The following is a 72,089-nucleotide window of genomic DNA, read 5'->3' as shown; positions in this document are numbered from 1 at the left end:
GGCACAGCTGCTTCATTGTCCTTAACATATGGCTTTGTGGGTGTGATTATTGCCATATTGGCTATGACTTTGTAGTTTTTGCTCTGAGTCAGGGTTTGATCATCATCAAGTAGCAAAGTCACTTCGTTTTACAATGCCACTGAGTGGTCCAGGAGCTATCCATGAAGGGATAAATAGCAGCACTGCTGTCACTTGAGAATAAGTCCACAGAAAGAACTTACAATAAAGAACATAGGAAGGAGCTTCCACAACATTATGTGAAACAATTCTCACATATCAACCCTTGGATGCTGTTACTTGTTCAGTGGGTGGAAACATGAGATCATCCTACCTGGTGAGTAGTGAAGTAAATGGTGAGAAGGAAATTCTATTTCAAACCAATGCAGGTTTGTGGTAGAAACCAGAAAAGCTCCTTGATCCACTCTAACTTAAAGTACATATTTGTGCTACTGTCACCTATGGAATCTGTCAATTGACAGAATAAACTACAGAATGGGAAAAAATGGTACAATGACACATTAGTCAGTTCAACAATGCTCTCATATTCTGATCTAAATTCCGATAGTTAAACCACTCATATTGCAAGGTTCAGCTCTTTGCATTTTAACATCATAATGCCATGCTGAAAATATCATCAGATTTAATATTTTTTTCTATCCCTCTGGTAGAAGAGAGATTATAGAATTGTAATGAAACCTCCAGTTTGATCAGAAAACCTCTGCCCTCCAGCTTGTCCTCAGACACATTATTCTGTGAAGTTCCAGTCCTGCATTAGGATGCAGTTAGAATGATACAGGAGAAAAAGCCTCTATAATTTGGCAGCATTTCAATGAGACATGAGAATACTACGGGCAATGCTTTTGAAAAATCCTCCTTCCTTTACTCTCAACCCCTGCCCCCTCCCCTTGCTAACCTCGCCTTTTGCTCAGGTTTAATTCTATGTAGCTTCTTGAAAGCAAGCATCCAGGCATCATGCTGAAAGGCTGTCTGGATTGCAAATCTCATTAATGAACAGGGAAGAGGATGTCACATTTTCAAGACAATTATGAATATGCATATGATTGAGGGACAATTAGGAATTCCTCTGAATAAGCCACATGGGACAGTCACCATAAAAAAAAAAAACTAACTTTTTCACCCACCCCTAAAAGAAGGTGTAACGAAGCTATTCTAAGTTCAGCCAGTGCAATTAGGAAAAGGAATTTGGGTATCCTCCATTGAACTGGACTTACCAATACAACTCAAAGGAAGATACAGCCTTGCCCACTTAGCCCCTTCTGAAATCTAATAAGCCCTGTTGAACACTATAGAATTGAGTTTCACAGCTTGAAAGAACAAGCTCTGCTGATGAGTAGGTTCCAAATCAGATAGGGGAATGAAACACCAATGGCCATCTTCTTAACTGATCTGAGCCCTACCATGTCCTTTGGAGCCCAAAATATAATAAAATACAAAAATGATATAACCTCTGGCCTGTGAAATTGTACCTGTCCCTGTAATATAGTTTGTAAACTTTGTTCTATTTCTTCAACGTTGCTACTTTTGATAACTGAGAATGGCACAGTTCTATATACAATATTAGAGCTGGATAACTATCGTAGTGGTGACAAAGGAATATAAAAATCTTAATCTTTGATGCCAATTTGGGGTTGTCCAGAATTTTACAGCCCAAATATGGTAGATCATTTATAATATTCAGCAAGGTTGTTTCCATATTCCGAATTAATTATTAGAATGCTTTTGCTGGCTGTCATTGTAAGACAGCTATTGAAAAGTGTCTCAATACTGCCTTGGATTTAAATCTTTGAAGATTTCAGTTATCACAATTTAAAGCCTGCATACACAAACTATCTCTGCTCTAAAAGGTAATAATTGATCATTCTGACTATTTTAGAAATGTTTTATTAACCTGAGTTTGAATTAAGTAATTTTCAGAGTTAAATATTTACACATCAATATAATCCATTCATAAATGTTTAAATGTTTTCTGGAAGCATTTTCAGTAAAGCCATGTAAATCCTACATTCTCCATTCTGTTGCCTATGAAAATATTTCTTTTGTCAATGTATCAAAAAGTGACATAAATTAGGAAGGCTTGCTTGTTTATGGCAGCATTTGCCATTCTGCTAGGTAGAGATGATGAAAAGGAATTATTTAAGCACAGTATCACAGTCTTCTGTTCATGTTCAAAATGTAACAATAAGCAATGTACATGCCTGGCTAAGAGATAATTGAACTATTATTTACATTCAGGGCTCATCCATAGTTATTTTCCTATTGCAAAGTATGCATCACAACATCATTGCACAGATGCCATGGTTTACATACCAGCATTAGTCATCAAGAGGCAAGGACATAATTGTGGCATTTATGTATGATGTCATCAAACAGTTGTCATTATTTCAGTGTCATTGCAGTTTGCTGCAGATGCTTCGGTACAGATTGCCCTTGAAATTAGACTGGCTGTGGTCCTCCCTGCTATTAAGTAATCCCTATCAGTGCCACTATGGTCCTGTTTGCTAATTTGTCCAGTTTCTGTTGTATCTCCTCTCACATGGGATGTTCTCATGATTGGGTGGATTAGAAATAATTATTTGATCAATAAGAATGGGAAATCTATATGGACAGACTCAGACTATCTTTAAACATTTCATTACATTGAGTTGTGCAAAGAAATGAAAGGAAGTTTCATCATATCTCTGTAGTTTCTCTAGCCCAAGGGTCTTCAAACTTGGCAAGTTTAAGGTTTGTAGATTTCAACTCCCAGAATTCCTGAGCTAACATGACTGGAGGAGGAATTCTGGGAGTTAAAGTCCACAAGTCTTAAAGCTGTCAAGTTTGAAGACCCCTGCTCTAGACTGATTTTGAAGAACTGTTGCCAGTTGGTGAAGAAGTTTCCTTTCCATTGCATTTATAACTTATTCCATCTTTTATCTGACCAAACAGATTGTTGAGCATAGGGTCAAATAACATCAGCACTACAAAACTGGACATTAAATAAATTAAGGGTTAAACTTTCACTACTAGAAGCTCATTATATTTTTTAAAATGATACCCCATGGCATGGGCCCAAGCTACAGAAATGTGGGATCATTTCTACCTGGCTGTATCTACCCATTGCATTAACCCCAGCAAAAAAGACTTGCTCCAGGGCCCATCTATTAGATATTGTCTGGCAGGACTCCAAAAGAGAACTTTTCCTAGCAAAGTGCTGTTCTCTGGAACATCATTCCATCACCCTTCTAAGTTCTTTAGAACCTGGTTTTGTTACTGAGCCTGGGACCTGAAGTGTGTGGCTGAACCCTGTCATGGTTGTGTAAATGTTGATTGTTTTTTTTAGCTGCTATATATGTAATTTATTATGTTGTTATGAGGCTTTTAACTTGCTTTTATTTATTATTAGCCACCCAGAATCATGTACCGGGTGGCCATACAAAATGAATGAATGAATGAATGATGTTTAAGTCAAGGCAGAAGCTTGCTGAAGCTGGCTAAGTAACTAAAAAAAGGCTGGAAGTTTGCAAGATGCTACGTATCTTAAAAATTGTGTTGCTGGAACACTTCAGTTCTGACCTGCTGATTTAAGATATTGCTCCCTATAGGTGTTATATTTGTTCCAACTCAAAAACCTTATGACATTATAGTAGTGACTGGAACGGTTTAGAGATTTCTTAAAAGTGGCTAGAGAAGACAAAGTAAAGTACCTTCAGGGAATCCTATAATAAATGGAACAGTCCATTATCACTGCAAACACAGCAAGATTCATATAAAAGCATTCTGTGTGGTGAAAAATGCACCACAAATAGAAAAACTAAAAATACATTATCAATAAATGCTCCAAGGATGTGTGTGTGTGTGTGTGTGTGTGTGTGTGTGTGTGTGTGTGTACAGACACACACACTATTATGTTGGGACTATACAGTAGGGAACTGTATAAAAGCAAACTCTTTTAACTAAAGAGTATTTAAAAACTATACATCCCAGAGCGAATACAGACCTAAAAAATAGTGACAGTATAGACCTCAAACAAAGAGATTGGATTTTATTGCAGAATAACACAACGAAAGCACATCAGTGGGAAATGGCAAGGAAGGAGAAAGCAGCAATCATTTGAGAAATAGGATTCAATGGGGAAATAACACTTAAACAGTACTGAGAGAATAACAATGAGCCATCAGATCACTAAGGGATAGTGATAGACCAGCAAATACAATGCAGTGTTTAAGGAAGACAGGAAGTCAATACTAGTTCTAAACAAACCCTCTTCTTTGTCTTAAGAGAGATAGTGATTCCTGAAGAACAGGAGAAAGAAAGAAAAGTAGAAAGAGAGAGGATATGAAAAAGAAAGAAAAGGAGCTGAGAAGTCAGCCTGCATGTAAAGAAAGATAATAGATAAATCAGGCTGAATGGGGAGAGAGAGATGTTTCCATAGCACAGTTCTGCTTTAAGGGTTAGTGATAGATACAACATTTTGAAATCCATGGAAGAAAAGTAGCTTTAATTAAAAGATGGACACTGGTGTCTTTTAGGTGGTCAACACAGCATTTGACCTACATAAGCTGGACTGCATATGTAAGGTATGGAGAGAGGCTTCGATACACCTTGGGGGGATTCAAAGGGAATTCAAATTTATTTAACCTTTTAAGCATCTTTTGAGATTTAAGGAGTAAATTAGTCTATCACCCATGTAAAACATTACTAGTGAACAATCTCGTTCTTGCAGCAAAAAAAAAATTGGAGAATACAAAAATCAATTCCAATTCTAATAGGAATCGGTATTCAACTTAATTGAATAAATTGAAAAATGGAAAGGGTAAAAAGGTTATCCATTCATTACAGAAGTAATATCAGCAAAATATTAGATCATTTAAATCTAGTGGTATTTTTATGGATTCTTTCTCTGAATATTATTGAACTCTCTTTATTATGTATATTGTTCTAGAATTGCATGGTTGGCCATATACTGTAGATGTTGTCACTGATCACACAGATGCCAAGGAGTAAATGGAATATGTATCCCATGATCAGCAAAACCAGATTAATAAGAAAATAATCAAAATACTTGATAACATACTATAGATAAAATGGGCATAACATTTGTCTAAGATCCCCCTAGTTTAAAAGAAATGCAATTTTCTCATTTCAAGTAATTCCAGGCTGTTAGTCTAAATGTCTTGAGCACTTCTTCACATATGATCCTCTTGTTTTTTTTAAAGTGTTTTCAGAAGTTACAGTGAGCAACAAAGTTGCTCTATGAAAATGATTGGAAAATCAAATGTAATTCTTATCTTCAGTCAGATTATGGCCCTATCTAAATCTATAGCGCCCTTTATTTATCCATTGCTCTTAAAGTTTCATAAATATATACTTTCACTCCGTACTACCTGCCAGAAGAACCTGGGACTTTTCTACTTAAGACTAGAGAATGGGGGCCATCCTTTTTCCCAACTATGTGTTCAGACTCTGTGTTATAACATACAGTATGTATCTTATTTTCCCAAATGCAAGAAATAAGTATTTGCTTAGACATGGCACTTTATCTAGTGAATGTTTTCTACACAAAAGCTGTGTGGTTGCTTTTGTGTTTCAGTTGATGCCTTCTTTTCAACAATAGCACTATTTTCCTTGGATATTATTCTGATGTATGTATTAACAACATACACATTTGTTCAGGCTTAGTTTAGATTCTCATAAGAAAGCCAACTTATACAAGACATAAGGAAGAACTACAGCTGTTGAGCTAGCAACAGGTAGCATGTGGGGGAGCAGGAAAAGGGGAAAGAAAATTGGAGTGGAGGTTTGGCAATAAAAATGAAGTAGATAGTAGACTGTTTTAATATTGCTTTTATAAAAAGAACTATGTATGTGAGCTGGAAAACATTGGGCAGTGTTTGCATGCTGAAGAAAGTAGACAAAGCTGTTGTGCATAATCTGAAAAAGCATGATGAAGGCCAGCAGACAAGGAAAAGTGTGAATCCACAGTTACTAATCAATGAAGAGGGCTGGCGGGGTATCAAAAGATATCAGCCCCCACTAAGCAGACCAGACCAGATCAATTATTCTGAAGGCAAAAAATCATTTTATTGAGATATAATAATAGAATCCTGTAAGTTTGATTGTGCTGTATTGCCTCTCCTTCTTTATAAGTTCAGTAAATTAAGGTGTCAGCCTGAGACACTTTTAAATGTTATTTCACTGTTCTGGGATTTAAAAATGCTTCAGCCCTTTTGCCTAAGTAACAATTCCAACCTATCTCATATCAAGAATAAACTTTTTTGCTCTCTACAGAAGAAACTAAGATTAAAAGTTGTACTCATCATTATCAAAGAAAAGGAGGCTGGTACCTTGATGGGGAGAGACAAAAAAAAATGCTATTTTTCTATGTAGGCCCTAATTTACAATGGAGAATTAAAGTAACACCCACATACAGTGGATATAGAAAGTATTAAAATGTCAGGTGTTTGAAATATATATTAATAAATCAGATCTAGATAAATCACTTCAAAATTCTTTCCCCTCTTAATATAAGATATAACCAGTACAATTCAATTGAAAAACAAACTGAAATCTTTTTTGGGGGGAATAACAATAAAAAAACTAGAATCATGTAGCTCCAAAGATTTCATGCCCTCTTATAAGTAGGGATATGCAGGTATCAGCTGGTGCTCCATTCAAAATCCAAGAAAGAAATACTTAGACTCCATTAATTAGAGAAAAGATATCTTTTACTGGAAATCAAGTGGTAGAAACAAAAGAATTCTGAATCTGAGAAAATGAGTGCGTAAATCACATATACAAAGTGATGGCAATGTTCCCACTCCCAATAGTTCAATTGGCTCATCCAATTAAAAACTGTGTATATCATCATGTGGGCATCTCCAGGTGGTGATGAGGCCTCTGTCCATCGACCTTAACGTATTTTGATAAAGAGATGCAGCTGCGCATAGCATAGGATAGAAGCCTAAGTAAGAATCTACCCCACCAGCTTATACAGTTCTGTTTTGTAACACCTCCACCTCACTTCCCATAACCACATCCCCCCTCCTCCCCCCGTTACTTATGACAGCCGAAAGATGCAAAGCAAAGAGAGAAAATCTTGAAGGCTGACAGCAGGGGTGGGATTCAGTTTTTTTTAACAACCGGTTCTGTGGCCGTGGCTTAATTGGTGGCTGTGGCTTGGTGGTCATGTTATTGGCTGGACGTGGCCAACTCAATATCACTCACATCGAGGCACACATCTCCTCGCTTGGCCTCTCATGACTGTGGGGATGCTGCAACAGTCGTAAGTGTGAAAAATGGTCATAAGTCACTTTTTTCAGTGCCATTGTAACTTTAAATGGTCACTGCACACAAGCAAAGTACCAGCAAAGGAGGGGAAAAAACCTCCAGAGAAGTTCCAGCGACAGGAAGTCTAGTCCTGCCAAGAATGTAATAAGGATTAATGGAGAGGCAGTTTCTGTAAGCAACACCAGAATGTTTCCTTCCTGCCTTCCTTACAGGATTAGGCCAGTAATTTCTTCTAACAACCAGTTCTCTGAACTGCTTAGAATGTTAACAACTGGTTCTAGCAAATAGGTGCGAACTGGTAGAATCCCACACCTGGGGATATGGCTGTGTCAGAATTAACCAATCACTTTCAGGCTGGGTTTTTTAAAAATCGTAGTCAGTACATACCTGCCATCAATTAAAGTGACTCTGATCAATCAAGGGAGGTAGGTTGGGCTGAAAGAGTTAGTGAAGTTGAGTAGCCCAAAGTTGCCCAGTAATGGCTGAGATTAACACCTGGAGCCCTTGCGGCTAGCACACCTTAATAATTGTACTATACCAGCTGTCAAATATGAATCACCATACTTCAGCTTGTCCTTTTTAATTTAGGGAAAAATCAATCTCTATCTCACTTTTTTTCCTTGACTAGAAATTCCTAGTGATAGAAATTATGGCTTGTGGTGTCTCACACTACTGAGATTTGTGAAGTATGGCAGGATATGCCACCCCCCCCCCCCAAAAAAAAGAGACTCTACCATTAGTCCAGTACACTCCAACCCTGTTTCTAAAGGACAGTAGGAAAAAAAAGAAATAGGTAGTCCTGAATTTACAATCATTCATTTAGTGGACTATTCAAAGTTACAACAGCACTGAAAAAAAGTGGCTTATGACCATTTTTCATACTTACAACTATTGCAACAGCCCCATGGTCGTGTGATCAAAACATGGGTACTTGGCAATTGACTCATTTCTGATAATTGCAGTATCCAGGGTGGTGGTGTCCAAGATCATGTGATCGCCCTTTTTAACCTTCTGACAAGGAAAGTCAGTTAATTAACTTAACAACTGATTCATTAACAACTGTGTCATTAACTTAACAACTGTAGTGCTTCACTTAATAACTAGAGCAAGAAAGGTCAAAAATGGGGCAAAACTCACTTAACCAATACCTTATTTAGCAACAGAAAATTTTAGGTTCCTTTGTGGTCATAAGTCAAGGACTACCTGCAAACAATTTACTGTAATGTAATATATTTCACTATTTCTTTCTCCCCATCCCTCCCTCCCTCCCTCCCCTTCTCTCTCTCTCTCTCTCTCTCTCTCTCTCTCTCTCTCTCTCTCTCTCTCTCTCTCTCTCTGTGTGTGTGTAATTTTATTTAATGGAAAAGAAAAAAACTGTTTGAGAATGACACAGATGTTTCAGGGGTCTAGGCAAATGAAGTTATAAAAATGAAATGAAACAAATCGAAAATGCTTGGAATGCGCAAATTAAAATAAAAATAAATCCACACTATCATGCATGTCAAAATAATTTCCTATTTTCTTCCCATTTGGCCATATTTTGGTTTCATACATCTTATAAGCTTGTTTACTTGGGCTGAAATATATTTTTAGTTGCCAGATGTTTCGCTGCATTCTAATTTCCCTGTTTATTATGCCTTGTGCAACATTTGTATCACATTATATGGAAGGCCTAGTTTCAGGGTGGTTTTTTTTTCCTACAGTTTCCCAATTTATAGACATGCTGTCTCAACTTCCATTCCCAATATTACTGTAAGCTGCAGTTAGAAATCAGAGAGTGTTGCAGAAACCAGGTAAGAAACCATACAATTTCTCTGGGGATAATTCTAAATTGCAGGGAATAAGATTGCTCAACCTTCTCTTGCAACCCACAGCTAAAACAATATTACGTGGTATTTAGGTCAAGTGACATGATGTTGGAGAAAATTCCCCAAAGCATTCAGAGATCTGTGAACTTGTAGGGAGAGACAGTTGGTCCCCAAAAATGCTTTACAGTAACATTCTACAAAAAACTAACACATTTTGAAAAAAACACTGCATGAAGTCTAAGTAAAAAAATGTTGGAATATTGCTTCCTATCTGTGATGGGAATTTAGCAAGGAAGAGGTTGACCTCATAAAGAATAGCAAGACTGGAATGGAATAAGATATAGCAAAATGGTGAGGAAAAAAAGTATTTAATGATCTAAAACCAGATTTGAAACTTCCAAGTTTGAAGATCTTCACTTTACAATTTGCTGGAAACAAGTGGTATTTTTGGAGGAGGTTTTAAGAGGTGCAAAAGGTGCTTAAGCCTAAAGCACCCATTTAATTTCTTAAATCCCAGCCTCAACTCTAGTATAAATGCAGTAAAGGACCAATATTTTTCTTCTACCAAGTCTGGAGGGATTATAGGTACCCTGAAAGTGAAGGGATTATAGGTACCCTGAAAGTGAAGTTGGTAGTGGTGCAGTGGCCTTGAGGTTGAGCTCTTGCCTCACAATCAGAAGGCTGTGAGTTCGATCCTAGGTAGCGGCAGATATTTCTCTCTCTGGGCACAATGAGTAAATATCTGCTGTGAACTCTGCATTGGCGACAGGAAGAGCATCCAGCCAGTAAACACTCAGCTCCATTCAGCTGCCCTGACTCCACCCCGATGCAAGGGATTATGGGATCATTAAAAGACCTCTCCCAAAGTAAAATTGGTACTCACCTCCTTCTCATCTCTTGCACCCAACCTCCATTTCTTCTGCCGTTTAATGCCATGATTCCCAAACTCATCATCTTTAGTTATAGGTAGGCTTTAATGGAAACACAACTTTCTCTTGACAAAGTCACAATCATCGCTAATATGTCTCATATCTAAAAAAAACTGCTGACATGCTGAAAAGCTAAGAAATGCAGGTGTTTCATTCCTCTCTCTTCGGTGATGACTTCAGTCATTTAAGATTTCATAAGACTTTCATTTCTTCAAATAGAAAATCTGCTACAGATACTTTATGGATCATCTTGGAAACATATGAAACATTAATCATTTCCTGCAAGAATTGCAAAACCATCTCCTTGTGACTATTTAACATAGCCAGTCCATCAACCTTTATGAAACAAAGTTGACTCACTTGTTATTATTCTACAGTCTCTTCAGCTTTAAATTTTGTTATTTGGCGTATGGAAAGACACTACATTTCCTAAGCATAGACTCTTCTTATCTTTTTTCACTGAGCTGACTAAAGTGGCCCAGAGGATGTCCTGTAGTAATCTCCTTTCTTACATAGCTGTATGTTTCCCCCAAAGCCAAATTAGTCCTCACCTGCTAACCTAGAAAAGTGGGTAAAAGCTATTCTTTTCCTCTTCCAACATTTTGGATGGATGACCTTTAATCATATATAAGAACATGTAGAAAAAAGGTCCCCAAACTCTTCAGCTCACCAATTCCTCCATTAAGTTTCAGATTGTCCATCAAGCTCCAAAATATTTATTTTATGAAAAGAATATAATAATTTAATAAATAGTACTTTAATAGAAATATTAAACAGAGGTCATGGTGTCGCAGTTGTTAGAATGCAGTACTGCAGGCTAACTCTGCTCACTGCCAGGAGTTCAATCCTGATGAGCTCAAGGTTGACTCGGCCTTCTGTCCTTCCTAAGTCAGTAAATGAGCAGCCAGATTGTAGGGGAGATATGCTCACTCTGTAAACAACTTAGAGAGATCTGTAAAGTACTATGAAGTGATATATAAGTCTAAGTGCTGTTGCTAGTGCTATTTTGGATAGCCTTATTGACCTTGGGAAATTAATATTGACTGTGTTGGAGAACCCTGATATAGAGGAATGGTGTGCTGCTATAATTTTATGGTCTGGTGAAACAGAGAACATATACTTATTTGTAATAAATTAAAATAATAGAAAAATAAATGTATCTATGTTTCCTAGAAAGACGACCTAGAAGAGGTCATGCATGATAGTCTATAATGGATTTATAATTCTGCTTGGTAAGCAACATAGACATTCTGGGTTAGGTCTTTTTCAGACCTGGGTATTTTATGGCACATGGGTCACATCTGGTCCATGGACAGTCCCAGTCAGGCCCTCAACAGTGTTGGGCAATGGGGCATTGGCAGTACTGGTAGCAGGACATTGGCAGCAGGGGGTGTGGCACTGATGCAGTAAAGGCAGAAGAGGGGCATTGTCAGCAGAGGGGGCAGTGATACAGTGGCATTGATAGGGGCAATGCAACATCAGAGGGGGCAGGGCAAGAATGGCAGCCGTCCACAACGGTCCCATTTTCTCATGTGGTGCCTTGGAAAAATTCATTGCCCAGGCCTGTCTTCTTAATACTGAGATGAGACACTTACCAGGGAATTCCAGGAGTATAACTGACACTAAGAAATATACAAATCAGTCCGGAAGAATGTCTGAACCCCTTCAGCACTGTTACTGAGAGGTTCTCTGGCTGTGTCCATGACATTGTAAAGGTGATCCTTGTTTAGCAATGATTTGGATTGGTGACTTGGTCATTGAGGGAGTATTTTACTTTAGTTTTCCTTGCTCTGCAGACCTGCAATGGTCATAAATGTGATTACTGGTTATAAATGGTTTAGAGACAAACCAGTCACTAAACAAGGACTACCTGCACTTGACTCAAAGGTGTCTTTATTGTTAAACCTGCTTTGGATTATTCTGCACATTTCAATCTGCCAATTTAGCTAAAATCCTTTATAATAGGGGGTCCCCAACCTTGGCTGGGGAATTCTGGGAGTTGAAGTCCGCCAGGCTTAACATTGCCAAGGTTGCTCTATAATACCATAGTTTAAATATAAGCATTTCTCCAGCCTTTTTGCTTCCGTTTTACTTTTTACCCCTTTTCGTAATGTACTAAGCACAGTTGATTAGTTACCAAATTCAGGTCTGTAGTAGTATTTTTTTGGATACTTTACAATCCTTCCCCAAAGGAACTCTAAGAGATATGAGGCAATGAAATTCATATTCTTTCATGCCAAGTTTTGGTAATATGAGTATCATCACTACATTGCAGTGTGATCATTATACCAGAAAAAGTTTTACTAGTTAAAAATCTGATATCATTGGCCTGGATAAAAAAAATAAATTCAACATTATGTATAATTGTTTCCTACAATTTGGTACTTAGTGGATCTTAATTTTGTTTTACATATAACACATTATACCATTTGCTTTTTAAATTTACCTCAAAGAACTTATTTCTGAATAAACACACAGCTTTCCACAGCAAATGATTTTCATATCATATGCTCAAATAGATCAGAGTACCTGATCCAGACTTCCAAAAATACAAACACCCACTAGATGACAGCAGAGGGAAAACTGCTGCTGTCTATTGATTATTCAGATTTTTGCAGCCAGATATGGTATCTCTAAGTTTGGTTGATCGTTAGGGTTCAAGAACATCATGATGTTGCAGTTTTCCATCTTTCTTATAATGTGGTATTTAGCGATAGATGCTAGATCTTGACACCCTGGATGTTTTATTATTGTTTTTAGACTATTATCTTCAACAGCACTTGAAATAGAATGCATTATAGAAAGTTAGCTTTGTGCAGCAGTTATTTTAATATAACTGCAGCTTTTGTTCAGTAGAATAAGTCATCTGCCATCAACAAATGATTCCCCCCCCACTTCAATTTAGAAAGATCCAGATCTCTTATATTAACTATGTAATTTTGAGGGGGGAAAGCTGAAAACCTTCTTGCTTTTTTTTTTTTAAAGCCTGTTTAATATATTTATAAAAATATAAAGATGCTATGTTTTTGTGATTAATATTAACAGCTTTTCAGTTTTTTGCATTCATGAATAGATGGCAATATTGGAAAAGCATAGTTAGCAATGCATTTTAATGACATAGCTTATGTTTTATGCAGGGTGTATAGAAACAGAAATGCCCTTTCTTAACAAACAGAAAACCACTGGCTAACTTTTTAGCCCTAATGGCTAATCAAGCTTTTCAACCGCAATAAGAGTTCTATATTTATTGTACTGTCATTAAAATTCACCACACATCCTTTGATGAAAGCCAAGGGTATCAAATTTGAAATATAGATCATCATCATTTAAGGCTATAAGATATAGGCCTAATTATCAATTTTATAAGCAGAACATCAACAACTTTCAGAACTCAAATCGAGGTTTCTAAACAGAACAGTTATTTGGTTTTAATTGCCAAAATTTAAAGCTGCCTGTCTGGCAGTCTTCTCCTAGATCACGGGTGTCAAAGGTCATGGCATCACGTTGCTGTCATGTGATGTTTCACAACGTTTTCCCCTTCACGGAGCTGGGGTAGGCATGGCCTGCGCGTGATGCATCCAGCCCATGAGCCACCAGTTTGACAACCCTATCCTAGATGGTAGATGCACTCTGCAATCAACTGCTTAAGTTAACTGTGATGAACTAGGCCACACTGATTCATTTCTATGATACTTCACATTTCTCATTTAAAGGTTGTTAAGTTACCTTAAAAAATAGAGCTACTAATTTGGGCTGCAAAAATTAAAATAACTGCTAAGTCACTCAAAAGGAGGGATATTCTATAACTTTTCCCTTCTACCTAGTGATGCTCTAGATAGTTGTAACCTAGATAAGAATGATTCATACTAATATGTATGCATGTATGCAGAAGCTGGATCCTTTTCTCTAGTATTACAAAAGGAGTGCTAGAGTTATTTCCAGATTCTGAATAGTTAATACAATTTAGTTAGCTCCATTATTAGAAGCAAACCTCATCATCAGAATAGACACAAAGATGCAGTGGAAAATAGATTTTTTTCATTCTGAAAAACATATGCCTAGTGTCCTAATAAGAGATTTGGTAATTACTTGCATGCATGATCAGTACTTGCAAAAATAATAACTGAGTGTGTGCAGTATTTGAATCAGAAAAATTAGCATTTGACTAGTGACAAAATAGTAATTTGCCTGAATATGTTTAACACTGAAGATCAAGATGAAACTATTCACTCATTGTTTATCTGCCCTGATATACAACGAATAGAGATATTTGTGAAATATTTTTAAACTGAAACTAGAATTCTTAAAGCCAAATATATTTTATGTAGCTTGAGTGCTTGTCATAACTGAATATTTGTTATAATAAAACATGGAAATTCATATTTGTGAACTACTCAAGCTCTTGTAAAATCAATAGGTATATACTGAAAAAGTAGGATGTGAAGTTGAAATTAAGTTTGAATTTTAGTCAATTTTCTTTCTTTGCATTTTTTTCATTTGTCACTCAGAATAAACAATATTTTGCTAAACAGCAACCACATACCAGTCACTCTCACATTTCTAAAAAAAGTATAGCTGTTAGACAAATTCTTAGTTACACATGGACTGACATATCAACTTTTAAAGGAATTCTTTCTATACCAGTTGGTGAACATGAACTCTAATTCATATAATACCAAGAAATTCAAGGAAATGTTTTTACTTTGGAAGATCTAAATTTTGATTCTTTTCCAGTTTTAAAAAATATGCAATCAATATCCTATGCTTGTATATCTTACTCATGAAATAAGCTACCTGAAACCTGTTTAAAATATGGAATTTGAAAACTGAATTGGTGAAAACAATGTTGAAGAAACAATTTGCTGGCTTCATCATGGTGAACAGAGTCTAGATCATCTCCCAGGCACATCCCAACAATTGTCAGTAAAATGATTTGCTTCTGGAAGAAATTGGACAGGAAAAGAAATTAAACCCCAGTGTAAAGACTGAAGGATAGGTTAAGTGCTTACTGAATCTTAGAAAGCATTCCTTGGACTCAATAACAAGTCATAAATTGTTGGGAAGGGGCCTTCAAAAGAAGAGCACTAGTAATCATGGTCTTGCTCATTAGGCAAATAATAAGACATGCTATCATTTTCAACACTTAAAGGTTACATTTTCCTACTTCATATTTAATCCTCTGATTGAAATCAGTAGGGCATACAAGGGCTGAAATTTGGCTGCACCATGTGTCTGCAATGCAAGGTACAGAAGATAAATTTCGTAATTCTGAACTGCCATATCCCAACCCCCTTTGTTTAAAATTGCAGTGTAGACACCAGAAACATGGCAGTCCTAAATGTTATTCTGGTATAGTCATCCGTCACCCTCAAACTTGCTGATTGTTCTACTCTATCTATCCTGATCAGACTGAGCTGGAATACTGGGTCTAGGCTTGGTTACCAATACAAATCAATACATTAAGGAATTGGAAAGAATGCAGAGAAGAGCACTAAAAATTAAGATTACGATACTAGAAAGGGTAGAATGTGCTATGTGGCATCAACATAATAGCAATAGCAGACTTACATACCACTTTACAGTGATTTACAGCCCTCTCTAAGCAGTTTACAGAGTCAGCATATTGCCCCCAACCATCTGGGTCATTTTACCCACCTCGGAAGGATGGAAGGCTGAGTCAACCTTGAGCCTGATGAGATTCGAACTGCCAAATTGCAGGCAGCTGTCAGTCAACAGATGTAGCCTGCCTGTACTGCACTCTAACCACTGTACCACCATGGCTCATAAGCCTTTCCTTTCCCTTTTTTTTTCCTCTGCTGCCTCAGTTTAAAGCAGCAGACCGCACCTATATGGGAAGAGGATATTTTCAGCACTTGGATAGGGGCAAATATGTTGAGAAGTGAGACTGCAGGGAGCTGGAGAAGAGGTGTCTCGGGTGACTAATTAATACCTAAGTAAGTTATTTTATACAGATCTAGGCAATTCAAGTCTGCCTATAAAGGAGGAAAGGGAAAGTGGGGAAGGGAATTTATGAAGGCTGACAATAACCCTACATAAGAATTCTTAAAACCAGACACCTAGCACATGTAGAAATAGGTCAATAGATGTAGGTATAATAATGGAAGACAAGAGTCAAGAAAGGACAAACAACAGCAAGAAGAAAGGACTCCATTACAGGGGCAATGAGTGCTCCGTTGTGAGAATGGAAACACTCAGTTAAGGATAGACAAGTAAGAGAAAACCAATGTATATAGTCAATAGGACTCAAAAATGACTTATTTACAGCATTTACTTATTTTAGAAAATGTATATGGCCACCTACTCACCCATGGTGACTCAAGGGGGCTTACACGAATATAAAAACATCGTATAAAAATAAAAAATAATAAAAAATAAATGGATTATACTACATAATCAATCAATCGAGGTATACTTAGGGTTAGAAGTAAGCATATATTTTAATTGATTCAAATTGTTTTTTAAAATTTTCATACAGTAACATTTCTTTTGTAACAAAGGGAAGAAAAGGACATTCTTTGTTCTAAAGAGGATCCTCTCTCATGCATCTGTGCAAATGCCCCAGTTGCAAGCGTAGCTCTACCAGAACTGATCCTCTTCAAAAACAAAACCCACGTCACATGATGGTGACAGTTTCTAGAACTGGAAATCATAATTGGTACAGGATTTGAAGTTAAGCCACTACATACCGTGTTTCTCACAAAATAAGGCCGGGTCTTTTTTTTTTTTGAGCCCCGAAAAAATGGCTAGGCTGTCTTTTCAGGGGTGACTTAATTCCCCCCCCCCCCTTGCATCTTCGGGCGGGCGGGCAGCGATGGCTTGGATGTTGACCTTGGCATTGATGGGGCACTTCATATCGGGGTCAACGCAGGCAGCACCGTATCCGGGTGTGCAACAAAAGTACTTCCTAACAGCAAGCCCCCCCCCACCATTCCCCCCCATTTCACATGTTTTAATATAGGCCTTAATTTGGGGGGGAGGGGCTTAATTTCATTTCATGCCTATAAAACATGCTGGGACTTCCTATTGGGGGAGGCCATATTGTTGGAGAAACAGGCTATTATCCATCATGGTAAAAGAATGAGGGGAAAGATTCACCTCCTATGACCATATCTAAATCACTTTGCATTAGTGAAGAGAAGGATGCATTTGCATTATCAAAACTGCCCTAAGTTTTCTATTATCCCAAGGTTCTTATTTATTTATGTTTAGTGAGTAAAATAAACATATACCAGAAAGCTGAAGGATGGGGTTAGAATTAAAGGTTAGAGTTCGATCAAACTACATATTCATATTTCTATTATCCCGAGGTTCTTATTTATTTATGTTTAGTGAGTAAAATAAACATATACCAGAAGGCTGAAGGATGGGGTTAGAATTAAAGGTTAGAGTTCGATCAAACTACATATTCATGTTAGAATTTAAGAGTATAAGATGATTTTAAAATAATGATTTGGGACAAGTTTACTTTTGGTCTGTTTACAGCAAGGTGAACTATGATTGCCAGGTTAGTCAGTCAGGCTACTTCTTCATTGGGTTTAAAGTTGGGGGTGAGAAAAGGAAGTTGGGTTGCTTAACTATTTCTAACAAAATTCCTACTAGGCAAAAGATTAAAACTCTCCTCTCTGTCTAGAACAGGAGTTCCCAACCCCCAGGTCATGGCCTATTATCAGGCCACGACCTTTTTGAAACTGGGCCATGGGAGACATGGGCAAGCACACACACACGATGCTCCACTTGCATGAGTGGAGGGCGCTTGTGCTCATGTGCAAACTCCATTTGTGTGAATGGAACTTCGTGCGCAAGCACAAGTGCCCTCAGCTCGTGCAAGTGGTACTTTACACGAGTGCAAGCACCCTCTACTGATGCACAAAGCTCCATTTGCACATGTGGAAGGCGCATGCACCCACAGCTCGCATACATGGAGCTGTGTGCACGCATGTGCATCTGCCACTCACCCCCACCCCACCCCCCACCCACTGTTGGGCTGAGCCAAGCTGGAAAGGTTGGGGACAACTGGTCTAGAGTGAGAAGACATCTCAGAAAAAAATAATAATAAAGTTCTACTTGTTTTGAAAAGCAAAATAGTCTTAGCCACCCAACTGTAACTTGGTTTAATCTAGCACCTATTTGACAGATTAATATTGGTTATACAGGGATAGAGATGGGTGTATCAGAGGCAAAGATATACAGTATTTTCAAAAGGTCACCAGTTGTACAAGATGGGTCAAACCCCTGCTTGGTGTTTGAGGATCTCTATAAAATAAAGGCATAGTACATGGAAATGGCCTGTATACAGACCAAAGGTCTTGCACTTAAATGTAACCATACAACAAGCAATGGACAATTGTTTTGCCAGTAGGCTTGCTTGTTTCTACTAAGCGTGACAGATGATTATGACCTATTCAAAGGGAATAACATAGTTCTGCTTTGCACTTGAGGGAAAAAATACAGATCATGTTTCTAGTTAGCAGCACTGACAGCTTTTCTCTTGATGTTCCTTAACAAAATGTGCACCGCTGTAAGAAATATATACTGGCCCACGTCCTATTAAATATGTTTCACTGTTGAAGTGTTTCATCTCCCAGAATACATTACCAAGATTAATAAAGTGAAGAGTTAATCAGTCCACATACCATTACACATGTAGGGCATGTATCCTTATTACATTACTGTCGTTTTAGTAAATTCATCCTATCTGATAATTTATATATATTTGATTATTTATATATACTTTCCCGCAGCTAGTGCATTTCCAAACAGCTTCACTACAACCCAGATTATAAATGATTACTTTTGACCATATGCACAGGATTTAGAGATGTTGGTTCTGTGTGACTTTGAAAATGACAGGATTATACCTAGTACTAGCAAGCCTTTTTTCCTTCATAGTATTTTCTTATCTATTCTATACTGCATGATGCTGAACTCAAAATTATGGAGTAGTCTAAGCAAGCAGTTTATTCCTGCTTCTGCATCCATGGAACTGACATTGTAGTGTTGGAAGGTTAAATGAAGGCTACCTCCTTATACACATCAATTTGATTCTGAGATTTCTTGGCAATCATTGCATATTTGGAGGCTACGGAGAAAAATCAAATTGCAGTCTTCCTGTCCATCCTCCAAGTGCAATTATTTCACAATTATCTTACCCTCCGCATTTGACTCTAATATTGAAACAATGTATTAGTCTCACTTTTTAACAAGATGCCGTTTAAATAGAAGATGTATCTGAAGGCCCTGCAAACATTTGCAAGGGCAACAAATTGAATGTAATCGGAGCTACATTCTTACAGGTGATCTCCCTCCTACTTCCTTTTTGACAGCGTGAACAAAGCATTGTTTCCACAAGGACCAATTATTGAGAAATAGATCTGCTCATGCAAGACTATTTTTAGCACAGAAACAGACAAAAAAATGACAATCTTATAAGATTTTCATCTTTAAGTGAACGTTTAGATAAACTGAACTGTATGTTAAAGATACATTGTTAAAGAGGCAGCAAACAATTTGATTGCATGGCAACGGGGTCTCAGGATGGAGTAAACAACCTTTGCACTGTCCAGGCAAAAGGGGTGAAGAAATATGAAAACACCTGTCAGCAGCACCAAGAGACCTGGTTTCACACTGTAATAAATTAAACTGATGGAGGTCTGTATGGGTATTACCATGGCTACTGCCAGGGTATCAGTAAATAGACCAATGGGAAAAGAGTTGGGTACATATGGAGATAAAAGGGTAACTAAATATTAGTTGCTAGATGTCTGTCTTATATTCAGGTATTCCTTCATTTACAACCACAACTTCTTGCGGAAAAGAATTTTTTTCTTCCAAAATTTCTGTTGTTAAGCAAGGTAAGTTGTTAAGTGAGTTTTGCACCGTTTTACAACCTTTCCTGCCACAGTTGTTCAGTAAATCACTGTAGTTAAGTTAGTAACATGGATGTTAAGTGAATCTGGCTTTCCCATTGATTTTGCTTGTCAGAAGGTTACAAAAGGTGATTGCATGACCCCAGAACACTGCAACAGTCATAAGTCAGTTGACAAGCAACAATCATAAATATAAAAAACGGTCAGAAGTCACTTTTTTCAGTGCTGTTGTAACATCAAATGGTCACTAAATGAACTGTTGTAACTCGAGGGCCTGTACTACTTATGGGCTTTGCATTAAGCATCCCCTGGTTTCTCTGGAAAGGATTAATGTTTATATGACCCTTAGTCTGATCCAAAAGGAATCTTATATCCTTTATTAGAAAAATTAGTGCCAAAATACACATAAACGCAGTACCAACCTTTGTTATTATACAGTATACAATCCCCCCCAACACACACAACCAATTTACACCTGATAATGTTTATTTTGGATTTAAGTTATTAGACCACTTCTGATTCAAATCATAATAGCTACTGAGTGAAGCACTTCATGTGATCACTCACTTTGTTTTATACCAGAGGCTTTTCATTCTAATTATAGCATTAAAACATTGGGAATGAAATGGGAATATAATTCAGTTTAGTAAATATCTGGAAGTTTAGTCATTCAAAAGAAAAATGATAAACTATACTTAGTCTAAATGTTATTGCTTGAGACACTCGGCAGCTGATTAAGAGTATCTAATGGGCATAGAAATGGTACTAACAAAAAAGACCTATAATTCCCTTTAAACTGCACTGGGCAATAGGTATCAGATGCAGATCTACAAAATATCCTTTGGAATTTTGAGCAACTAAATTGAACTAGAAGTGATCTCTGCTACATGGGTCAAAGCTAGATTTGAACAGATGTCAGAAACACCTGAGGGAGAAAATATTTATAAAATATTTCTACATTCATAGACTAGTTGATTTTCAATAAGCATTAATAAAAATAAACCATTTTATATATAACCCAGCAGTAATCGTTAAAACATTTCCATTCGCTATTTCTAGAATAAAATCATTTATTCTTTGGAAAAATAGTGACTCCTAGTAAAAGTACTTGGTATGAAAACACAAGAAATATAAAGTGTTTTTAAAGACCAATATTAATTTTTATCAAGAAAAGGGGTTCTTCTTCTAAAAGTGTGTATGATTATTTTTCAAATCAACTGCAATAAAAATTGTATAATTTCCTTCCAATTAATAGAATTAGGCTTGACAACTTTGAATTTAGATTTATGATAATTTGTTATAGAGAATGGAACTGAAGTAGGAAGCAAAAGATTCCTTAGCCCAAATGTCTTATTTTTTTTTTAAAAAAACATTATACTTAATATTTGGCAAGGTATATAAGAAACTGTGCTGATTAAAGCCAAGTCACTATGATACATAAGGTTACGATTTTTATTTTCAGTCATTAAACTGAATGTTATACAGCCATAGTCTTAAAAATCAGCAGCATAAGCTTGATTGCTATGGCAATCACCATGGTTTCAAGATTCTGAATCCCTATGGCTTATCCTTTGGGATCTCAACCTTAGAGACATGGACCCTATTCATATCATGGGACAGTACGAGGGATGATATATATAATTAAACATATGGCAAAAAGTATTCTTTTTAAAAGAAATGTGGGCCATATAAAGATATCAAGTGAATTTTCAATGTAAGTAAGTCAATAAAATATTAAGATTTCTTTTCAGCTACAGAAACCAAAGATGTAGCAACGGCTTTATTAAATAGCTTAAATATTGTTTAAAGTTTTTAAAAAGTGCAATTAACTATGCAGAAGCCACATTCACCGAACTATTATGCTAGTGCAGCAATTAACAAACAAAATCCTGAGACTGTCATATGGTTAAAATATAGGGAAATTTCCTGTGAAGGAAAAAGATTTAACACCTTTAATGCAACACATTGGACCAATATAGTATAAAAGTAACGAACTGGACGCAGAGATCAAACTGAAAGCAAATAAATGCTATTTCTATATTTACTAATTGTTTTTTTTTAAAGCCAGGGAATTTGTAATACTTCTCTTTAGCTATCCCATTTTCTAAGGAGAAATTTTAAATTATTTCTTTAAAAAATAAAAAATACTGTTTTGAAAGTATAGCCACTAAATATGTAATATCTCAAAGCATATTTCCCGTAAAAGATTTCTACAGCTCAGTAGGTTTAATCACAGGGAGAAGGAAGGAAGGAAGGAAGGAAGGAAGGAAGGAAGGTAGGTTGGTTGGTTTTGGCCATAATGGAAAAAAATGTTTTTAAATGTACATATCAGTATCCAAAAAAAAGAAATAATAGGGTTTTTTAAAGTCAACTCAGAATCCATTATATAAAATAACCCACCAACTCTCTTCAATTTTCTTTTTAGTAGAAGAGACAATAAGAGACCTCAAAACCCCAACTCCAACCCCATTCTTCTTCACAGTCAAGCAACTTAAATGCATGCACATTACACAAATGAATGAAAAAGTTCTTATCTCTGAAGATCACAGGTATAATTGAATTCAATAAATAAGTCTCTATTTGGAAATTCTACAGAAAAAAAAACATTAACAGTTTAGTCTCTCTTTTTTTCCAATATAGTTTTCTGTTCTTGCTCTCTCTCTGGAAATTCTACAGGACTTTCACTGCTTTCCTCCTCTGCTTCCTCTTCAGTGCCTTCATCAGTTAGCTCCCTGCTTGTGGATTCCTTCTTAGATGTCTCAGCTTCATCTGATCCTCCCGAGTCAGCAGTGCAAATCCCGTAACACATGATGCTGATGACACCCAGTGGTAGACCAAAGAGAAAGCAACCAAGAAGTGGCGAACTCTTGAAAACAGACTGTAGAGAAATAATTGGCCATCAATTATATTTTCATAACATTTTGAATAAGAGAAGATGGGAAAAGATGATTCCCACCACTTCTCCATGCTTATATATTTACATATTTTAAGAAGAATCAAGGCATGGAGAATGTCACTGAGTGTCACACCGAAACTTTAATGAAAGAAGTGGGAAGACTGTTACTTCTTTGCCTTTTTCTCATAATTCACCCTTAGAACCAGCAATACTGCCAAAAATAACCTCCAGCAGCTCAAGGAATATGTACACAAATGTTCTGAAAAATGGTTTCAGAGAAAGCCTGGGTGTTAGTCCCCATTTTTTTCTTCTTTATACTTTCCCTCATCTACCTTTGTAAAAAGTATTATATTTCAAATAGATCTGTTTAATTTTTGTTACAGGAATTTGCAAGGTGGCTTTTCAAGCACATGCATGCAAATGTTACTCTTTTGCACTTAAAATTATGTCAGAACCTATTCTATAGGTGGAGGATGGCCTAGATTTAGATTATGTAACAGTTTAAACCCTATAGAAGAACACAACATACAGAGGAAATACTGTGTTGAGGTCTACACAACATTGGTCCTATGTCAACTGGTGTTCATGGACAGCAACTACCAACGTTAACATTTTTATATGCGCTCAACTAAATCAGAAACCATTTGGCATGGCCATAAAAAGTAAACTCAAAATGCATGCATATGTACAAGGTAAGAAAGAAATGGAAAGAAAACTGTACAATCTGAAAGAAAATAAAATCCTTCCTTATCCAATATATCTAGCAGCACAATTTCTAGCAGCACAACATCCAACTGAACATATTTTGAAAGTAATAAAAATGTACACCAGCCAGAGAAGAAAAACAAAATTGTAATAGTTAAATGTTATGTTCTCTGTGGGAAGGAACATACAAGAGAAGACTGATTTGGGGGAAAAATGTCCATGCTCTATCTGTCAACTATTCATATGTACTATGACAGATTCAGAAGCTGTCCAATTACTACCAATGACACATTTTATATGTCAAAGGTTTGTTTCAAAAACAAGATGTATTGTAACCAAGACAAATCCAACAAACTTAGTAATATGATTGAATGAAACCTTTCCAGATTCATTTCTGTGCTTAGCAAGTGGTGCATTTACTTAACCTGATGGATATAAATAGTTTCTAAAACTTTACATACTCCCACTGTAGACTTGGCATCATAAATTATTCTCTTGATTCGTTGAAGAATTCCATCTCCACCATATGCCTGAAATTTGAAAGATAAATATTAAAGAAGATCAGCATTATTTATTTATATTTTCAGTTTTCAATTACTTTATTTTACAATGTCATCATACCAATACTTCAGAAATATTATTTCACTGAAGAGAAATTACCTCATGCATAGTTCGGGATTCTACCTTATTCCTGCAGAGCAATAAAGTGCATAGCCCTCCCTGTGCTTTTATTTTAACCCTCCCCATGCTATTATTTTAGAAAGTCTAAAGTAATAATAAAGTCATTCCAATTCTATATCCAAGTGGGTTTCCATGTGTCTTTCTTGGATGTTTCTGCTCTTTGTTTCTAGTTCTCCCATGTCAATCTTATTTGTTTCCAAAACCCAAAATCTTTCCATGAATCTTACAATCAACTACACCACAGACAAATTTCGAAAAATGAGGTTTAGCGACACTCCAAAGATTTTGCTTTGCTTTTTAAGTAAATATATTTAAAGATGCTTCAAGCAAGACAATTCAAATGAAGTAAGATAATTAATGAACTGTTCTCATATTTTGGTAATTTAAAAAACTGCTGTGATGTTGAATAAATGTGCAATACTTACTTCGGCTATGCCTTCCAAAATATTATTAATGAACTGGACCAGATCTTCAATGCTCTCTATTGGTTTATGAGGTAGGAAATATTGTTGATTAGATGTATTCAGGACAACAATAGTGGGGATTATCAAATCACTGAAACAGTAAAACCAAACAATTCAGAAACTGAAATATAACTAGTTCATTAATGAAGCCTTGAAGAATGATCACATTCTTACCAAAATAACTAGGAAGATAAGGGGTTTTCAATCATATTACTTACTACTGAATCCTTATGGAATAATACTGGGTACTGATAGATTGGTTTAACTTATTTCTTATATAAATGTAATAGTTATAGCTAATTAATCATCCTTTTCAAAGATTCTGAAGTATTCACAGTTCTGTCAAGTGTTTCATTCTACTCAAGGTCTGCATTAGCCTGTCGGGCCAATGAATCAGACATTAATTATGCTACAAACTGATAGTACTGCTGTTTTAATATTTACCCAATAAATTCCACTGATGAGAAATTAAAGGTATTATAACTGAATTCAGAGAACATTAATGTAGTAGTGGAAACAGTATAGAACACAAAAGACAAAAGCAGCAGTAAGCACTGATAAGAGAATACACACACACACACACACACACACACACACTCAGACACACACAGACATACAGACACACAGACACACACTAAATCTTCTCAGATCCTGAAAATTAGTTATTTAATGCTGCCATCTAGTGGAAATACATTTAAATATTTTTTAATATTTCTGTTATCTTTGTTTAAAGAGTCCAATTGAAAGAAACAACTTTTTCTCCATCTGAAAACAATACAAAATGGTTTTACTCACTCCATTAGTAAACTATTAATGTATTCATTTCCATCCATATAGCCAAACTGGAAGTTTCTATTAAAAAGCAATTCACAATATTATTCTGATTTGAAATAAATAATGATGTTAATAAACAAACAAAAATATGACATCAACCAATAAGTTTAATGAAGGGAAAATTCAAAGAGGAAAATGAAGGTGATTCAATTTTTAGGATAACAGAAACAGATAAAGAAAACTGATTATCAAACATTACCTACTCAAAACAACCTATTGCAATCGTTGATAACAAAAGAACTTGGCTAAGGAAAATGCAACTAAGGATTTGGAACAGAAATAGCTGCAAATATAGTATTTTATCCTTTCAACATATGAAATTTTTGTTGTAAAATTTGCTTTACGTATACCTGGAAGAGACTTAAAAGCAGACAGGATTTGTTCCTAAGCTTCAGAAATCAATTCGGCCAAGGAAAATTATGGAATACCTCTAAGCTCTTATTCATTCGTGTTGTAATTAATTATGAAACGAGAATGAGACAATATTACAGGACAATTTACAGGTAATAGCAACATAGACCACTGTTATACTTTGCATGTACATCTCTCTAAACTACCAAACTATCCTTGAAAGAGCAGCGCAAAGTTTTAGCATTGCATAAGGATCTGAAAGACAGATCTGGAAACTGAAACAAGTAAAAGGAGCTTATTACTCATGATCTTAAGATGATTGCAATGATTTATATGGCCATCCATATTAGATAAACAACTTTGGGTGTCTAACACAATAAAAGCATCAATATTATAAAAGATGCAGGAACTAGAACATAAAAGAGAAATGGCCATGAAGGATGAACAAATTAATAACAGCTACATTCCCTTCATTTCTGCTCCATCTAAGAGAAAGCAGATATTACAAGCTTCACAAGAGGCCAACAGGGTTAGAATAATCTAAGGGGTCCTGATTCCTGACATGACAGGAACTCTTTAATTGAAGGGAACTGAGTAAACACCTTTTTCTAGATCTGATGGGATAGGTAAAGATGAGATGAGAGAGATAGTACTGGTCCCAAGTTATGAAGGTCTTTGGAGCTGACAATCAACACCTTGAATTGCACTCAGAAAACTACTGAGATTCATGAAGCAAAGTGGGACATTGATCTAACAGTGTAACATGGATTTTCCCATGCTTTCCCATCCCATGCCTTTCTTTTCCTAAGCCACCTAATGGCTCAACACCCACAAAGCCCAATGATAGATGATAAAGTATTGTATAACAAAAGGCTTGGATTGTTGAGCTTATTTGTAATTATATGCTGCTGCTGTTTTATGCTCTTTGTTTTTTTAGCCTGCTTATTTTACAGACCATTGCATTTTTCATGTGTATATTATTAGTTGGGCTACATTGTAAACATATAAAAAACAGAATACATTTTGTAATACGTACAAATTTTAAAATGCAGAAAACTGCAAATGATTTAAACTGCAACCGTGTCCCTATTTATGTAAATTAAACCACTATATTCACTGGACACTTTTTAACATTACAATTCCCAAACAAAACTATATTACCATTAAAAGATCATAGATTTCTGAGAAATGTAGTAAAGTCTATCAGAATTGGAAATGTATTCATGTAACAAAAGATGCAGAACTAGATTATAAACATAAAAAAATTAACTTAATTACCTATGAAATTGTTCCCTGTAATTTTTAGCCACATCTTGAACAATAGACTTCAATCTGTAAGATAAAAAAAAATGGATTTCCGTATCTCTTTAGCTAGTCAAAATATACAAAGGAAATAAAGAATACAAGCATGAAGCCATTTAATGAGAAATGAACTATATCTGAGCATGGCATCTGAATTTCTCTGCAAATCTTTTTTTTTTTAATCAAATCCATTTTTCTACTTTAATTTCAAATTAGAAAGAAAAAAAAGTCAATCTGTACCAAAGAGAAACTTGGTGTATCATTTTTTAATTTGAATTGTCTATTCAAAAAAAGATTGCAGAAATAGATTTCGAATCCAATTCTTTATAAACATCACGTCCCCAATGTTTCAAGATGCATGTTCATAGAGGTTTTGAGTGGCTGGGAATATTATAAGTGGTAATATTATAGCTAATAATTATTTTATAAGAAATATGTGATTTCTGTAAGAGTTAAATAGCGGCATTTGGTTCTGCAGCCAACACTATACACTGGTATATAAGTATGGCAATATTTAAGAACAGTTCCTAATGAGATTGATTCCTATAATAACTTTTGCTTGAATTTGTTTAGTAGCTGCATGGTAGTCTGTGTAATAAATTATTCCTTATGAAATTTTTCAACTTGAAGAAAAAAATAATCCCTTTGGCCAAATTTTCTATTGGTTTGTTCTTCAGCACAGACTACTACTAAATATACTTCTGGAACTTTGGTGTAAAAAACAAAGGAGCATGAGTTCTGCTTTCTTGTAGCTATATTGTACTAGAACTGTGATGACCCGGGGCGTGGCACAAAAGTAATAAAGTCACAAAAGTAGGTAAAGTCCCTTTAATACCTCCAACTTGGCCCCTAATGTCCAGTTATCTTCGGATGGAGAAAAAACTCTCCCAAGAACAGTCTTTAAAGGGAAGAAATTCAGTCTGAACCCAAAGTACATATAAATTATAAATAAAAATCAACACAAACCACGCTGCAGCAATTAACGAGACACAGCAGGATAAGGAATTGCAGACTTCAAAAGACAACAAAATACACACAGTTGGGAGGATGCCAGAACCCAGATAAGCCTTGACAAACAAAGATAATGCGCGCTTTGCTTCCAACAAGGTGCTATGCGCAAACACCCCTTTTAAATCCTGTTTTCCCAGCTGCAGCTAATGAAGGAATCAGGACCCTTTTCTCCCCCGTAATCCACATAACTCATGTTGCTCCCTTCTCCGTTCCTCCCTGCGTACCCTAGGATGAAGAGGGGGTGGGCCTGGGTCTTCCTCTGAATGCCCAGCCAGACTGTGCCCTTCTCCAGTTTCTTCCACAGCCACCGGAGCCACACTCCTACTCCCTGTCAGCTGCTCGCCTTCCCCCTCAGAATAGGTGGATAGGTAGGTGGAAGGAATTGCAACACCCTTGTGATATTAAGCTTGGGCAAGTTGCCAAGTTCTCAAATTTTGATCATATAAAAACAGGGCTGCAGTAACAGCCATAACTTCAGGAACGGGTCATAAGTCCCTTTGTTTAACATTGCCATAATTCCAAATGGCTGGTGAACAAATGGTTTTAATTCGAGAACTAGCTATGTTGTTATTTATATTTTAAAGTATTATTATTCTAGTTAAATTATGACTATTATATACCAGGAACCCTGGTGGCAAGTAGTTAGAATGCAGCATAATAGACTAACTCTGTCCACCCCCTGGAGTTCGATCCTGATGGGGTTCAAGGTTGACTCAGCTTTCCGAGGTCAGTAACATGCAGACCCAGATTGCTGGGGGCAATACGCTGCTATTTGTAAATTGCTCAGAGATGTTATAAAACACTATGGAACATCATATAAGTCCAAGTGCTATTGCTATTGTTACATAATGTCAGCTATTTTTCTTTAAAGTTCAACATCAGTTTTAAAATAATAATTCATATTTTAAGACAAACCCCCTGTGGACCTACCTTGCATGATCTGAAGAAGCATTTTTATCATCAATAACCGCAATAGCTACAAGTTTTCCTAAAATAAAGTAAGATGCATAATGTATATTTGTTTTATGTTCTATCATTATGTTCTATATCAGCATTCAAGGCAGTCAATAAAATTTAAAAACAAAAGCAATATGTAAAAATTTAAAATTACAGATTAAAATTAGCAATAAAATAAATCCAAACTTATCATAGATTTTCTAAATACTTAAGAAGACGGGGGACAAATACAACTCCTGAATGACTATATTCCATACTTGGGAACAGTACAGAAAAAGGCCTTCAAAGAAGTTTCTCTTTTATTTCTTATCAGAAAATATTAAATACATATAGTGATGTTTACCATTTACTAGTCACTGGAAGTTATGATGTTGCTGAATGAGGGGTACTGATGGGTCCTCATAGTTGTGGTGGTCACTCTGTCCCTGCAGTCATGTTATCGTGAATTGGGTGCTCAACACTTTAAAATTATGATGTTACAGTGTCCTGTGGTCACATGATGGCCATTTGCAACCTTCACCGCCAGCTTCCAACAAGCAAAGTCAATGGGGGGCTGGCAGGAGGTTGCAAATGGCGATCACATAACTATGGGATGCTGCAACTATGTCAGATTAGTGTAATGATGGCAATTGGGACTACTAGAGCTGCTGTTAAAAATCAGCAGCTACAAAATATTGTGCCTCATGACTGCATTGCTTAGTTGCATGGTTCTGGTCCCAATTACCATTGGTAAGTAAGGACAATCTGTAAGCCCACATAGAAAAATATTTCTTAGATTATTTAATTGTAGTCCCCAATAAAGAATGCCACATGATTTAATTACATAAACAGAATCAATGGGGAACCACTTTTCCATTCTTTTCTTTTTTCTCTAATCACCCACACTTTTACATCACTTTAAAAGTACCCTCCCCCAAGTATGCCCTGAGGAGGTGGACAACCAGATCTTCTAGCAGCAATGAATCACAAGCCAATCACAGAACTTCATAACAACACTGTTTTTTTCTCTCCACCACATCAACTGTCCAATTTAGAATCGCTCCCACAATGTGCCAGCCACTATTTAAATGCCTATTACTTCAAAATCCACACTCTTCTGATCACTCTACTCTGACTAAACCCAAATGCTTTTAATGGTCCACACAGGAAATAGTATAAGCAAGACAACACTAAGTCACATTGCCTAACATGCAATTTTGAATATTATAGAATATTCAAAACAGCATTCTTCCATACTCAGGATAATACATTCAAACACCAGTGCTTTTTTTCCCATGGCCAGAACAGTTGAAATCCCTGCTTCAAACTCAAAGTGGTTCATGCCCTATGGGAAAGGAATTAGGAGACAATTAAAGTTATTCTGGATACTAAGAAAAAATGTAGGTATTTAGCATCACAATCCGAAATAAAATGCATACTTAAAACACATTTATTTACATAGTTCTTTCTGGCACAGCATGCAGAAATAAATAGTTATTTTAAATTGAAGCTGACATTTTAAAGTTCTATAAGATAAAGACGGAAGAATAGTTATCTTACCTGTGTCTCCAAGCTCATAGAGTGTAAATCCGTCTATATTAAGGTACCCTTGAAATCTTTCCCTATTTATCCAGGCTGACAAATCACCATCTACATACTCTTTATGGAGAAAAAGGGAAAAAGTGAGAAAAAGTGAAAAGATGTATCTAATCAAGAGTTTCCCCCTAAGTTCAACAATACATTAGAAGCACATAAAGATCACAAATGACAATTCAAAGCTTTGTGCCCCACCGATGCTTCCTAGAGGATATGGATTCACTTATTGGAAATTGCCAGTGCTGTCAAAATTTGCAAGATTTCAAATTTGCCACTAATCATTTAGGAGTCAAGAATGTAAAGAAATATTGTAAATGTAGCCTGCATGCCAGTCGCTCATTCCAAACTGTAGGTCCTTATGAGGAAAAGTAGCCCCCCTCATGTCAGACTACACATTCCCATGAAGAAGAAACACACTTGGTCACCTACAGAATAAGATATCCTAGTTCTTCCTCCTCCCCCAAAGACTCTAATCAATGGCTGAAATATACTAAGAATCTGGAGGACAGACACCAGTTTTTGGTGTGATCATTAAAGAATCTGACAATCATTAAGCAAACACCATGGTCATTAAGTGTATTTTTTTAAAGGAACCAAACTGGTCAATTTGCACCAAAGCAGATTCATTGTTCTACTGCAGCAATTCGAGATTTTGTTTTATTTCTCTGTATAGCATACATTTCCTGGTGTCTATTCAGCACTAATCTCAGCTGACTTGCTTAGCTCAGCAACCTGCTACAACCTAGATACATATATTAGCAATTCCCAGCAATCTGCAATTAATCTGACACTGCACTGCTTTTGAATCTTTGTAAATATGAAAGGACAGTGTACTGCAAAATAAACGTGATCCTGTTTTCAAAAAATTAAGGTCTATAAATGTATAGCCTATCCATGATAAGAACCGAAGACTGAACTTACCATCATACACAAAATAAGTTCCATCTTTTAAGACTAGAACGGCAGGCATCTCAGGGAGTGTTATATGCTGAAAAAATGAGGAAAAAAAGCAGAACAGTTTACTGACAAATTGCCTTTACTCATTGAGAGTCTACATTTTTCTATAGATGACATGTATTGGTTTTTAATTTCATTTCTCAGTTATTAATACTGGAATAAAGAAAACTGGCAATAATAGTCTCTCTGAAGTGTTCATCTTGCCAGCTAAAGTTTGTTTTTAAAAAAAAAAACCTGAGTTGACTTTATGTAGTGGCAGTGGGGAAGAGCCATTTTTATTTCAAGGAATTACTTATTTTGATTTCTTCATCGTAGTATAGAAAGTCTAGAAGTTTAGAATTCATTCTGAGCTAGCCTGCTTGCTTTTCTCTCACATGTTGAAAGAGAAAGGAGAGGATTTTTCACATAGTTTTATAACTTTGCCCTCTGTGAGAGTCTCAGACTTTCGATTCCCATTCCAGATTCATGTGCAGCCAGTCAAGGTCAGATCTGGCAATCTCCTGACCATAGTAGGGCCATGAAATCATGGTGCCAGTTTTGATAAAAACCATGAGGCTACTGTTATGGAAGAGCTTCTGCAAAGGAACCTAATGCTGGGTACTGTTGACAAATTAGTTACCCATTGGAGCACCTCTGCTGTCGTTATTAAGGAGCTCCTGGCAGATTTTAAGATATTTGGGTACTGTCTTGCTTGGTATGCGTGCTTTCATATTATACCTTTAACTCTGTTTGCTTGAGCAAATAATCAATCTTAAAAATCCCTTTACTTAGTGGTGCGCTTATTGTCTCCAAAAGAACCAACTGCCAGAGCACCCAATCGTTTCCCTGATGCCTGACAAAACACTTTATTTTAATTCATAGTTTTAACAGATTTCATTAAACATGAGTCTGGGTTTTTTTTTTTTTTTTGTGAACTGCTTTTATTTGTTCCCTTACTATTTATCTTTTTAAAGTATTCTTAGTTAAATTATGGGTATTATACACATAAAGTCATTAATATTTTTTTTAAAAAGCAAATAACATAAAAATTATGTTATCATCTGTGTTCCTTCTTTTCCTTCTTCCTCTTTTGGATCATGAAAAAACTAGCTGATTTTATAACAGGGGGAAGAACAGAATGAAAAAAAAAATTATTAACAGATGTACCATGAAGACAGACCAAAATGTGCCTTTTAAAATGACAATTTGATTCATATTTTGCTTACATTTTCCCAGTACTAAGTTAACCAAAGAAACTAGTTTATGCATTATATATTTGAAAATGTTTATATGTCAATTAGTATATACATGTTTAATGTTACTCTTAATAGAAAGAAATTTCAAGAAAGGTACATTTGGATCTTTTATAGCATTTGGAATTTTTTTCTTCCTCCATTTTTTTCATTTTCAAGAGCTGAAGATAACAAAAACTATCACGACCCAAGGCAGAATGATCTCTTGAGCAAAGAAGTGCTGAGATGATCCCCTGTGTCTGAATCCGGTTTCATAACTTCTCCTCATATAATAAAGCCCCAGAGTATACTAAAGTCACTATAAATACTTTTAACAGAAACAATTCAGTTGTGCTTATAAACAAAACAGTTAAGTGTTCTTTGCTGCTTATATTAATCATCTGTGTGACAGGTTGTCCTTTTTAATTTGCTACATCAAAATATAAACAGAGAAAATTCATTTAATGAAGATGTGCCATGTCTTTATATAATCTGTAATATCAAGTATATGTGAAAGGGCTCTGGTTAATTTAATTTAAACTTGCACTAATAAAAGCGTACTGGCCTTACTAAGTTCATGATTTAAAAGTAAAGTGCTTGCTTTCACATAAATTAATACAGTAACTTAAAACATAGGTTTTTTCCCCTAGTTTCCTGAATGAAAAAAAAACATAAAAAGCAGAAAGCATAAAAAGCAGAAAGCACTTAAGTTACACAATAAAATATTTCTTTGGGGAGGTGGTAATAAAGATGAATTGTTTTCCAGGCTCAAATTAAGTTGGTCTTCACCTTTAAAATAATGAACTGCTGAAAGCCTGGCTCAGAAATGACTTGTCTTGTGAGCTTTTAGTTAGTAAGGATACTTTTGAGGATATTCATTTTTCACAGAGAGATATTTCTCTAATTCAGACAAAAGGTCATTTGCCTACATTGCTTCCAAACCTAGGAAAGCTTTCCTTCAAGGATTAACATTAGTCCACCACTTTTTCAACTTTCTAAAAAAGAAATTGGCACCTTTGTTTAATCTGGCATTTTAAATTTTGAATAGTGATGTTTTTTTTCCCCCTCAGTTCTGTTTTTTGTATTTTATTGTTCTGTGAAATGTCCATGTATTCAATAAAATGCTACTGTTTTAAAACTAAATTGATCTTGCAAGCAAGGTTGGTCGGACTACTCACTTACACTCCGACATGAACGTAAATTAATATTGGGTTGCCAGTTATCCACGAGGATATCATTCCCAATACTTTCATAATAAACCTATCTGCAAAAGGAAAAGCTGATTTGCACTCATCCTTTACTATTCTAAGAAAAAGAGAGGCCTAAGTTTTAAATGTGTAATTAAACTCTCTAATTGTAATATTTTCATTTACCTAACTTGGATTCACAGATTACACTAAACTTGAATACGGTTTGACTAACAGCAATATATAAACCAATCACTGTGGCTGAGTGTTTCATAACCAACATCACTACAGCTTTTAGGCAAACCAATGTAAAAATAAATTAGAATTTAATGTAAAATGTGAGCTCAACAGCCAATGAAGAAAGTTTAAGATCTATCATGAAACACAGTTAGACAATAAATAGTTCTTCGAATTAATAGTCAGAGGTGTAACTGCTCAGAGGTGTAACTGGCATTAATTAAAACTACTGTCAACAGTAAGCGGTATATTGTCAATAGATAAAGAGGTATTTTTCAACATGTAAGTGTTCAATCAGGTACATCATCATAACTATTATTTTTTTACCTCGGGAAGTATCTCTTCTGAGGCAGAAAAAAAGTATGTATAAACAATTAGTTCGGAAGCAACTTCTATGTATCTTTCCTGTGGAAATACAAATGGGTAGTTTTAATGCGTTTCTTGATCTTCATAAGCTTCTTCTGGTAACAGAACAAGATATCATTTTAGTTCAATTTCACATACGAAATTTGCTTAATGGGTAAGCAACTAATGCAGGTCTTTTGCCTCTCCAATGATTCTAGAAAATGTCACTGTATTGTTTTGTTTTTTTAAATTACACTTCAGAATTATTTGCAGGCTATCACAAATAAATATAGCTTTTAAATATCTCCCCATTCTTTTGCTAAATCAAATGACACATCCTTTTTCTGTCCAACTTTCTGGTATGTTAAGCAAAAACAATCTTACGTTAATTCTTTCTTCTTGTATTGTTGATATTTATTGTATCTCAGTACAGCAATACTTCCACTTCCCCATTTCAATATTATCATAAATATTTCAGGAAACCACAGCATTTCCTCCCCCCCCCCCCTGCATTTTCACAGTGTGAATTGCATATCACAATCTGCCAGCCCATTTTAATTTTTCCAAGTCATTAACCCTATAGTGGCCTTTTTTTAGAAGTGAAAAGAAAAAAAAAGTGGAATTCTGAATGTGACTGTTCAAGTATTACCCCAGTTTCATGATTTCTATCCAGTTAAATGGAACATCGTCCCTTTGATGTTGCTGTTTTAAGTAAACTTCTACCAGTTTACAAAATCCTTCAATAACAGAACTTTATTAGGAGATAGGCACTGAAACTCATAAACTACATCTAAAATGAGCAAAACAAATATTTGTGGTTAGCAAAGTTTCAGACCTTTAATGGAGATTCCCCACCAATGTACAGAAAAAATATGCGATGTCTTTTTTGAACATGCTCAAACATATGTTGGCTAGGGAGATTTCGAATAATAGGCCTGCAGATTAAAGATAGGGAAAACAACAAATGATCAACATAAGTAGGAAAAGGCAATGAACTATTTCTTAAATGCTATTGCTAGAGTGTTTATATATTTCAGAGGATAAGGATTCTCAACAATCCTACTTGGAAGAACATACTTATCCTAAAACTGATAAGGTTTTAAATTTTTGAAATGCATTATTTAAAGCTGGATGCAGACTTCCATGACAATTAAAATGCATACATATATGAAAGGGGGGCAGAGAATCACAGTGCTAACTTCATATGCTTAAAGTTGCTGCTTGTATTTACATTTAAAACCAAAACAGTTTCATTATCAAGGGACAAGGTTTAGCAGTCACAGCACTTATAGTACATGTGAAAACTATCAGGATAATTCTTATTACATAACCAAAATACTTGCTTTGAAAATAAAATCTTACCAGAATTCATTGCAGTCCAGAATCTAGATGTTACTAGCAAATATTTCATCATCCTATCTTATTTTACCACAGTAACTATCTTTTACAATTGCATCATTACTAAAGGTAACATAAAAACATTTGAAGAGTTAGTAATGCAATTTCATCAGACATTATTATTGCCCACTAGAATAATTTTTAAAGAAAATAAAGTTTCTAAAGTTTGTTTTCAACTGACCATGTTAAAACAGTAACTGCTACAATCATTTAAAAAGTTCTATGTAGGGGCAATAGTAAATACATCATTGTTACAGAGATAATGGCAATGGAAACAAAGATACATTAATATTTAATATAGTGTATTTTAGGGCTTTAAACTGATATTCTGTTTGTCATACTCAATGGATTATTTCTTATTTCTTTAAATCTTATTTTTTAAATCTTTCATATCCCAAAGAAGTTAATTAAACTATTTTAAATGGCAACAATAACCTTCCATTTTCACTTAAAACAACAAAAGTCATTGGAGCTCTGCTAGACAGGTCTGAGCCCATAAATACTTACCCTGCAACTCTATTTGCAAACTCAACAATATCATCTTTGGTTCTTGGTCCTCTATAATTGTATGCCAAGTCACCCTTCAACCTAAATCAATAGACATGAAACCAGTGAATACGTTGAATGCTAGATTTTTTAGGCTTAATAATAACCAATAAAAGCATTGCCTATGGGATTCAATTATAAGAGATAACCCTAGTGTAGCAATAATATTTAAAAACATACTTTGGGAACAGTAAAGAGAAATGACTCTTCATAAAGTTTCAGTTGCCTTTTAGCTAATACAAACAAAACTAAAAGAAAAGATTGGCTTAAGTTTTATACAAATTTGCAAAGCTTTTACTTAGAAACAAAGTGAGACATTATAAAGCACTCATATTTTAATACAGGAAACACAACATTAAACTTACAGTTTAATTGTTGGATAGCCTCGAACTCCAAATTCAGAAGCAATACCTACCAAAAGAAGCAAAATAAAACAGGGGTGGGGGAATGAAAATTTCAAGCATGTGATTTTTCTCTTTGACAAATTCATCTACTCCAAACTAGTGTACTAGTATAAGCAGCAGCTGTAATATAGAAAAAGAATTATAAACTTTAAAAGTATTCTTTTATTGAGGAACTGATTTGGACAATTAATATACTGCACTGAGTTTTTAATTACCAATATTTTGGAGCAATAGCTAATTGAACTTTTGTTAGTTTCCAAATTTATAAATTATATAATATGGAGTACATTGGCAGTAAACTTACTAGAATAAGAAGTTGCATCCATCTTGCCAACCTTTACTGGAGACCCAATACTTCCCATCTCTTTACCAACTTCATTCCACACTGGCTCCAATTTCTTGCAATGGCCGCACCAAGGTGCATAGAACTATGAACAAACCATAACCATTCAGAATTTAACCTACAAATAAAGAATGGCAGTTTCCTATTTGTTCCTTTAAAAATCCTTTTTGTTAGAAGGATACTTATAATACTTTTGGGGGGAAACGCAATAGTGAGATATTTGGTCTTAATATGCAAAATAATACATACACAAAGTAAAATTGTAAATATAGTCAATACTTAGATCATCTCAGTATGGAAAGTATATAACAAATAATTAACATTAGCAGGTCAGATCTTCCAACAGTGAGTTCCAAACCAATGTTTCACACATAACACAACAGTACTAATTTATATCAGATTATTTTGATTTATAAAATCAACTCTTAATAATAATTATACTGCATTTACAAGATTAATAAAGCAACAGCCAATCACTTCCATATTTGTCAAAGAAAACTACATGGGCATGTCTATCAGCCACTAAGAGCTGAATTTTATTCAAAGGAGTTTTTATTGTTAACTGAATGTTCTGCTTTTGCAAAAAGTTAGGCTAAAAGTTAGACAGAAGAACTATAAAAAAATAAAGCAAATTATATTTAAAAGATTTAACAAATCTGTTACTCACATCAACAAGCCAAATGTCATCTTTACGTTTCTCTTTAAACCTATAAAAGATGCATAACCAATAAATAATTTTACTAGATTTAGTTATTTGTCTAGATATTTACATTAAGTCATAACAAAGTGATGTGTGGGAAATCACCTTTTTAAATAGAAAGATGTCACAGAATTTGGTATTGATTAGAGTACCATTTTGTGTGTACTTTACAGCCGTGGACATTTTCTGAAAAACTTGGTGGGCAAAGCATCTCTCTTCAAATAATTAAAGCAGCTCTTTTTCGAGGCTTACATGGTTGTTTTCAAAGTTTTCAGCAAGCCTCACAATCATTTCAATTTGCTTTTTTTCCCCGTTCCTGTGCATTGAAAATCATCTCTTTTAAAGGACTTGCACAACCCTACTGTGTAATATGGATTATAATCCTATTATAGAACTATGATTAAGTAGGCACAATGCAACAATATAAATAACATGGAGAGATTGCTTACAAATCATATTATTCCTAAAGAGTTAAGCATATCATAGAACTTGGTTTCTTCCTCTCTACTGTGAATGTAAAACAGAAAAAGATAATCTTAAAAATAAAATGGTAGCACTTCCCACATCTAGTTTTAGGAATAGGCCATTCACCAAGGGAACGAAACAAACTCAGTGCCAGATCCTGGGTCAATAATAGAAATATAGAATGTCATGATTCAATGGGAACTTATAGATTATTTATTCAAATTCCCTACCCAATACATGAATCCAATACTAAAGCATTCCAAACAGATGACAATGCAGTTCTATTTCAATAGCTCCAGCAAAAGAGAATCTACACCATCCTAAAATAATTCAGTTCGCTATCACATGTTGCTATTATGTGTTGCTATTATTTACTACTTGTGAATACATTACATTTTTATTTCACATATACAGTGATTACATTATTTTTGAGATCTTTTTGTTTATGGAACTGCTACTAAAAATAACATGTCAAATCTCATGCGTTGGAATTTTTAGATTTCTGACTAAAACAGTGATTCCTGCAAAATCTTAAATTCCTGATTTAAAACTGTTGATATTTGTTTATAGACCAAAAGAAAGGTTTTTTTTTTCTTTTGAAGCAAATAATTAATTGCACTAATTCCACTGTATTTGTTTCAAAAGAGTCACAAGTTGTAATGAAACAGGAAAGAATGTGAATACTTATATATGACAAAGGTTATTGGTATCATCATATATAAGGGCTCTTCAGAGTTCTAAGATTTTTGTAGTTAAGAGTAGTTAGGTAATATGATCAATTTTAATTTATGCACTATGGAAAAAGACATTTTAAAGCAAACCCTTAAGCAAAAAGGGCCATTTTTAAGCAAACGGTGTAGTCTCTCTTCTATAGTTGTAATCTACAATGCACTAATATACAAGCAAATGGATGTTTACAGGATATTTGCCATTCCATAAAGGTTCAGTAAAACATAAATCTCTAAATTTGTAATTTATGTAAATACTACATACTTACGATTCATCTAAGTCTTCCACAAATGATGCATCTATGGCAAGTATAAAGGTAGCAAATGCTGGAAGAAAAAGTTGGCAGAAAAAAAAATAGAATATAATGCATCTTATCTCATATACACTAAAGCCTACATATGTCTTTTCATTCTCTACCCAAACCATCTCTACTCCAAAATGTTACAGGAACCTTTTTCCCTCCAATTCCCTTACTTCTAATAAGGCAGTCTTCAACTTATAACAGTTCATTTAGTGACCATTCAAAGTTGCAATGGCACTGATAAAAGTCACTATGACCATTTTTCACACTTGCGAACTTTGTAGCCTCCTAATCATATGATCAAAATTCAGATGCTTGGCAAATGCTTCATACTTACGACTGTTGCTGTGTCCCAAGGTCATGTGATCATGAAACAGGGCAAAAGTCACTTAACAATAAGAAATGTTGGGCTCAGTTATGGTCACAAGTCAAGGACTACCTCTACATTTCAAAACAGCCTTCTTTTAATTTAGGTTTTTAGGAGAAAGTTGGCTCCATCCTTCTTACGGTAGAACAAACAGCAAGATGCAAGCAGCTTTTTCTTTCAGACCAGTGCCGGAGCTTAATCCCTCTCCATCTCTCTCAATCCAAATAGTAGAGAGAGACAGCCACCTGTCCCCCAGAGACGGCCTAGTAAAGTAATCCTTTCACAATAGAATAGAACAGAATAAATAACAGAGTTGGAAGGGACCTTGGAGGTCTTCTAATCCAACCCCCCCCCTTATACCATTTCAGACAAATGGTTATCCAATCTCTTCTTAAAAACTTCCAGGGTTGGAGCATTTATAACTTCTGGAGAGAAGTTGTTCCACTGATTAATTGTTCTGTCATAAAATTTCTTCTTAGTTCTAGGTTGCTTCGCTCCTTGATTAGTTTCCATCCATTGCTTCTTGTCCTGCCCTCAGGTGCTTTGGAGAATAGCTTGACTCCTTCTTCTTTGTGGAAACCGCTGAGACATTGGAACACTGCTATAATGTCACCCTTAGTCCTTCTTTTCATCAAACTAGACATCCATTTCCAGCAACCGTTCTTTATATATTTTAGCCTCCAGTCTTCTAATCATCTTTGCTAGTCTTCTCTGCACTCTTTCCAGAATCTCAACTTCCTCATCGGTTCTAAGCATTCCAGGCTTCATTAAAACTCCCCTGTAATCCCTTAATTCAACATCTATTTTTTATTACACCCTGGCAACCAAAACTGGATGCAGAATTCCAAGTGTGGCCTTACCAAGACTCAGATTTAGAATAACTTTACTGTCACTTTGAACGTGCATACGTTAAAACTAAAATTCGTTGCACACAGCCCTCAAAAAGGGTCACCACTTCCAATATACACTACATCAACATGGCAAAAATAAATACCTAAATACAAAATTAAGCACATACCCCCCCCCCCCCACATCAGATGGCATTATCAAGTTTATAATGTTTAGATACTTTATACAATGAACATGATAGAAATCCAATTCGAGATGTCCGGCTCTTGTTTGTCAGTTGGTTACAACCATGCCCGGCCGGATCCCGTCGGACATATGATTTTAATTTGGGGGGGAGAGGGTTATACTATACCCAGGACGGGGCCAAACATCCCGCCCCCGAGCCCCGTTCTGCTTTCCATTTGAGGCTACCTACTTCCGCGGCAGATCGCTATTATTCAGGGTACAACGAGAGTTGTACTCGTTTCTCTCCCCCCCCCCCCACCTTCAACTTTCAACCCGCTTCCTGCAGCATCAATCGATGCACGGGGCCATTTCCTCGCCCCTCGCCTCCTTTCCAAGGGAGCGGCCGCTTTCTTTCTTTCCCCCCATTCCTCTCCGAAACTGCCCCCCCTCCCCCGCGCGTCTCCTGGCGCCCCATCCCCATTCCTCCCTCCCCCCAGCCTTCCCCCAGCCTTCCTCCCTTCCTTCGCTCCGGCCAACTCCTCACCGCCTGGGATACCGCCCCCCTCGCCTTCATGCGCTCGTCCGCGGCAATTGTACCTGTTGCCCACCACAAGCCCAACCGCTTTTTCCTCGCCGCCCCCATGCTGACAGGGGCCGGTAGACAGACCCGAAAGGAACCATCAGCCGGAAGGGGAAACGGAATTTCTTGCCTTTCGGAGCATGCGCGTAGGCGGCGGCGGCGGCAAAGCGGCCTCCGCGATTGTTTCGTTGTTTGAAAGTGGGCGGGGCGGGTTGCTAGGCGATGCCCCGCCAGGTAGCTCAGAGTTTTGCCTTCTGCGGGGTGAGGTATTTTCGGGTAACGCCGATGTGTTTCTCGCTCTTCTGCTGTATGTTAGGGGAATTATTCACAAGCACCACAGAAAAGAAAGGCTCTTGTCGGCCATTATGGTTTTCTCGAAAGGTGCAATGAGAAAAGTTCGAGCTCCCTCTTTTCTACCCTCGTTGCAAGTGCTGACGGAGAGAGCCAGTGACAAACGCATCCGAATGTCAAATTTTCTGGCCGAGTGGAAATGCTGGGATTAAAGCTAGTTGTTTCTGGGGGGAAAAAATACACGCTATCCTATCCCTTCCTTGAAAAAAAAATCATGTTGGAAAAAGTAAGGGACGAAAGTCCCATTTGAGGGTGAACGATTTAGCCAATATATTCTTATTAAGCTGATAATTAACAATATTTTATTTGGTTCCCCATAATATTAGGAATATCAGTGGTGTAGAAGAAAGAATGTCAGTTTTGTTTTATAGATAGAATAACAACTAGCTGAAACAGTTTTGAGTCTCGACTTTTATACTTATCTGTTTGCCACTATTTCTGGTATACTTACCTACTTTTTGAAATATTCTAAAACTAACTTTTAAAATGTATTTTAAAAGTTGTATTTTATTCCTCTTGTTCTAGCACCAAGATTTTTTATTTCTCTATTCTTTATGTTAGGGTGACATCTTGTGGTAATAATTGCATTGTTATATATTCTACTGTAATTATTTCATATTTTGTCACTGATAATTTATCTTACGATTTTGTTCTTAGATAGCTCTTCAACACTTGGTTATTACTGACTGAAGAGACTATGATATGTTACCAAGTCTGACTTTTCGATGAATCTGTATGTTCATGCTAATGAGATATATTGCCATTATCCTTTCACTGGTTGAGATGCTCTTCAAGATTAGTCCTATTGACAAATAGGAGTAAAAATCCTTCAAAAGTTTGGGTCTCAGAATAATACTGTAAGAACCAATGTGAAGATTTTTAAATATTTGTCCTTTATATTGCGGTAGATTGCTAAGCAACCCATATCCTTTTCAGACCTCGACTCAAATGAAGTATTTTGGATGCTTAAAATGCAACCAATAAATTACTGCTAGTGTACAAGACAGGACCAGAGAAACTAGTCAGGAGAAATCTAGAATATAAGTGGAATATCCAAGAGGCATGATACAGAGAAGGGGAAGAACTACCCATAGGTGTACAAAGGTGAGCACCAGCCAGTCACAGACTATGCTTCTTGTTTTGTGCTGCATCTCAACAAACTATACCGTTTGTGGGAATCAGACAAATAGGCACCACAGTGGTCTTCAAGTTATAACCATAATTGAACCAGGAAATAATTACCATCGTAAGCCATGCCAGTCATTAAGTGGATCATCATGTGATTGACCCAATTATCAACAGTTTTTTGTAGCAATCATTAAGTGAATCACCATGGTCCTTAAGTGAATCCACAGTCATTAAGCAAAACAATTGTCTGCAATGGGTATTTTTGCCAGAAATCAGGAATAAACACAGATTTCTGGCAAAGAGCATTGTAAATAGCAATGGCACTTAGACTTATAAACTGCTTCATTGCACTTTAGAGTTCTCTCTAAGCAGTTTACAGAGTCAGCATATTGCCCCCAACAATCTCGGTCCTCATTTTACTAATCTCAAAAGGATGGAAGGCTGAGTCAACCTGAGTCAATGGTGGTCATGTGACCACAGGATGCTGCAGATGGCCATAAAGGCATGGTGCTTGCTAAGTGCTCAAAGTGTGCTCACTTGATCACAGGGATGGCAGCTATTAGAACTTTGACTCTGGGACGTAAGTACCTTTTCTGCCTGTATTATAACTTCAAATAGTCACTAAGCAACTAGTCGTAAATTGTGAGCTCCCTATAATTTGCATACAATTAATTATATTTTAATGTTTGTTAAATCCCTTCTTCTCCTTCCCTTCTGCCCCCACTATGTCATACTTTTGCCTACTGATTACACCATTATGGTTTAAGGGAAAATATGTTGCAAATGTGTTTAATGATGAATTAAAATGATCTGTGTACCAACAGCAATTGTGGCACTTTAGCTAAATGGATTTGCTAATTTCTGATCTCTGTTTAATGGAATAGCTATCAACACACTGTGCTATCAAACTGAATCTGCAAGAGATGTATTCTAAAGAACACAAATACTGTGTCTTGACAATGGTGATGGTGTTTTTTAATGTATTTTCAGGGATATACTTCAAAGTATATACTAGTTCATTATGTTGTAGTTTTCAGTAAGATTATTATGTCAAGAAGTTTGGCAGACAGTTTTCCTCTTAAAGCAACATTAAACTAATGTTTTATTTATTCATTATGCAGTTATTCATTGAAATGTCTAACATTTTTGCACACATCTTCATTTTTATATATTTCTGTACATAGCAGAGTTGTCATAACCCATAGTAGCATACATCAAACCTAAAGAAGTTTTATGCAAAGTGATTAGAACTGATGTGAATCGTGCCACCATTAAGTAACGTAGGAGTCTGCATTTAATGGTCCTAAAAGGGAAGAAGTTATGTTTGGAAAACGAATGTACACCAAATGCAATAAGCTCATACAGGTCTGTCTGCTTTTAAGCATAAGAACCAGTTTAGGATTTAATTCTAACGAAATAGGCTTACTTGAAAATATGTATGTTGATTTCAACCAGTTTTAAATTGTTTGAACTAAGACAAAACAGATACATAGAGACAGTTTAACTAGAGTTCAGGTTAATTATGGATATCTGATTTATCTATGGCTCAGCAAGCAGTGGCCTTCATGTTCTCTCTCCAGGAAGTAGCTGCAAAGTTCCCTGTGGTGATGGAAAGCACTTACACTATATGCATGCATATCTGCATTTAAAAACAAAGAAGCAGAAACACAATGGCCTGAAACAATTATTGGCAGAGAGGGTAATCTGTTGTTTGGCTCAGTTTATAATAGTACTCTTCCATGTATTCTCAAGGAATGTAATCAAGATGGGTATAGCAGAGATTTGCAGCAAAAATGAATCTCTGTTTTGCAATAATTCCTGCATTCATTCTATGTTTGAAATCCAAGGAAGGAATTAATTTCCCTTCTGAGAGCTCTTCTTCATGATCATGTTAACATGTTCCTCGAATCCTTGAATTGGGCAGAAGGCTATGTTTCCTTAACTTGTACTTCTCCAATGTGTCTCAGTAAAGACACTTGCAAGCAGTCCTGTCCCTACATTTTTACTGCAGGATAATTTAAGGGTAACTATTAGTAGATTCTCTTGGTTTTGTTTTTCCTTCTGTCTATCATCACTAGCTAATAGGAAAACCATCTTAAAATGCAGAAGAGCAGGCTTGGACATGTATGGTTGGGTGCTAGAGGTAGAAGATATATTCACTTTTCAAGTTATCAGAGTGACTGGTTCTGTGTGCAATGTTTCTCCATGTTATTAACCAGTGTCTCAGGTGATTTCTGAGCACAGGTATACCAGTCTATGACCAGTATCCAAAAATAGGCCAGCTGAGGGGAGAAGGCGGAGCCACGTCACTGCGATACAGCTGCAATCTCGGGGCTCCGAGATTGCAGCTGATATCTTCGCCTCTGGTCGGTCCTAACGGACCTAAACTGTCCCGTAGAGATGGTGATAGCAAGGGGTGCGTTCTGCTGATCCCAGGGACACCGTAAAGTCCCTGGTTGATCCAGAAGAAGCCCCTTCACCATCGGCGGAGAGGCAGCCATTAAGCTGCTGAAGCTGTGACAGCTCCGGAAGGAAGAGGCAGAAAGACAAAAATAGGCCAGCTGACACGCTAGTTTGTAGAGAAGGGAAACAATATCAGTCATGGGGAACCTCAATTAGCACATCAGGTCATGTGCCCAACCTCTATCCCACTGGCTTACCCACAGGGCTACTTTTGAACTGGTGTCAAAGGACTAGAAAGAAATGTCAATTTCACTGCAATTCCCAAAGATACATTGTGCATTTAATATCCACACACAGCAGCTTCTGGAAGTACTTAGTATGCAAAATGACATTTGAGTGTGTAAAATGGTGCCTCTATGTAATAAAAACTATAGAAAGCATATCCATATAAAAATGTTAGCAGAAGCAGTGAAACACATGTAATGTACTCAGATGGTATAAAATTAGGAGCAACTGATTCTCTAGATTTAAATTAATATTCCCTGCTTCTTAAAGCTGGGTCAACCATGCTTCAAGCACAAACACATGTTAAAAGCAGGTTTCACAGTTTTTCAAAACTGTAGACCATGTATATGAGCCCATGTATAGCCTAAATGTCACTATACATTATGTGGGAATATGCCTCTCTAAAAGCACATCCCAGCTTCTGACTGTACCATTAACAATGCCCACAATGGGAGAGACATTGTAGAATGTTTATATGGCCAGATTTGTGTTGGAAAAAAATAGTACTTTCAAACTGGAAATAGCTAAAGACACATGTCGATAGTAGGCTGGAAATGAGGCAAAGACAATAGCATGAGTATGTGGAATCTAAAAATAGTGCTCAAATTTCTTCATGTCACAACTAGGAGGACATGAAAATAAATCCTGAGTTCAGATGGAGGCATGATTGAAGCAAATATCTTTGGGTCTAGATTGTGGTTACAGTACTACAAACACTGGAATAGCATGCAAAGAAATAGATCTGTATGTCATCATTCGAGAACAAATCTGTAACAATAATCTGTACTGCTGTACATTTAACATATAAATTTGTAGGGATATTATATAGCAATATAAGTTGTTTATATTTATTAATGTTCCTCTGTTAAGAAATTCTTTAGCACTCAATAATGAATAGGTAATGTTTGAGTTCCCAAATTGTTGATAATCACATTTCAAAATCAGTTAGTGTTAACCATGCTATAAGTCACTGTTGCCCATAATAGAGAATTTTGTTTGCATGGAAATATGCCCAGTTTTTATGCACTCTGTGGAGAAAACAGCATCAATATGAGATCTGAACGTGATTTATGATTATTTTCTCCAGAAACTCAGGGAGTCATTCTGAAGCTATAAGGCAACTTAGATTTTTATCTTCAAAAACTCCTCTGGCTTTATAAAATTCAGCACTATTTCTTCCAGCTTTTAGCTATAAAACAAAGTAATGTTTTCTTGGCTCAGGAACAAGGCTGTCACTGTCTTGCACCTTTAAACTAAAATATGTTTAGTGCAGTCATGTTGACATTATCCAGAGTATTTGTCGAAATATCCTGCTGTTAACAAAACAGATATTAATCACATGGAAAAACATTTTATGATAAAACACTTTACTGCCTCTGCCAGGAATAGTAAAAGTAGAAATAAATAATACATTTCAAGGCCTTCTCTTGGCATTCTATTTTTTCTAAAATGTGAGGATTTTTTAAAATTATATTAGCCCTTTTATAGCAACAAAAAGAGAAAATGTGCAGATTTTTATTAACATCATGAACCCAATTAAAACCAAATAAAATTACAATAAAGTCATGGAGAAGTCCAAGGGCTAAAATATTTTGCTTTAAAAGTAGTAACCAAAGTATCTCAAATTGTAATGTTTTCAACACATTTCTTATATGGCCTTTTTTACTTCTCTGGATTATTTTTTTCAGATAAGACACAAAAAAATTCCATATAAAGCACATATTAATAGTAGAGAATGTGGGATACAAGGTCACAATTTTAAGATTATTTTCTAGAGAGAGAGAAGAAACTAGATTCTTAAATTAAAATTTCAGTCTGGGCAGCTGTTTAGCCATTGCTGTGTTGATCTGAACATGAGGTGGGTACTCAAATTGAGGAACCTATATTGGCACAATGACTGGAAAAAGCTGATAGGCAAAACTGGCATGTTAGACTGGCATGCTCAGCCAAAATGTGGTTACCCTTCCATTAATTTAAAAATAAATTATTTTGGTTTAGTAAACTTTTCCTTCAAATAGGCACATTTAGGAAAAATATTTTAAAGGTCCAGACAATGCAGTTGTTGTATTTGCATGACATACTTATCTATGCATAGCTGAATTACTGTACTCAATCAGCCTAATTTTCTGTGGTTGTACAAGACACAGAATCATAAGGTAACCAGCTACACTGAATTTGTACAAAATGGTAGCATAAAAATAGTGGGTTAGTTTGCAATTCAGTGGGATATCCAAATACAGCTAACCGTATGATAGTCTGGTAGGGTAAAAGATGACCAGCTAACAGTAGATTGATAATTTGATTATCCCAAAGGGAAAAAAAAATGAGCATACTGGATCAAATTACTTAACATATGAAGCAACATACAATATTTCCTGCTTTTCTTCACCCCTGAGGAATAACTTTTAGCAACTACTCCACTTCCTGAAGACTGTTGACGTTCCTTCCTCAGTCGGGTTAAGGTGTTGGCCACAGCAGCATGGTGCATTAAAACAAAACTAGTTGTTTAGATAAGATTAAAAGGCTGGTTGGGAAAGTCTGGTTTCATGCGTGTCAACATAGGAGGTAATAGCACTTATTTTTATGTTCCCCCAAATTGCTTAAAGGTTCTGTTCCATATAAAGAAATATGCCATAAAATAATAGCAAAACATTCTTAATATTCTAAGTCTAAAGCCTGACCTTTATAGAGCATGTATACCTGGTGTGTTCTGCAGAATAAGGAAGTGCTTTTCAAAACAAATAGTTTTGGACATAAAAATTGTCTAAAGTGCTGGATGTTCTCAGGCAGGTTCTAAAAAACATACATTTAGGCTTGATAAAAGAATAGCCTTTATTATTCTATATGATCCTACATACTTTTTTTCAACTATTGCAGCTGACGAATTCCAATCTTCAAAATTCATTTTGAAGCTTTTATTAGGCACAAAATCAACAGATCTAATTTTTGAGATGGATCAAAAAAAATATTGCCCCCTTGATTTAAATTTGCAAGGGTAGAAAATATTGGATTTCCAAAATGATTACTTCTGGGGGAAAAAATCTGTCTATATTTTCAATGTTAATATCAGCATTTTCTGTCTGTTGTTCTTCACACGTTTAGGAAACTTAGACCTGCATGATAGTTGAACTTTAATAATATTGCAAATGAGCATTGTGGAATGATTTTATTCATGAAGTTCTCTGAATTTTAATATGTGTTGTACAGAATGTTCCTGGAAAGAATACAGTAACAAAGCTGATGACAGGATTAACATTCTATCTTCAGTATTTTAATGACTTTGTATCACAGCAGAAAAATTGCTTTGGGGGAAAAATGAATACAACTTTAAAAAAAAAAACTCTTCAAAAGCCAAACAGTTAAGACCGGAATGATGCAACTGATAAATTTACTTTAGAGTAAGTTAGATTGTGTATCTTATTGCTCTGTCAGGATATATTTTTTTCTATTTATTATATTATTTTCATATTATGTGTAGTGTTGTACATTTCCCAGAACAACTATGGAATTGGATAGTCTTATAAATTTGATAAATAAATATTCTGTAGAATTGCACTGAATATGACTTACAAATCTTTTGCATAAATAACATAAATTAATATGATTCCAATATTCTTGCACAACCCATCACTTCCAGATTGGTCATTGCCCACCATTTGTCATACCTCCAGCCCAAACACACCCCAGCCAGCCACCCAGATGAAACCTAGCTTCCTAATAAATGATAGCTGTCTATTCACCTGAAGCCAAGCTGTGCTAAAAGCCCCCAATACACGAAACACAATGTTGCCAGCTAATCAAGACAAAAAATGCTACAAAACAGACAGAAGATATTAGAAACACCAATCAAGCAGACCAATAAACATAAACCAAGACTCCCAACTAATCAGGATGAAGAAAAAACCATTCTAACAAAGCACAAGGCTAGCACCAAATATAAAACAGAAATGGCAGTGGAAGCTTGACACACAGACGAACCCAATACACAAGCCTGATGATGGCAGATGAGATTCTACGGAAACGTCGCTACAATTTTAAAAGCACAGCTATAAAGATGTGGGAAAATACCTGAACAAAGCTGAATACCATACATATAAATACCCACAAAATCATAATAAAACATATACATATATACATACACACAGACACTTTAATGCTAAAGCAGAACCACCATTAAAAACATTTTGAAAAACAACAAATAGAAGTTTAAGAACTACTAATATTTACACAGACAATTGATTATCCTACTACTTTACAATAAATTTCAAAAGCACCTCAAAAACTTTGCCAGGTTTTGACTGCACCTAATATGAAAGCTGAATTTGGATAACATATATGCTTCAGTTTTGTCTATAGCAAATTGATGTCCCTCCAATTTGCACAGCTGTTGTGCCATATTGGTTGACTTTTAAGACACTACATTGCTGCAATAAACACTTTCATCTTTAAGGAAAGCTACCTTTTGGGGAATTATAGTGAATTTAAAAAATAGCAGAATGAGTCCCAATGGTATTTGGAAGATAACTTATTGCTTCCGTGTAATTCTGCCTTTAGAAATTGCTTTGCTTTAAATTGCATATAGTATAGACACCCCACCCACCCACCCACCCCCCTGTACTGCCTTCTTAAAGATATGGCTTCCTTTGCAGTCTCAGTGGTTTTCAAATTAAAATATTGTGAACAGTGGAGGCAGTTGCCAAACAATGAAAATAATATTTTAAAAGGTTCTATATTCTTTGCCAGTTCCTGAATTGGAAGGTGAGCCAGGAGGTTATGCCATCTTTCAGAGCTGATCTCCAGAAGTTGCTTTAGAAGTCTAGACAGTTGCTATATTTGTGTCCCTCTGTACTCCAAAGAATCTTTTGGAGGCCAACTCTGCACAGCCCTAGTGTAGATTTGTGATTTGCTTAAAGATTTATAGCTTTCTTGCCATCTAAGGGAATCACACAGCAAATTGCAATCCACAAAAAATAAGATTAAAACAACAAAACAAATTTGAGGCAAGGGGAATAACAGGCTTTTGTCACTATTTTCATTTAAATTTAGTTGAATTGTCTTAAGGAATGTGTAGAGCACTTGGCATTAATATTAGAAGAAACCTAGGAGCAATGTTCAAACTGTTCTCCAAGCATTTGTACCCACCTTAAAAATGGAATAGTTCATTGAATAGTTGAATCAGCAGCAACACTGAGTTACAATGTAGGCATTTCATTTAAATGCTTACTTCATTTAAAGGATTCTATACTGTTGGAAGAAATGTCCATCTCGGTTCAGTTCCAAGTGGGAAGAAACATGGAGGCTGCTTGGAGGATGGTTTAATGATAAAGCAGAACCACCAAACACATGTGATTCTGGGTAGATGACCACATGGAATGAGAGAGAGATTTTCTTGGGCTTTGAATTTGATCTTCCTGTCCTTGTGGCAAGGGATCCAATTGGAACCAATCCTATTGGTTGCAGTCAGACTCCAATGGGGCTATGCAGTCATAGCTGAGGTTGTCTGTGTCCCAGACTTGGTTGCATCTTGCTGGATGATGCAATGAAGGGCAATTTTCTATTGTGGCTGAATGGCTTTGCCCTGAAGGATAATCCCATCATCGGGGAGCAGAGGTCTTTTGTTTTGTAGATAGACTGGCCCAGTCTTTTGTAGATAAGCTGACACCAAAATATCTGCTGGGGGTAGGGAGCTGGGGTCTTTTGTTTCTGTTTCCATTAAGATTTTTATTTCTCTTTTAGGGGAAATATTCTGCCTTTTTAATATTTCCTAGAGTATTTCATTCTTCTAGGACAGGGGTGGGTGCTAACTTTTTACAATAGCACCAACAATGATTTCTCAGAACAGAGGAGAAAATGCTTTCCTGGCAGCTGATACTTCAGTGAAGATGAATTCTTGTATACTAATATTTCCTCTCACTCTCTCACCAAGCACATGGGAACTGATAAAAAAGTAAAGGGCTGTGTCATGAAGAGAAACAATTCAATGAAAACGTAAGCATTGATTAAACATCACAAACTCAATGAAGGATATAATTACATGTCTCATATCAAAATATGCATCTTTTTCACATTTGCATAATATTATTCAGAAGCATAAGTTTGGTAAGATAAAGAATGCCTTCAAATTCAGCTTCTAGTAACCATACTGATATATCCATGCAGCTTTCAGGGCAATCAGGTCAAAAAGGTTTACTAATGTCTTATTCTTAGTTCAGCAGAAGAATGGAACATTCAGCTATACTGCAAATGCTGACTGAAGGACATAGCAATTATATAGCAAAATAATCCGAACAGCTGCAGTCTACATTCTGCTTTATAATGCAAATAAAATATTCTCTCTCTCAAGGCATGCACTTTGCTAGAGAATGTGATCAACTGTTCCCGTAAAAGGATTTACATTTAGTGATAGTCATAGTTCAATCTGCTGAATAAATTCCAATTTTGAATTCTTCTTAAGCTAGTTATTTCCCTGAAGATTTGAATTGAAATCATCTGGAACCATTTAGAAAATAATCATATATTATGTTGCTAAAATCTTATTTAATTTATCCATGTTCTATATTAGTTGGGAATTGTTTTTATTTCTGAAGGTTATCTGTCAGTATTGGGACTTTAAATGCAAGACCAATTTATAAGCAATGTTTGAAAAAATATTACATGAATGCATTATTGTCAACAAATCTCTTCTCTGAGCAGACAGTATAACTGTACAATTCACAATCTTCAAATCAAAAAGGCCAAGAAAGTAATTTAATCCAACTACACTATTGCTATAGAGGAATCCACTTCCAGCTCAGTCTATTATTTAATTCTCTAAACTGGTTTTTGAAAATCAAATGCACATAAACGAATAGTTGGGTTTTCATATCACACTAAGCCATAATGCAGTATATTTGCTTTTGGTATTTTTCTTATATAAATTCAATCATTGTGTTTTATAAACCACATGATAGCATGTTGTGTAAAGAAAACTAATTGTTCATTATGAGTGATTCTGATCAGTCAGGACAGCAAGAAATTTTGACTAATTAGTCAATGTGACCATTAAAAGAATATTTTCATAAGCAAAAATGTAATGTTGAATAACACCCATAGAACATAGACTAACAGAGTTGGAAGGGATCTTGGAGGTCATCTAGTCCAACCTTCTCCTCAAGCTGGAGATCATTTCAGACAAGTGGCTGTCCAGTCTCTTTTGAAAGCCTCCAGTGTTGACCCACAACTTCAGAAGGCAATCTGTTCCACTGATTAATTGTTCCCACTGTTAGGAAGTTTCTTCTTAATTCTAGGTTGCTTCTCTCCTTCCATCCATTGTTTCTTGTCCTGCCCTTAGGTGCTTTGGAGAATAGCTTGATTCCCTCATCTTTGTGGAAGCCCCTGGGATATTGGAACATTGCTATCATCTCTCCCCTAGTCCTTTCTTTCATTAGACCAGACATATCCAATTCCTGTAAACATTCCTCAGGGATGTTAGGTTAGCTTTTTTGTTGATCTTCTGTGCACTCTTTCCAGAGTCTCAACATCTTTTTTTATTGTGTGGTACATCTAAAACTGGATGCAGTATTCCAAGTGTGGTTGTACTAAGCAGTGGTGGGATTCAAAAATTTTTACTACCGGTTCTGTGGGCATGGCTTGGTGGACTTGGCAGGGGAAGGATACTGTAAAATCTCCAGTCAGAGGTGGTATTTTCCAGTTCTCCGAACCATTCAAAATTTCTGCTACCAGTTCTCCAGAACTGGTCAGAACCTGCTGAATACCACCTCTGGTACTAAGGGTTTGTAAAGTGGTACTAATACTTCTTGTGAACTTCATTCTACCCTCTATTAATGCAGCCTAGAATTACATTGGCTTTTTTTGGCTGCTGCCACACACTGTTAGCTACTATTTAAGTCAACCAAATATCATTCACCAAATACAGTATCCAAAATTTGGACTACACATTTCTGGAAGATGCTTAAGCATAACATTGTATTAAAGAAACTCTGACTAAGCTAAGTAGGTTATTATAATACAAGGTGGATAAACATTTGCAACATCATTCTTGAACAGTGCCATCACATCTTGTCTCTGTGCAGTTGTAATATCTTGATATCTTTCTAAAAACGTCAGTCCTAGATTTAGGGAGTAAGCAGGTGGCTCAGTGTAAAGTTGAAACCTGGGGAGCAAAGCTGATTTGTTAACTCCAAATAAATAAAAATGTCTAAGCTAAGAAAAAAAAACCAAACCTCTGTTTTGTGCCAACAACTCTTGATTCCATCAATTATGATGAGCACACTGATGAGATCCATGTTGAATGTGAGAAACCTCTTTCCATAAGGCAATAAACTATTCTGCCAGGATTGCCACACAACCCTATCATTTTTTTCTCTCTCAAATTTCCTAAAAGAAAATCTCAGTTTATTACATCATTGTAATGCATCTGATAATTTGATGCAATACTATGCCCTGCCAAATGTTAAATAATCCCTAACATTTGGCAGGACACAATATTGGCATAAAATGATAACAGAGAGTTGATGCTTTAAAAATGACTTTGGAAAGCAAAGATAATCCTATCCATAATTTTTATGGCACACATGGCCTTCTGTTATTGCAGCTGACACTATTAGCCTATTATTTTAGGTGATTTGTTTCCAATAGGTTTTAGTATTTTATTGCAAGGCTTAAATATAAATAATTTGCAGAGTAAAATAATATGGCAACTGAAATAAGTACATGTTCAAAGTGCAAGCTTAAAAAATCTAAATATTTTGAATCTAAGAAGGTATTTCAGATCTAAGCATATTTTTTCTTTTAAAATGTTTTCTAAGCAAACCCATTGCAAAGAATACTTACTAGAACTATGGAATGTTATGTACTACTTTGAAATAGTTTAGCCATAGGCTTTCTAGTTAGTCATCCACACATAAAGCATAAACGCAATGAATCTTTTTAAGCAGTTTTGTATAGCTTTTCATGTCTCAGACTCCACTAAAGAGGTATTCACAAGGTATGAAGAAGTGATGAAATATGAGTCATGTCACAATGCAAACCCATGACTTACAGAATTGCCTCAGTGATTGGGATGTATATCCATAAGAGTTGCATAGTGATGCCACCACCTGCTGTAGATGCCTATGTAAAACAGTCTATTTTAGAGCTGATGGAAACAAAATTCATTAGAAATGCCTTTTTTTGCCCAATGAGCCCTTTTTACAGTGATATCTATTTATGTCTTGCCATCTTCAATTGAGACCATTTTGTTTTGGAGCTATTTAGGAAACCATTTTCGAGTTCTTAAGTATTTAATACTTCTAATTTTGGTGTAATATTATTTTCTGTGGTGTTATTGTTTATTGTTTTTATTTCTTTGTCATTTATATATAGCGAATGAGTTCATAGACGGAGAGGGGAGAAGCCAAGTAGTTGATGAAGTTTTCTCCCCATTAGGTGCCTTTTATTGTGAACTGCAGCTTAACTTATGAATGCCCAAGACATAATAATGAAGTTGGAATCCATTGTTTGATTACAACTCTCATTTGGTCCAGATTTGGCGCCGTGCAATATCTACCTATTTCCAACATTGAAGGAATGCCTTTATGAACATGAAGAAGTGAGTCTCTCAGTGTAGAGTTCTTTCATAAAAGCAACCTTTTATCTGGTAGTAAATTCTTTCCCCAAATTTCTACCTGTAAAATAATGTAAATATTAGGTTGATAGGAATAAGCAAGTGATGATTTATGGGCATTTCTATGTTACAGAATTTGCCAAATCCCATTTTTTATATTTGACAACCCATATAAAAGTAGATTGGATCCGACATATATAAGTAATCCATAGTAAGAATAAGAACAATATGCAAGAAACTATGTGCTGGTAGATGGAATTTTATTAGCTTACCCTCTGAGCAGATTTAAGAATGCAAATAACTGCTTTTGAAGCCAAGTATGATTTATATTAAATAAATTGTCTCCAGATTTGTCTCTCTCTGTAGTCAAGTTTGCTTTTTATGTGTCTTGCCAATAGTGTTATTTTCTTTTTCTGGGCTGGATATAGGCTATTAGACAATACCAGTCAATTGACTTACTGCAACATTTTTCAGAAGTTCTCTGCAGGTTGTTCTTAAGTATATAGCCTCCACTAAAACACAGTGCTGGTCCTAAATTCAAAAGATGATTCTTCAGGGTTTTTCCAAGCAGGATCCTTTTCAGCACTGGTTTAAACAAACTTGCAGTCAACTCTCCCGCCAGTAAGGGAGCTCTAAGGGTAGGTTTTCCTCTCTTCTGAGGGATTCAACAACAAAAAAGTCCCGCCATAATTTTTAACTTTGTACAGCTTTCTTTCATCATTAGGAAACTGCCTACAGGACAGGTGAAAGAAAAATGTCACTGCTGACCTCATTAAGTGAATTTCCCAGGCCTTCCTTTTTCTCTCACAATAGAAGGCACAGTTTCCCTAAAGGTGCAGTACATTGTAAATCGATTAGACCTCCAACCCATTTCTTAAAGCTCTCAGCAGAAAAATGGCACTATCCACTATAGAAAGAAGCATTCTGGTACTGACTTCTCTGCTTATTCCTGTTCATAATTCATGGCTACATGGCAGTGTGTGCAGCAAAGTCTGCAATGTGTGCAGTGATGTTAGCCCACACCACATTTATGTAGTAGCATCCTAATGTTTGACTCAAATAAATATACCAAACATTTGTGTGATAATATTATACCTGTTTCATTATCATTATTCACCTTTCTCTTCCCATTAACTCTCTGTGTGTTTTCAAATCAGCATCATTATCAAATTTATGGTGTGGCATTTATTTACTCTGTATTCTGTAATCTATGTTACAGAGACTAAAAAGAAAATGCAACAATCACATAGGATTAAAAATAATAGATAGAATGCAACAATCACATAGGATTAAAAATAATAAAACAAGTTAAAACTGAGTCTCATGGAATAATTTGTCTGGTCTTTCCACTGTATCAAAAGATACAAAGTCTATTGAAAATTGAGTATATACATTTCATAAAGTCTTCATTTTTTGTTTCAGATATACAAATATCTTTCAGAAACATATTATTTTCTGGAACAATCCAAACCTGGTAGATCTAAAGGTTTTTTTTAAAGAAATAAATTCCAAATTTTAGGAATATAGTTTAATATCATATTAACATCTCTAAACCTCAACTGCCTTACTAGATTGCTGACTACATCGCTTATTAACTATATTAAATGTTTTTAATCAGTATGGAAAGCCAAAGAGAATGACCAAATCTTATTTCTTAGCACATCTTCAAATTTATTGACTTTCCAACCTAGAAAGATAAATAACCAATTGTCTTTAAAACTTGCTGAGGAATGCAAGAAACAAACAAACAAAACAGATTTTACTAAATTAATCATATTTTAAGATTTTAATTATATATATCATTTTTAAAAAGCTAAATCCACTGATTATTCTTGCTCTGGATACTTGGATTCTTTATTCCACATTTTATAGTATGGAAAAATATTGAATAATGTTTTATAATTATACATTATATGTTTTAATCTAAAGTTAATTTTCTTATCACTAAATTATGTGACTTCCATATATTTAAGTAATTGTTTGAATTTTTCATCCCACACTACCAATTGTATCTATGTGAATGGCTTCCTGCAAATGCTGTATAACTGCATTTTTATTTTAGAAAGTTTATGCAAATGCTGCAAATGCTGTATAACTGCATTTTTGTTTTAGAAAGTTTATGCTTCTGAAAATTGTTTAGAAAATAAACAAGGCATAGGAACTGACTTGGAAATTCTCAATTCTGAATTCAAATAAGGATTCCATATGCTTCAAATTTCATGGAAAATCAAAACTCATACAAAAGTATTTCAATCCATTCTCAGCAAGATAAAAGCAATACATATATTAATATTTCATTTCCATCTTAATAAAATACACAAAAAAATATTGTGAAAGTAACAAAAGTAGATGCAAAATTCAAGAATTTATTCAATCAATATTTTCTGAAGAAATACTCTGAGGTGGCTCTCAGTAGTTCATTTTGGAATCAAAGTACATCGTATATTGCACAGGATGGAAAGCAGACTCTGTTTCCAATTTCCTGTGGTATATTTTTCTTGTCCTCTTAAAAGTCCATATAAAGTCTGCAAGCAGAGGATTGGCGATCATCTGGAAGTACTAAGGCACATCTTTTTAAACTGCCTCCAGAAATTCCTTTTACACTGCTGTCGGCAATATTTTAAATCATGTTATTGGCAGCATCTTACTACTCATATTAGTATTTTATTAAATATTGGTACCAAGTGGATAAATGTAATTGCAGTAATGCTTCTGCTTTTGGTATGTAATTTTAAAAATGTACTTAAGTACAGAATTTGATCAGAACTTTAAAGGTTTCGTTGATTAAATTGAATAAACTTAGATTTAAAAATTATTTAACTTCAGAACAAAATAATTATGTGATTATTATGTATATGTACCCATATACATGTGTGCACCCACCCGTGCACAAACACACATAATTTCCAGACAAAAATGTTAACTTTTTCTAACTTGCTTTAAAAAATCTAATTATCTTGTTCATTAAAAAAAAAACAAAATAATTCCAATTGTTCAGGCATAGGTGTATACCCGCTTCCATCATTCTACTTTAGACTATATAGATGGAACTTCCATGCTCTGTAAATCTTTTCAATAGTATATTGCTATTGAAGTTTATTTAATAAATACATTGTATTCCAGTCTGTTTCAACTTCAGAAACAGTCTGGAAGAAGACATTGAATGGCTCATCAGGAAATTTGGCATTCGTCTCCCAACTACTTTTGAAAATGCCATTCCTTTCCTGTTCACCAAAATTGTTTGTTGCTCCCAAGATATTATTATCTGTTTAACAATCATTTTGGAAACACTGCAGGGTTTACTTGTCCCTGGAAAAAGAAACAAAGAGAGAGAGAAATCAGAAAGATCTATCAGTTTGCGCCTAAGTTTAATGACTGTCTGGAGTTTCAACAGTTTCAGAAAGATTGCTTTAGGATCTATAAAGTACTTCTGACTATTGTAATATGTCTCACTGCCAGTGGTGGGATTCAATTTTTTTTTTTTTTGCTACCGGTTTGGTGGGTGTGGCAGGGAAGGATACTGTAAAATCTTCAGTCAGAGGTGGGATTTGCTGGTTCTCAGAACTACTCAAAATTTCTGCTACCAGTTCTCCAGAACTAGTCAGAACCTGCTGAATACCACCTCTGCTCACTGCCCACAATGACATGATTGCATTTCAGGTTGGTTTGTTTATTTGTTTCTATCTCACTAATGAAACAACTTGGCAACTGGTTCACATTTAAGAGTGGCTGTGTTGTCCTGTGGTCATTGTGACATAATTTATGATATTTTTTGCTAGTTTCCAGCAGCTTTTGCCTGTTTCTGGCTTTCTAAAATCTGGATGAAAGAACTAGTAAATTGTCAGAAGCAAATTGTGTTTCAAATCATGAAGATTTATTTTATTTTATTCTTCTTATTTTTGCCAAAATCACAACAAACCAAAGTTGGGAAGTATAGTGTATCTTTATGTCAGGTAGATAGATGATTTTTTTATTATTCACCTGGTTCCTGAGGTAGGGGGTACATTTGCCATGCTTTTATTCCTTCTACATAATTTTCCACCTATGTACCAAGATTATTCCCTTAACAAGAAATTAATAAGAAATTTGTATTACAAGAAATTTATATTATAGGATGTTTACAGATTTAGAAAATGTGTATGGATGCTTCTACATAGGGAGATGAATATTGCATTTGTAATGCAGTAGGAACAGAACCAAAACTACACATGAATAAGAATATGGAATGCTTGGTGAATATTTTAACATAAAGTATGGAGCAGAGTATGCATAGCATATGATCTCATCTCAGTTTGCTAAATAAATATAAAATGCTGTTGATGTTAAAGTGTGTTGGTTGAGACACGAATGTACATGCACTTTTATATTCCGATGTTGTTCTATTGTTGGCTGAGAAGTGAGAACCTGAAGGATTTGCAGTGAATGTTCACTTGTAATGAGGAGTATGGATCTAAACATTGGTATATCGAAACCCAAGTAGTTGTGATGGATGAAGAAAATGAAGCAGAGTTATATAAAATCAAAAAAGAAAACAGATTAAGTAGATGAATTTGTGTGCCTTGGTTGAATATTATACTAAGAAGAAAACAAGGGTGGAAAAAATTCAAAATATGGAAATGTTATGGGTTGTGAATGGTTTATGGTGAAGAATAAATGTTTTTCAAAAGAAGTAAAATAAAATCTTTATATAAATATGAGATTTGGATATATCGGAAAAAACATAAAAGTAAGTTGATGGCAGAGGAAATGGACTACTAAAAAATCTGTATCGTAAAACTAGAGAAGATCAAGGAAGTTGTGGTTGGGTGGAGTTGATGAGACTGAAAAAGAGAAAGATGAAAATAAAAACAAAACAACAAAAAGCCATGTATGAAGCAGTATTTAAATGTTGTAGAAGCTGTCTTCTTCTTCTTTTTTTTTAATCTCATGCCTTTAATTTATCTGCCTTGTTATTTCTAGCAGTATTTCTCTAGTCTGCATATCACTGCTTACATGTATGCAAAGAATTGCATGATAGACATTGTACAGAAATAATGCATGTATGCTTCAACAGTGCCAAAGAGTGATATTATCTGTGCTAATTCTTCAATTTCCTAATCCCCAGGAATTCTTCTGCAGAATCCCACCAGTTTCAAACTGCTGCAAACAGTTTTGGTCTTTGCCATTTTTCAGCTTCAAGTCCTAATCTCAGGTTTCCAATCAAGTATATCTTAAAGATATATAAGTTTAGGTTCTAGGACTTCAGTTTCCATTAAATAAACATGGGCATTTTGTTACATTCTGTACTGTTGACTCTGTCTATTGTTCCTTTAACAGCGAATGGTATGCCAGATTTCCTGTATCAAATTTTGGTTGCCTCAAAGATCACATCCTTACTTGGATATATAAAATGCTAAGAAGTTTTTGGCTATTCTTTTTGAAACTGCTTGTTGATGAGGTCAGTGTTCCATGATGTCAGCCATGAATGTGAACTTACATGCCCAATTGTGATCATTCAGATGTCTGATCAACTTTCCTTTATCCTCCATTAAAATTCTGCTTCTTCGTAGACAAAAATATTACAACAGGAGGCCTCAATTCAAATAGAACATATCACAATAGCCACTTAATTTCACATTCTACTTTCTACAGATAATTAATGGAACTGGTAGCTATACCATGTTCTATTGTTAATGCGATTTACATTTTTCCTACAGTTGAAATTACCTCTGCTGTTCAAAGGGACAGTGTATAAATGCTGCTAAGGAAAGATATACCTGATTTACCTTAGGGAAATTAATGTCAACCTTCTGTGAGCTGGATATGACATTATCATGCACTATGATAAAACCATGCAAATTATTAAGGCTCAGATTATAGCAATTCAATGTAGCCAAAGCATATTTCATGTACTCATCACAGCATCATCAATTATGTCTCATATGCAGATATATAGTACAAACTGGACTGTATTATTAATGAATGAAGCTTCACCTATGGCAAGAGAATAGAAAACAAGATGTGTTCAGACGTTCTTCAAGTGCTGGCCAAAATGGTACTTAAAAATAAGTGAGATGTTTATTTATCGTCTGTGGCATTTTGTTTAATATTTAATTCCTATCTGAAACTGATTATTATACACACCCAAACAATGATACAGATAACCAAGCACACTAGAAGCTGCTTAGAATTTCACTAGAAATATGCAAACTGTTCATGCTCACATTAGATTAATAACTGAAAATTTGAATACATTAGCCAAATTTGGAAAGTTTCTAAACAATGGGAGGGTTCTAAAGATGTCTGGAGTAAGGTATCTAATTATGTGTATGGTCTTAATATTTTGAATTATTGCTACGGTTCCTGATGTCATCCCTATCTCTAGACCTGCTATGTCAATGGTAAACTCTATAACAGCAAATGGAGTTTTTCTTAGGAGAGAAAAGTACAATGTCTCCCTGTATATATTTGGGTATTTTCATAAAGCAATTTGAATGCTACCATTTAACACTATATTTAAGTGTTGCTTTTTAATTAAATATTAAGTTAGTCTCTGAACTGTAGTGTTGCAGGAAATTACGAGTCTCAGACTTGGGAATCGAAAAATAAGTTGGTTTTATTTGCGCAAACAGGTTCAGAGTATTTTAGTGAGAGTCACTTCTGAACAAATTTCTTATAGAACAGCACATGCCTATATACTTCTTCAGAAGGGGCAAATCACAGAAATATAACTTGTCAGTCATTCATTGGTTATTTGAAACACAGCTTTCCCACTCCCCTGATGCTAGGCTAGGATGGCTGGATGTCACAAACCTATCTTACTAAACTCCCTAGCTTGTGGTTTTGTTACAAGCGAGACAAGTTATCTTGGCCAATATGACTTTGTGACCGATAGATGATCCTTGTGGTTTGGCTTTTCACATTTCCTTGGTTCTTTCTCTTGCTAATACCACACATTTCACTATCTATAAAACTTGTATCATCATTTCTCTAAAATTAATATAGTTTTATGCCCTGCCTTAGTAGAGGCCTCAACTAATATGACTAGATCAGATAATTTTCTATAGGATGTTAACTCAAGCACAACTGCAGGTATTGTAAAGTTTATTGGTTTTAAGAAAACATGACATGAAAAAGAATCAGTAGGGGGTGCAAAAGGCTCGCTGTTTGAAGGCTCAAATCCTTGGTAGGCTGAACACTTAAAAGTAATTTTCTGCTTCACATCACAAATAGAAGGTAAACACATAACCCTACAATCATGCATTGAAATTCTGTGTACAGTGTTCAGATAAGTGTTCACACCTGCTATAAATGTAAACATATATCTACACCTGCTTGATTATATAGAATAAAGAACATTTAGATTTGTTCATTGGAAGTGGACCCTGAAATGATTTTATTTACATTTCCAATCAAAGCAAAAAGAATATAGAATTATTTGAGCTTTGAAAGAGATAGCTATTTTAGGACTATCAGATACTGTATGAGCCAGAAAAAATCCAGATGAACATTAGATGGCAGCAAAAAGTTAAGAGTTCTATTTTTCTGGCCTGAATTTTTTTTCAACCCAGATTTGATAATCCTACACTAATGCATTTGTAGAAAGAAAGCCATTGAAAAGATTAAATCAGGCATTAATTTCTCCTATCTGTTTAATTTTCAGCACAAATTGATCTGGCTTAGCTCCTTGATTTAAAAAAGTAAACTGAGTGTCAATAAGATGTGCTTTTTCTGAATCATTTGACTGTTCTTTTTTTCCCCTTGCATAAAACGGAAAAGACTTACAAATAAGCCTTTTCAAGTTGATAGTTATATTTGAATAAAATAAGGTACTTAGGGCCCAGACAGGTAGATATATTAAAGTAAAATTCAACACTTTTTAGCAGAAAAATAGAGTAGCATAAAATATTGTTCTCCCGTCAGTAGGCCTTGATTTATCTCAGTATTAAGGCTGGCAAATTACAGTTTTGTTTTGTTTTTTAATGCAATTTAAGGCAAGTTTGATGGATTCACCTGGCCTTGCTTCCAATTTCTTTAAGTGTTTCCTGCTAATGAAAAAAACAACCATCAACTGGTTTTCAGATAACATACCCATTAATTTTAGAAATCAGATTAGCTATATCTACCTATCCATCTGTAATATTTAATTAATTACTTTGGTTTGGGCTATTCTCTAGTCCTGACCCTTTTAGAGGGGTGGTCTCAGACTTAAGAGCACTATCGTTTTATGACCAATGAATGAACACTATGTAGCCTTCCTCTTTCCCATAACTATTGTTTATTTTGTAGACTCTTCTGCTACTTTCATTATTTTGCCTATTTTTTAGTTCTTCGTTTAAAAGCTTTGCTTGGCTACAAATCAGATTTCTGCTGATTCAACCTGTTACTTTTTTTTTTTGCCTGTGGCACTATGCTGTCCAAAGAGAAAGGAAAACAGTACACTCATCAGTTGTTTAATAAGAGAAAGCAATTGCAATAGCAGATCAATCTCTGTAAAGGCTGTCAACCGACCATATTGCTGGAAGAAGACTGTTGAAAAATCTTAGTTAAATCTAATACATGGTTTAATTTTCACATTATTTAGAAAGAGGGAGCAATAAACTTTAGTTATACTATCCATTTTCAAATATATTTAAGGTCTTTCATTAGACAAAAGGATAGCATAATCCTTTGAAATGTAAATCAAGCATCTGCTGATTCCCCCTTTGAAGTATATATATGGGAATGAATAAATTGGAAGGGGAGGGAAGCTCCCAATAAAATAAGAACATCATTGACAAAAATTAAGAGCTGAAATCTCATTCAGATCTTTCAGTTCAGACTATTCCAAAGCAGCTGCCCATAAGAGATTTAATATTAAAGTAGAATAAATAATTCCTATAATCCCTTTGCCGAAGACAGGTTTTGATGTTTGTATAGAGTTTTGAGTTTGTTTAATCTATTACTATGCCCAGCTTGTTGGTTGTGCCATAATAGCAATAGCACTTAGACTTATATGCTGCTTTACAGTGCTTTACAGCCCTCTCTAAGTGGTTTACAGAGTCAGCATATTGCCACCAACAATCTGGGTGTTCATTTTACTCACCTCAAAAAGATGGAAGGCTGAGTCAACCTTGAGCCTGGTGAGATTTAAACTGCCAAATTGCAGGCAGCTGTCAGTCAGCAGAAATAGCCTGCCAGTACTGCACTCTAACCACTGCACCACCGTGGCTCATAAACCAATTAGCTACTAAAAAAAGCATTTTGTTGCATATTGGAATTAATGGCAGAAGGTTTTGTTTTGTTCTTTGATGAGTTATGGAATATCAATCTAATTGAATCAATATATGTATCATGGTGTTGGATATTCCTTGAAAAAGTTGGTATGTTTGGTATACTAGAACAACTTAAATAATATTTCATTACAGAAGAAATTAATTTTCAGAATGTTTTCCAATTCTAAGACTTAATCATGAATTTTAATTTAACTGGCAATATGAAATAAAGAAAAAGAAAAGGGAAGAAGGAAAATATTATATTCTATTGTGTTGATATGTAGCTGGAATATTCTAGCACATTATTTTCCACTCCAATATTCATTGAAAAAAATTGGGAGATTTCTGGAAAATATTGGAAAGTCTACTCACAAATTACTATATTAATCTCAAAGAAAAGGTATTTAGTTATATAAAGATCCATTACTTCTTTAAATGGTAGCAGCCTGTCACCCTGGGTATACGTAACTTAGAAAGTATCATTTGGTATAATATAAATATAGCCTAGCAATTCAAATACTCACAAGTAGTATTATTAGTCCAATTGGTATGACTACCAATTAGGCCCAAAACATTTCTTTTTAGAAATTAAACACTGAAAGTTAGCACATCAAGATTCTCATCTGCGCTTTTATACTATTAATGTGAGCAGTATTATTATTTAAGTGTCACTTCTAGTTGTCATGGCTGTCTATTCTGTCTATATGGAGATATTCCAGTTTTAAATAATCACCAAGAATGTAAAGATAAGGTAAAAAAGAAAGAGTCAAATATGTAAAAACATGAAGAAATAACAACCTAATAGAATTATAATGCAAGAATAGCTAACATAATGAATACTTTTTTCATTATAGATTGAGCCAACTATAGTAGTAGTGGTATTAAAATAAAGTACTTTAAAAAAGAAATATGGCAAACTACAGAAGAATCTGTAAACATAACCAAATTATTTCAGAAAATCTGATCATGCAGTGATTAATAAATTAGAAGAGGCAAATCTACATGGCAAAACTAACAAAAAGAGATTTAACAGAGTGTGTAAACGTTCATATAACAAATTTGATTTCACATGTTAGCAAAATGATCTTTAAGTTCATACAGCAGAGATAAGAGAGTTACATGGAAAAAGAGATGCCAGATTTCAAATTGATTTTAAAAAATTCTGAGGAACAAAGGCTATTACTGTCGCATGCTGGATAATTGAGAAAGCCAATGAATATTAAAAAGAAGTCAAAATGGGCTTCATTGATTGTAGATCTTTGATTGTGTAAACTATCAAACTATGGAATAGTCTTAGGAAAATGGAAATACCAGAGCATCTCATTGTCCCCATACAAAACCTAAAAACCTATTTGGAAGCCATAGTCTGAATGGAACATAGTTAAACTGTCTGCAGATCAACAAAAGAAAGAGACAAGGCGGAATATTTAGTTTATTAATTCAAACTATATGCTGAATATATATTTAGGGCACTTGGATTAAAAGATAAGTGTGCCTTTAAATATTGAAGGTAAAAATATGAACAACCCACACCATACTGGTGACAGTATGCTGATAACTGAAAGTGCAAATGTCTGGAAATTGTATTATAATAAAAGTCTAGAGGCACAGTGAAAAAATAGGACCAAGAAGAAATATAAAGAAGACTAAACTAATGACAGCAGGTATGAAAAACAGCTTTAAAACAGACAATGAAGAGACTGAAGTAGTGGGAAATTTCTGTGGATTTGATTTTTTTAGAAACAACTATCAACGGTAAAGGAAATGGCAATCAGATATATGCTTCAAACTATCGATAGGTGGAATAGCAATAAAAACCATAGAATATCTATTCAGATGTCATGATATTTCTATGCCTACAGAGATCCGAATCAGGCAGGCAGTTGTTTTCCCTGTGACATTATAGAAGCAAAAAGTTGGCCTTAAAAGAAGCATGATAGAAAAATGTATCATAGAACAAATCAACCTGAGAATTTTCAGGTTGAGACAGAAATGACTAGGCTCAAATTATATTTTGTATATATTATGTGAGGATCATTGTTGTTTAGAGAAAGCTCAAGAAAAGAGAAAAAGAAGATAATTACAAGTAAGGTGGATGGAAGTAATTGCAGTGATGTTGGGTACACCAAGTTAGAGACAGAGTTTGCTGGAGAAAATCTAAATTGTATGATTGCTAAGAATAGATATAGACTCAGTGGCATAGAATTAAATCAAATCAAATATATTGGTAGCCATTACATTTAGCAGCAATCTTAGAATTATAGGATAGCTACTATCTTCTATTTTGGCTAACTTGTATAGATTCATTAAAAAAAATCTCATAGCTATTTCTTTTTCTTCAAACTATATTCTGCAAATTATCAGTTTATAATCTGTGCTAAGATTTTAATTTAAATAAAGATTCAAAGTTAAATTGAAGTGTTTCAAAAATAACTTCTGCAAAGGCAGTAGAATATATATATAGTTTGGGATTTAAACTAATTTGCTATTTTTTCATTAATTTGTAGAGGATATTCTTTTTTCACATATACTTCTACATGTTTCACAAATACAACATTGTTTCTGATTATATTATTTTTCAATTTCTTCTGCTTTATTGGATGAAGTTATGAACTCTTCAATAGGCTCCACTTCAAACTCTGATTGTGTTAATTGCTCTCCCAATTAAAAATATCAGCCAGTTTTAGAATATTGAATATTCCTTCCCTAAGAGGTGATCATTGTGGAATATATTAAGAAGGAAATTTGATCTTTTTTTAAAAAAAATGGTACTCTATTAATGTGTTAAATCTCTGGGATACATTTAAGGCATTTAAAAGCATCAATCAAGAGATCCATTACTGCTTTTATCTCAGAAAAAAAGGGACTTAGATACACTAATCTTATGCCATTAGAAAGGATGATTAAAGATTCAGTCTTGTTATATACTAGAAATCCCACAAATGAATCATATCAAGCATTGATAGCAGCAAAGCTTAAACTGAGACTTCTACTTTGAGAAATGTATTAACTAGAAATATTGGGCAATATGTGAAGAAAGTTATTGGCATATTGCATGAATGAGAAAAAGCTACATTTTACCTGGACTTCAGGCCAATGATGGACTATTATAAACTAAACAGAATAATTAATAATTAGCTTTGTAATTTTTATACAGATTTTTAAAACTACAAAAACCTAAAACCAAATGACAAATTAATTCCTTGGGGAATATTGACAGAACAATTCCCAGGAAGATAAAATAAATTGGCACAACCCCAGAAATCACAGAGACACAGGAATCTATAAAACTGGGGAAAGCTCATAGACTGGATTGACCTCCAGCTGAGTGGTACAACACCTTTATAGGTCTATTTTCACATGATGTATATTGTTGGGGGTCTATAATCAAATTTGTAAAATGTCATATTTACTTTATCATATTATATTATGGTACATTTATAATGTGAAAAAGAGCCCCCCACACATACCCGATAAATAAGGTATAGACCAATGTCTTTGTTTAATGTGGATGCTAAATATTAAGTGAAAGCAAGGCAGGAAGCTTCAGAAAATATTTCCATCAATAATATACCCCTTCTCTATCTGGATTTATAAAAATAGACAAACATCTAACAATGTTCACCTAGTGATTGGTATGATGGACACTGACATATATATATAAATTGGAATGAATTGTTCTAATTCTGCTAGATCCTGGAAAAATCCTTTGATGTGGTTCAGATTGAATATATGTTTATGTTTATTTATCTGTATTCCTCCATTATTTTTACAAGTAACCTAAGGCAGCAAACATTTAGAGCTCACTTTCATCCTCCTATTTGAAGCTTGTTCCAATAAGATATGGATTTCCACCATATTTTGTCCATTTTGTAAGGATTATAAAAAATAAATGAAAGTCAGCATTTGTAGGAGATGACTCAGCTGAGCCTGAGGGAAGGGTCAAGCATTTCATCAATCTTGAGTTTATTTGAACCCCCAAGATTTCTAAATCCAGCTCACCTTGAATTCTAATGATTCTTATTTCCTGTCAATTTGCTTTAACTGTCAGTGATTCAGATTCTTCTAGAGGGCAATAAACCTGTATTCATTTGAACTGCCTTGCTTCCTGGTTACTTCCACCTGACAGCAATTCTTATTTACCTGAATTGTGAAATGAAGATCTGGAATAATCAGTTCTAGGGTTTCAATGAGTCAGATGTTGAGAAATGTAGAGTATATTTATTTGTTTCAAAAAGTAATTAATTCAGCAACAATATTTTGTGTCTATCTGATTTTTCAGATATTTATGTTTGCAAGGGGATGGACATTAGATATTATGTTAGCGTAATAAGAATTTGAAGAGTTTTCTTTTTAAAGTGATGTGATCTTGCCCAGCTATAGGTTTGTTTTGCTTTCAAATTGCTTCATATGTCAATACATTTTTTAGAAGAAACATTATGGCTAAGGATCTTAATGTGACATGGAACTATATTCTTAAAAATGAAATTTATCATCTTAGAATAGCTTTGGCTCAATGAAGCCTGGGGCATACCAAAGAGGAAAATCTTATATAATGAAAGAATCTGATTTTAAGGAATGGATCCAGAACAAGAACTTGTAATCTTTATTCAAAATATATGAGTAGTGTAATTTGGTTACATTTAATGCATAAACTTAAAAATTCAATTAATCTTACATTATTTGTGTTATTATATGTATCATTTTTCTGTAATTGGATCTCTTTTTGCCACTTTTACTTTATTTTAATCACTAAAATATATTTAGGAGGAATTTTTATTGTGTATTTGTTATGCTTTTTCCTTTATGAGATAGTTGTTTCTATTAGACTATACATAAAAAAGAGAACTATAGCTACTTATATGTAGTCATTATCAGGAGTACAGAAACATAATATATTTCAGCTTCTGACTAATATCATTTTATTAGCACGTTAGCTTACGAAGCAAAGGAGAAGACAAAAAATGCATGTTTTATTACTACTATTGCAATGATCAACCAGAGAATGGTGTTGCCTAGCAACTCTTTGCTCCTCAGCTTTGGCTGGACTGCATGAGTACAGGAAGAATATTTTGAATCTCAAACTCTTCTCAGGTTTCTTAGGATCTGCATCTTCCTGTATATAGTCTGGGGCTCAAGTGTTGGAAATTCATGCATATCTCTGTGCATCAATTTTGCAACTAGACTAGTGGGATTTTCAAGAGGAGCAAACCCACTCTCCTTTAAAGGCAGCATGGATTTTACTGCTGTTTAGATACAATATATGTGTTCCTAGTTTATGATACATGCTCAGGGTAATGAATAAATTATAACTTAATAGTTTACAAAAAAATTGCAGTATTTTATAACCAAAGAAGAGATATTAAATTCTGAGTATTTTTTTCCAAGATACTCTCAGCATATGCCTATTGAGTTCTATGCCGAATATTAACTTTGGATTTTTCAACAGCTCTTTTCAATCTAATGATTTTTAAAAACAAATTCTTATTTGTTTATCCTCTGTTTATTTCAATACTCTGAACAATAAACATTACATAGTAAAAGTGGACTTCTTAAGCATCAGAGTTCAAAATAAAATAAATGAGTAATTCTTTGTGTACGATAGCAGTGGTTGCCAACTGGAGGCCTGGGGACTACTGGTGGTCCGCGAGAAAATGTTGGTGGTCTGCAGGGAAATGTCTCCCCCAAAGCAATTAATCCAGGCTGCACGGAACAGAAGGCTGTGTCACCCACATGGCCCACCCACCCGCTGGCCCCCACCCTTTGGCTGAGCGCAAACCTTAGCTCGAGTAGAGCCACATGAGCTGGAACTGGAAGGTAAGACCAATGGTGGGGGAGGGAAATCCGCCCCAGGGTGGCTTGTTGACATTGGTGGGAAAGTCAGTCCCATACCCCAGAGCAGCAGTAGTCACAAGACTGGCCCTTTGGTCATCCCGGAGCAGCTCCTCCAGTCCATGTTAGTCTGGTGCACCCAGCTAGAGGATCAGCTGCTCCAGGATGACGAAAGGGCCAGTCCTGTAACTACTGCAGCTCTGGATTATGGGACTGACTTTCCCACCAATGTCATCAAGCCACATCAGTCAAAATTCATATTAATGGTCCGCGGGATTTAAAATTATGAGTTTGGTGGTCCCTGAGATCCAAAAGGTTATACTATACTATAGCTATATAAATTTAGAATACATGGATGGATGGATGGATGGATGGATGGATGGATGGATGGATGGATGGATAGATGGGTGGATGGATGGATGGATGGGTGGATGGATGGATGGATAGATGGATGGATGGATGGATGGATGGATGGATGGATGGATGGATGGACAGGAAAGTTGAAGTGCCATTGAGATACCCGGTCATCTACTTTCACATAAGAATACATTTGTATTTCATTCAGAAGCATACTTCATTGAATCCAATTTTCTTTAGTTTCTCTCTCTCTCTCTGTGTCTCCACAAACACAAACAGATATACTATTTTTCTGCAAGAAATATTAATTGCAAAGTTATAAGATCTATATTTAATATTAGATTAATTATATTGTTATTTCATATAAAAATGTCACACTATGTATATGAGACATATACAGCACTGTTTGCACACAAATACAGCACTGTCTGTTCAGGAATACAAGCCTTGTTTAAACTCAGTTAATCATGCTATCTAGCATTACCAGTTTTATCTATAGCTGGCGAAGGATGGCTGATGGCCAATAATATCAGAAATTAATTGATTGTTTCTACAGTAGTAATATTATGCATAAACTGTTTATAAGAAAAGATATATGAGAAGAAAGGCCATCATCCAAGCTAAACTGTGATACAAATATCCATTTTCTTTTTGTTTTGTAATAATTTTCAATGCTCTTATTACATAAGACTGTTTGAAGTTTTCCTGCCCTTTGTTTATGCTTTAAAAAAGAAAGTTTAATTAGATTTCTGGTGAGGACTTTATTATGAAAATGCAATAGTTTAATTTGATATGTATTTTTTTAAAAAAATCATACTTTTAGACAAAGAAATTACAAACATATAAGAATTTCATGAAAATTGGACGGAATCTGCTTAGATACAATATGGAATTTCAGGACTGCAGGCTAAATTGGGAAAACAAATAATCATTTTTGTGTGTGATTGCCAAGGAAACTACACTGATCTTTCCATGAAGTTACCAGGAGAGTCGAACTCAACTCCCTAGTCCCAAAAGAGCCTTTCTTTTTTTATGACTAGTGATGGTGGAAAAAATTCTTCCAGTTACACTTACCAAATTTATACACAAAAGAGAAAATACTTGAATCACAAATTCTGCACTTTCACAATGCTTACATCTGACTTATGCTTTGAAGAATGCTCAGAAAGAAGATGTGGATAAATTGCATTATGCTAAAGAAAACATATTTATAAAAAGTATGCATGCCTGAACATTTGTAAGTATGGGCATACATGTATGTATATAAACATTCTTGTTTTCTTAAATATCAATTTCCATATGGAGCAAAACCACACTTCAAACAAAATGTGTTTTAAAAGAATTAAGCAATAAAATGAGTAAATGTTGAAATAACAAATTTGTTATCTTTTATGTGTGTGAAATTAGACTTAAGAAGCACAGTTC

At 35.1% G+C, this 72,089-nt stretch overlaps 1 protein-coding gene across 1 annotated transcript; it reads right to left on the bottom strand.

Moving 5' to 3' along the window:
* Nucleotides 1-20,267: 20,267 nt before the first annotated feature.
* Nucleotides 20,268-41,582, bottom strand: TMX3 (thioredoxin related transmembrane protein 3). The gene is made up of 16 exons (XM_026699446.2): nt 41,489-41,582; nt 39,478-39,535; nt 37,983-38,022; nt 37,277-37,400; nt 36,934-36,979; nt 36,530-36,610; nt 35,460-35,559; nt 34,607-34,684; nt 31,609-31,675; nt 30,652-30,750; nt 29,086-29,143; nt 27,121-27,174; nt 25,453-25,509; nt 24,619-24,748; nt 23,974-24,042; nt 20,268-22,789 (listed from the first exon to the last, which is right to left on the bottom strand). Exons 1-16 carry the CDS (start codon nt 41,532-41,534, stop codon nt 22,526-22,528), a joined length of 1,371 nt encoding a protein of 456 aa, XP_026555231.1. The 5' UTR covers nt 41,535-41,582; the 3' UTR covers nt 20,268-22,525.
* Between the last annotated feature and the right edge of the window lie 30,507 nt (nt 41,583-72,089).

This window comes from Pseudonaja textilis, chromosome 3 (genome assembly GCF_049901715.1).
Source record: "Pseudonaja textilis isolate UNSWEBS1 chromosome 3, rPseTex1.2, whole genome shotgun sequence".
In the NCBI taxonomy this organism is placed as follows: Eukaryota; Metazoa; Chordata; class Lepidosauria; order Squamata; family Elapidae; genus Pseudonaja; species Pseudonaja textilis.
The sequence above is the reverse complement of the archived record's forward strand: the minus strand, read 5'-3'. Positions and strand labels throughout refer to the sequence as shown.

Bases quoted from the DNA above. Each gene is read 5' to 3' on its own strand.
- TMX3 (XM_026699446.2), bottom strand. From the start codon at position 41,534: ATGGGGGCGGCGAGGAAAAAGCGGTTGGGCTTGTGGTGGGCAACAG. The intron at 36,980-37,276 runs GTAAGTTTACTG...TTCTTTTGGTAG, and splicing joins GGATGCAACTTCTTATTCTA to GTATTGCTTCTGAATTTGGA. The intron at 29,144-30,651 runs GTAAGATAACTA...ACTTTATTTTAG, and splicing joins CTATGAGCTTGGAGACACAG to GAAAACTTGTAGCTATTGCG.